This window comes from Apium graveolens, chromosome 9 (assembly GCF_009905375.1).
Source record: "Apium graveolens cultivar Ventura chromosome 9, ASM990537v1, whole genome shotgun sequence".
NCBI classification, from domain to species: domain Eukaryota; kingdom Viridiplantae; phylum Streptophyta; class Magnoliopsida; order Apiales; family Apiaceae; genus Apium; species Apium graveolens.
The window spans coordinates 270,167,542-270,239,630 of NC_133655.1; the positions used below are offsets into that span (position 1 = coordinate 270,167,542).

Consider the following 72,089-nt stretch of genomic DNA (forward strand, 5'->3'; position numbering starts at 1 on the left):
GGTGAGAACATCCGAAGAAAGATGAAAATCTTGGGAGGATACAGGGAGCCCAAAAGAGATGACCGTAGCCGACAGTCCAGTCGATATGAGTATTTTCGAGGGTCCAGCAGAGACAGAAGGGATGATCGTAGGGGTAGGGACATGAAACGAAATGACTGCGGCACGGAAAGAAAATGATATAGAAATTCAACCGCGTTTACCCCATTCAATGCGCCGATGTACGAAATTCACCATGAGATCAAGGGAAAGCCTAGGTTCATTCGGCCAATTAAGATGAAGATGGCCGACCACTAAAAATATCTGAAAAATAAAGTGATTAATATCAAGATAAAGGGAACAATACCAACGAATGTTTCCATCTGAAAAGGTTAATTGAGAAGATGATTAAAGCCGGTGAGCTGCATCAGTTTGTAAGGGACCTAAGGGTAGGTCTGTACGTTTAATCCGCTCAACCGCATTAACCGCAAAAATCACCCGCAACTGACCCGCATATTAATTTTAACCGCAAAATGCGGGTGGTTGTGGATGAAATTTTAGATAACCGTTAATTTGCGGGTTGATTGCGATTTCATTATTTTAAAAACCGCAAAAATCTAACTGCAACCGCATATTATATATATTAATATTTTAAAAAAAATATTTGAAATATACATATAAATAAAGTTACTGAAGTATTGAAATTTGGAGTTGGCCCAATATAAATAAAGCCAGGAAGGTTTTGCATCTACTTTTATATTCTAAGATTATTTTTTCTTTTGTAATAGGTTACTAGACCATTGAATTTATTTGTCATTTAAGCTTATTGAATTTTAAATATTATTAAATTTCTTTTGTAAAGAGTTATAATTTTTGTATGCAATATTTATTGAAGTTAGTTTATTTTTAACATTTGAGAGGTTGAACCGCAAAACCAACTGCAACCAACCGCAATTACGTGGGTGGATTTGGTTGATTTTTATATAACAACGATTTGGTTGCGGATGAAGATATTGGAAAATCGCAAGTTACGGTTTGGTTTGGTTTTTACCCTCTAACCGAACCAAACCGCACCGCGTACACCCCTATTTAAGGGACAAGTTAGGTCCGAACGAAACGAGGAACATAGAGCCCGAATAAAGGTATCTGGGGAGGTGAAGACAATTTATGGGGGCAGTGCCCTCGACCTTGACAGCAAAAATGCCCGAAAAAGGTACGCTCGTCATTTTAATAATCTGAAGAGTTTATTAGAAATTTAGGACTTTTATTTAAAATCATATTCAAATTACAAAATAGATTTGGATAAGGATAATTTTTCCTATGTTCTATTCATCTATTTATTTAAAAATAAACATAAAATTCGGGCTTTTAACGGGTTCGATCGGGTCGGGCCAAACTTTTATCCGGATTGGGCCAACCTTTTGTCCCGATCGGGCCTAAATCCTGATCGGGCTTAAATCCGGGCTTTTACCAGATCGAGCCGAGCAATGGTTTGGTTGCGGATGAAGATATAAGAAAACCGCAAGTTACAGCTTGGTTTGGTTTTTACCCTCCAACCGAATCAAACCGCACGGCGTACACCCTTATTTAAGGGACAAGTTAGGTCCGAATGAAACGAGGAACAGGGAGCCCGAATAAAGGTATCATTGGGGAGGTGAAGACAATCTATGGGGGCAGTGCCTCGAGCTTGACGCTTGACAGCAAAAATGCCTGAAAAAGGTACGCTCGTCAATTTTGTAATCTAAAGAGTTTATTAGAAATTTAGGAATTTTATTCAAAATTATATTCAATTACAAAATAAATTTGGATAAGGATAATTTTTCCTATGTTATATTCATATATTTATTTAAAATAAACATAAAATTCGGGCTTTTAACGGGTTCGATCGAGCCTGACCAGAATTTTATCCGGATTGAGCCAAGCTTTTGTCCCAATCATGCCTAAATTCGGATCGGGCTTAAATCCGGGCTGCCGAGCAACGGTTTGGTTGCGGATGAAGATATTGGAAAACCGCAAGTTGTGATTTCGTTTGGTTTGGTTTTTACCCTCCAAACGAACCAAATCGCACCGCGTACACCCCTATTTAAGGGACAAGTTGGGTCTGAACGAAACAAGGAATAGAGAGCCCGAATAAAGGTATCGTAGGGAGGTGAAGACAATCTATGGGGACAGTGCCCTCGACCTTGACAGTAAAAATACCCGAAAAAGGTACGCTCGTCAAGTTTATAATCTAAAGAGTTTATTAGAAAATTAGGACTTTTATTCAAAATTATATTCAATTACAAAATAGATTTGAATAAAGATAATTTTTCCTATGTTCTATTCATATATTTATTAAAAATAAACATAAAATTCGGGCTTTTAACACGTTCGATCGGGCCGGGCCATACTTTTTTCCGGATTGGGCCAACCTTTTGTCCCGATCGGGCCTAAATCCGGATCATGTTTAAATCCGGACTTTTATCGATCGAGCTGAACCGAATTTTTATGATAAATATGTGACCCGTCAAGGGTCGTGGATCAGATCAAACCGGACAAAACTTTTTCCGAATCAAAATTTTACCGATTTTTTTTTAATCGGACGGATTTTTCGGATTCGAATTTTTAGATCTTTGCATGGGACTAAGCTTATGCAACACGTCCACGGTCCACCAACCGGAAACCACCGAGGCACCACATTAATGCATAGATATGGCCTGCTCATCTCTCCCATCACGGGTTTTTTCCTTTCTTTTTTCTGTCAAAGTTTAAATGAAAATCATTTGGTTCCTTTTTTATAATGAAATTTTTAATAAAAAATGACATCCCGTATATTTATGCGTTTACAAATGTATTAAATTGAGATTTTGAAAAATTGATAATAATCCATGAATTTTACAAGATTTTTGTTGATTTTAGAAGTTCGCGGATTTTGACGGAGTTGATAAATTTTTTTTGCATAGTATTTATGATTTTGTGAAATTTTTTAGAAATCTTTCAAAATCTCGTGTATTTTGGTGAGGTTTCAAAAGATTAAAATGTAAACCAAATTCATCAAAATCCACATATCTTTCAAATAAAACAAAATACATGAAATTTTGAATATCATTATATTTCAATGGAATTTTTAAAATCTAAATTAACTACACTCAGATTTTGATAGATTTTTTCAAATCTAAATTGAATAAACTCATATTTTAATCAATTTTTTATAATCCAAATTGAATACCTCCAGATTTTAAAGAATATTTCAAAATCTAAATTAAATATCCATGAAATCTGAAAATCCTTAAAAATTCTTAAAAATCTTGATTGAATACATTCTCTTAATGTATAATATATAATATATTATTGATATTTTTTGTGAGATTCCTGATCCTCAATAAATATGAATTCTGGCCGGTTCACAATTCACATGCATGAAATCCGCATAAAAATTGGATATCACATAAATACATTATTGATGAATATTTTATAGGCATATATACCCGACACGTAAAATTCATCATATATTCCCGTTCGTGTACGAAATCTTAAATTAAATAAAAAATATTCACGAAATCTCAATTTCCAAACCGAAAAAACTTACAGATTACAATTCAACCATATAAAGGACCCATTGACCATGTAAGTTTGTACACACAACACAACTATATTGATCACACTTCTTGAGTACACACGCTCTCTTCAAACCAGAAGTAGATTTTGTAAGAAAACAACATGAATGGAAAAGTGAGTAAACATGATAAACACCATTCATTGTTAAGAGGAGGAATAAGAGATCCTAAGAGTTACACTCATGGATTCTCTTCTACTCAGATTCAAACTCTTTCTTCTGTTTGTGAAGCTTTTTTACCTCCTCTGTCTTTTACTCATCAAAGTCAATGCATACCCATGTCTTTGTCTCTGCTTTCTGGAGCTCATTCTCCAATCCCGGATGAGGTAATCAATCTTAACATTAATGTGTTTGTGTGTGTAGTAGTAGTTTTTTATTTTTGTTTTTTTTTCCCATAAAAGGGTACAAGAGTTCAACCACTACACCAACACTTCGTTATAGTTTTTTGCTTTTTAAATTATTGTATTTATGTGTTTTATTTCTTTATGCATGTCATTATAATTTCCTTTGTTATTTTTTGAAGAAAATTTATCCTTTTCAATGAAGAAATTCAAGAATTTTCGCAAGTTATAACATTTTCCTTGAATTTTCTTTGTCTGGCACTTACAGCCAGGCAGACGTAGTGGATATGTTTGGTTTGGTTTGGTCACCCGTTTTTAGTTTTAATATTATTTTTGAGAAGTATTTATTTTATTGAATTTCTACTTATTTTTTATTGTTGGATAGGTTGCAGAGAAATTGGTGACAAATGGTTTGCCAGAAGCAGTGAAGTTAATTAGTGTAATTCTGATGCTTCTATCAACAAGATTGGGAAGTCTATTAGTTTGTGGATTTGCTTGTTTACAATGGAGATGGCCTTTTATCCTCAAGTTCTCTGAGTTATCCTTGAAGCAAAGAGAGGAGATTTTACTGAAATGGTCCAAGCAATCATTTATCATCCCTTTAAGATTGGTATTTGTGGTGCTTAAAGTCATCTGTTGCTACATCACCTTTGCTTTGGTAAATATTTTATCTTATCTATACTTTATTTTATAATAGAGATGAATGTATTTGTTTATTTAGTCAGTGTGTGTGTGTGTGAGCTATGTTTAACTCAAATTTCAAATTAAAGTGTCAATTGTTAGCATTTTCACTTCACAAGTAAGAAAATGAGAACATGAAGCCTTGATTGACATAAACTGGTGAGATATGCATTAAAAGACACTCATGAATCATAATATTGATGAATACTGCTAGGCTTTGACTGTTGCAACTTGCAGGGATGTAGGTGATTAATAAATTATGTATTAAAATTATTACCTAGTGGGAATTGCTGTCTAAGATAACAACATTTCTGATAAATTGAAGCCCACATATTTAATGCTTATTCTTGAGATAGTTACATTTGAGCATGCCAATCATATTCTTGATTCTGAGCTATTATGGCCTAGTTGAGCTGATGAACCTATGGTTCCATGGTAATCGTTTGGTTTTCCCATCCGGACGTAGTGTAAGATGTACTTTGAACTTACTACATTTAGGAAAAATAAATCAATGGATGTTTGTCTACAAACCCTTGTAGTAATTTAGAGGCTTTTCCCATTAAGGACCCTTTTGAGATTTTTCGGAAATCATTGAAATTATGAAGCTTTTACTCTAGATGCTGTTCTTACTCTTTAAAAATTACATATTTCTCAGTTCTCGGATCTCAGGTCTCTTTATTCCTCGAGTACAGGAAACATAGCAACCAAAAATATTAACAGGAACTTTTTTGGTATATCATTAGCCTAGACAACTAACTCAGAATTGATCTTTTGACCTGCCTCAACTGTATCCTCTACTGAATAATATATGCACATTACATATTTAATTAAAACATCCAAGAAAGTAGCTTTCTTTGTATGTTTAATGTGATATCTGTCATTCAAGTCAATGGAGCCGACCTGGTTTGAATTAGTGTTCTCTCTGTATTATTGAAAAATTTCGAATGAATAAATTTTAAATACACATATTGTAACAGTGGCAGGGTACAGTAACTCTTAGTTTGTTACTCTAATTTTTCATATGGATGAAGTTTAATTGCTGACTTCACAATTTGTGGTTTATCTATTTTGTATTGAATTCTTTTATGCAATTGTTGCAGACTGATGAAAACTATGAAAATCAAGCTCTGGAATCAATTGGATACCTCGTGAACAAGGAAGATGAGAACTTAAACAAAACCAAGAAAGAGAGACCTCTTGAAAGGGGTATCATAGAAATGACCTATGCCAATGACCTAACTTTAATCAACTCTCTTGTATCAAAAGGACTCGAGGTAATAAAAGATACAGAGGACAATGTGTATCGTGTCAAATGTGATGTTGTCATTGTTGGTTCTGGAAGTGGAGGTGGAGTTGCTGCTGCAGTACTTGCGAATTCCGACCTTAAAGTGCTTGTTCTTGAGAAAGGTGAATACTTTGTGCCTGAAGATTATTCTTGCCTTGAAGGCCCTTCCATGCGTGAATTATACGAATCTGGTGGCATGCTATCAACCATTGATGGTAAAACAATGATTATGTCCGGAACAACAGTTGGTGGAGGATCTGCTGTAAATTGGGCTGCTACCATTAAGACGCCAGAGTTTGTACTCAGGGACTGGGCGGTGAATCAGAAGCTGCCACTGTTTGGAAGTAATGAATATCAAGAAGCCATGAACATTGTGAGTAAAAGACTTGGCGTTACAGAGAATTGTACTGAAGAAGGATTTCAGAACAAAGTAATCCGGAAAGGGTGTGAGAATCTTGGTTTGAAGGTTGAGAGGATTTCAAGGAATTCCTCAGAGGATCACTATTGTGGTGCTTGTTGTTATGGTTGTAAAACAGGAGACAAAAAAGGGACTGACTCCACTTGGCTAGTTGATGCTGTTGAGAATAATGCAGTGATATTAACAGGATGCAAAGCACAGAAAATTATTCTAGAGGATAAAAAGAATGGGAAGATCGGGGGAAGATGCTTGGGAGTGATGGCCAATGCTGTGAACAAGAAAATTACAATAAAGTTGAGAATTGAAGCACGTGCAACTATTGCAGCAGGTGGCTCTCTCTGCACACCCCCACTGATGATTTCTAGCGGCTTAAAGAACCAACATATTGGAAAGAACCTTCATCTCCACCCTGTTTTGTTTGCTTGGGGTTACTTTCCAGAACCAATATCGGAAATCACAGGGAAGAGTCATGAAGGAGGAATCCTTACGTCACTCCATAAGGTGGAATCCAAAGAATCAAATTTTACAGCTTTAGTGGAAGCTGCTGCACTAGGTCCTGCTTCATATGCAGCACTGTTTCCATGGCTTTCGGGGCTGGGCATAAAAGTAGGGATGGCAAGATACACAAGGACTGCAACACTCTTTACACTGGTCAGAGATCAAGGTTCAGGGAAAGTGAAATCAGAGGGTAGGATTCGTTACTGGTTAGATGACATTGACAAAGAAAATCTTAAAACAGGGTTGAGACGTGCGCTGAAGATCTTGGTTGCAGCAGGAGCAGTTGAAGTGGGCACATTTAGGAGCGATGGACAGAGCATGAAATGTGAAGGGATTAAGGATGGGGATTTGGAGGAATTTTTAGATACAGTCACAGCAGCTGGAGGACCAGAGTCAAAAGAAGACTGCTGGACCATGTATGCATCGGCACATCAGATGGGCAGTTGCAAGATGGGTGCTTCGGACGAAAATGGTGCAGTCGATGAGAATGGAGAGACTTGGGAAGCCAAAGACTTGTTTGTTTTTGATGGAAGTGTACTTCCAACTGCTGTTGGTATCAATCCCATGCTTACGATCGAAGCAACCGCCTTTTGTCTCTCAAAAAGATTAGCAAAATCACTGAAGAAAGGAGTGTAGCTCTTCCCTTCAGATTTTAGCTTAACTACTTTATGTAAGAACAAAAAATTTAATGTGCACATTACTTATCTACTTCATCATATAATGAATTTGTAGTATTTATATGCAGCTATCCATTTGCCATAATTCTAATAAAAAAAACTTTCCATTCATTCCCATCTATTATTTCTTGTTGAGTGGCTGATTTCTAGCTTAAAAAAAACTTGTGTATCTAGTTTGATAAATTCAAGTGTTGAGAATATTTGCCAATTGCAGCTTTGTGATTAAGCCTGAGTTCGAAACTCAACATGATGTAGGGAAGTTCGATGTTTTAATCAGTTCACTGGAAAGAACAAGAACTATTCCCAAACTACTAAATTATTTTCTGTCAGAACTCTGTAAATTGCAGAAAAGAATGCTAACTAATAGAGATGAAACGAAGAAGATGATCAAAAACAGTAAAGAGAGAAACAATGAATATCTACATTACTTGAGTATTCAGGCTCACAAATCACAGAAATGAAGGTGATTGTTACATGCATCACAGTGACACACTCATATATACAAGATCTGATTCTAGACCTCTGACAAACTCTCTAACTAACTTTACCAGTAGGCTGATAGCTGTTGTCAATAAGCTTGCCAAAAGACGGACTGGCCAACCCAGCACATTCAGCATATTATGTTTCTTCATGTTGCTTATTTTGTAGCGAAGCTGTTGCTTGCTCCTCTACAACATTCTCCCTTAAGTTGGAGGTTTGGAAAAAATTACAAACCCCCAACTTGCGACGTAAGAGTGACAGACGAGAAAAATTATAGGATTAGTAAACATGTCAGCACGTTGGAGAGCAATGGTGATCATACCAAGCTGTAAACTTTTTTTGTCAATGTGCTTCGTACACTCTTGGAAGACAGGATTAGTAGCAATATATGTGGCAAATCAGCTGTCACAGTGTAGAATCATTGGTATGAGAGAGTGCATACCGAATGACCTAGAGACCAAGAAGCAAGGTAAGTTCACAGCAGGTATCACGTATCACTCTTTCAGTTGCATGGGAAAGGTCATCGGTGCACGGTGCTAGCACCGGAGCTTCAAAATTTTCTTTACCAGTCACTGCATTTCTTTTTACAAGTACAAAAATTCAATTCTAAGTCCCACTGGCCCTCAAGATTATGAGCACGAGAACTCGCTTCTGGAAGCTGCAAATAGCTGGCTTCAGGGTTAAAATGTTGTCCTCCCTGATTTCCAGTTTTTTCGTTCTCATTACTCGAGGAGATTTTTTTTTTTGTCAGGCATTACCCACGGAGATGATATGGTCTAAGCTAGGCTATATGCCTAATGAGCCAGAAGGTTATCTTAGCTAGGAAGGCTTCAGGGTTTGAATGTTGTCCAGAAGCTAAGAGAATCTTGACAATTAGCGCTGGTGATAATGACGATCACGTTGAATGATCTGTAACTCTTAGCCTGCTTATACAAACCTATACAAAAAATATTACAGAATAGGTTATCTTTTTAAGGATATTATGATCTTTGAAAGAGGAATTAAAGGATTTGCAAAATGAAATCTTCTATAAGAGGAGGCATCAGATGCAGAAAGTAAGGGTCTTACTCTGATACCATCTTCAAGAGTATGGTTTTCACTAGGATTTTTGAAGGTCGAGCATTTATCAGTTCTGTGTCCCCAAGGATATATATAAGGAGTCGAATCTTAGACCGTTCTTTAAATTGACTCTTAATAACATGTTAAAATTTATTTTTAATAACATGTCAAATTAGCGACTCTTCATACTCAAATTTTATTAGGACACCTTAATTGCAAGGTGTATTGAATCCTACCCCACTTCTCTCATTTTGTGTCTATTATAACATCGTATGCTTCTTAAAATTTAGGAGAATTGGTTAACTTGCATGATATTCATAACTTCTGTTGTTGGATTTTTCAAATTCGAATTCATCCCAACAAAATTATGCGGTGGTAGATACAATAATGGGAAAAGATTCCTACTTCATAATTAAAAGATAAAATTTGTATTATGGTGACTTCAAAATGGGATAAAAGTTCAAAAAGGGACAAATTATCTTTGTGATTTATTTTACGATCTAAAAATAATTTAGAAAAAATGCTTATAAAAGTAACTGCTAGAATATTTTTTTATATAATTTTAGATAATATTACTCTCATGTAAATTGTATTTTGCATTCATTTGGATATTTATTTAATAAATTTTGATATTTTATTATAGCAAATAAAGAATCCATAACTTGGAAAGATTTGAAGCGAAAAGACCTATTTTGGAGTGAAAATTGAACAAAATTTGTATTATTTGACTATACGGAGTGTAAATACTCTTTGGGTCGTATCTAAAGATCCATAAATTCGTTTTCGATTATTAGTTAGGGACATAAAGATATACGTACACGTATTTTTACAAACAGTTAGGGTTAATATTTTCCATCTCTTTCGTTGGATAATTTGTTCGTGCTTGGATCTTGAGTTCTTCTTTAATTTAAAGTTTAAGGTATTCTTATCTCTTCTTATTTTGTCGATATATATTTCACATGACTTCCTTTATTGTTATGGTTGTTTTTACTTTTATCATGATTTTAGGGTTTAAGGGAAGACATATTTGCAACATGAATATGCTTTGATTAATTAGTAATTTAATGGGTAAAGAGTAATTCTAATTGACATGTTTTATTGTTTAATCTATGCAATTGGCTAATATTGTGGATTAATTGAATGTAAATAGAAGTAATAAATCGAGAGATTTTACTCACTAGAGGCACACAGTTGATTAGCAGAATTGAGCATGAGTGCGAAAGCTTTATTAGATTTCTGAAAGTATTAATGTTTGAGAGAGATTAACCATTACTTTAATTACTCAACCCAATAACTTGCTACATTTTTAAGAATATTTCGGTGTAATCATGGTGTATCTGCATTACCCTAGATTTCAGTTAATTAATTTTAAACACACCTCATTTGTATTATTTAGTTAGTTAAGACTGCTCAACACTCGTTCTTTATCTAGAAACAATTTGCAATAGTTAGATTAAATTAGTCGAAACAGTCTCCTTATGAATACGACCCGTATTTGCCTGTATAACAACAGATATCGTGCACTTGCAGCATATAAAATAACTCATAAGTGACATGATCATGTTAAACCCGTTTCTGAACACCTTAAACTTTTTAATAAAACTAATAATTTATAATTATTTAAATTATGGTAGTCATAGAGACATGTTAGGACACATCTTACAACTAGTCTATTGTATAGCGTTAATCGGGACTATTTAAATGACCTCTTCGCCACAGAATCCTTTATTTTGAAATACAATAAATATGAACTTATTATATGTACTTGGTAGATTATGTCATTTTATTCATTATACTTATGTAATAATACTTGAAGATGAGATGATAAAAAAGGATTATACGAAAAATTCAGGGAAGGATATAAATTAATAATCGATGAATATAAAAGTGATCGTATCGAATATTGTAATTGTTTGTATACGCCAATTATTTATTAGTATGTCGTCATATATTCATAATGGTGAAAGATATAAATCATTATGGTTATTACAATATTATTCTTTTAAATATTTGTATATGTACCATTTTTATACTTAAAAGAATTCTACTTTCAAAATTGATGAATGTAATAACTAAAATGTATAATCTAAATTATATTAAAAAAAAGATCATGTAAAACCTTGAAACTTAGGAATATACTAACACATACTATTGTTAATTACATTTTTGTATAGTTAATTTATTAAAAATTTACAAGGACATGATAAAAAATATATTTCTCCTCGATCCACGAAATGAGATTATTTTGCTTCTCGATCCCCGCCCCGACGGGGAATGGGGATCCCATCGAGTATTTGAAGATTTTTAAAAATTTTAATTAAATAAAATGTATTATATTTGTAATATATTTTTAATAAATATAATTTAATAAATCATGATAATAAATATGTTTTAAATTTAAAATCATATTTTATATAGTAATTCGAATTTAAATATATTTATAATAAAATTTAATATTAAAATTATATCCATTAAATCATATTCTATTATAAAAATTTAGTATAATAAAAAAATTAAAAGTTAAACTTTAAGAATATATAAATATTATATTTACTCATAATAATTTAATACATATATATATATATATTTATATATATTAAATATGATAATCAGGGATTGGGGAACAGGGCGGGAATATCAAATTCTCGACCACGTCCCGATCCCGAATTATTTTTATAATTTTCCTCACTTCACGTCTCGAACCCGAAAAATTTCCTGAATCTCTGACCCGAACGGGGCAAGGATCGGATCAGATAAGGGAGGGGTGGGTGAAATGTACATCCCTACTCGTTTAAGTGAACTCGACTCGACTCATTTTCTTAAATGAGCCGGTTTTAAACATGAAAATGAGTTCGGATTAGTAAATGAGTCGCGCCGAACTTTTTATCTGTTCGGCTCGGACTCGACTCATTTAGCCCGGACTTGCTAACTCGACTCAGTTCGGATAAAGATTATATATATTACAAAAAATAAATTATTAATAATCATTTAAATATTTTTACCAGTACATTTTTTCATCATTTATTGATAATTTAATTATGTTAGAATTTTTGTTTATTTTTCTAAATTTAACACTTAATTTTTTTCGTGAGAAAACTATCAAACATTGTTATTATAATATATTTATCTCCAATTCTTCGTATTTTCATAGACACTATTAAAACCTTGTAATTGACATTGAACTAAATTTAAGTAAAACATCAAAACATAATAAAATTTCATATCCACTATTTAAAAAGTAATATACTATTTTTAAAGTAATGAATGTCTCAATATTTTAAAATTAATTCGGATGTATTCCTGAAACATGTCTTGAAAAATAAAATGATATAGATTAAAAAAACTAGTGTAAAGTGTGAGTGTGCGTATATAATTGTAAGATACGACTAGTATTTGATCTCGATACAACTTGTAAAATTATAAATTATATTTTAAAGTTGGTCGATTGAAAAAATGTGCAAACTATTAGTGGACAACCCGACTTGACTCAAATTCGGCTCAGCTTGGTTGTTCGTGAATAAACTCGTGTTCGATTGAACGAGCCGAGTTTGAACATCACTTCTGGCTCGGTTATTAAATTTGGATCGGTTTATTTAAAAAATAAATTAAACTCAGCTCTACTCGACCACAGCTCGGCTCTGTTCATCTCCGCATGCCTAACACCCAATCATGATGAACATATTTCAGGTTTATCCATATCGATCCCTAACCAACAAGAGGGATACATCCGTTAAAATCATATTTTATATAGTAATTCAAATTTAAATATTTTAATGAAAGATAATATTCATTAAATCATATTCTATTATAAAAATTTAGTATAATAAAATAATTTAAAATTAAACTTTAAAAATGTATAAACACTATACTTACTCATATTAATTTAATAAATATACATAAAAAATATTTTTTTTATATATTAAATATGATAATCGGTTATCGGGAACGGGGCAGGGATACCCAAATCCCCGACTCCGTCCCGATCTCCAAATTATTTTTATAATTTTCCCCGTTTTCCGTCTCGAATCCCAAAAATTCCCCGAATTCCTGACCCGAACGGGGCAATGATAGGATTGGATAGAAGAGGGGCATGTGAAATGTCCATCCATACTCGTTTAAGTGAAATCGACTCGACTCGTTTCCTTAAATGAGCCGATCTAAAACATGAAAATGAGTTTAAATGAGTAAATGAGCCGAGTCGAACTTTTTGTATATTCGACTCGACTCGTTTAGCTCGGACTCGCTAACTCGACTCAGTTCAGATAAAGTTTATATATATTACAAATAATAAATTATTACTAATCATTTCAATATTTTTACCATTACATTTTTCATCATTTATTGATAATTTAGTTATGTTAGAATTTTTGTTTATTTTTCTAAATTTAACACTTAATTTTTTTTTGAGGAAACTATCAAATATTGTTATCATAATATATTCATCTCCAATTCTTCGTATTTTCATAGACTTCATTAAAACTTTTAATTTACATAAACTAAATTTAAGTAAAACATTAAAACATAATAAAATTTTAATATCGACGGTTTAAAAAATAATGTACGATTTCTGAAGTTACGAATGTCTCAATATTTTAAAATTGATTTGGATGTATTCCTAAAACATGTCTTGAAAAATAAAATGATATAAATTAAGAAACTAGTGTAAAGAATGAATGTGCGTATATCATTGTAAAATACGACTAGTATTTGATATCGATACAATTTGTAAAATTATAAATTATACTTTGAGGTTGGTCGTTTGAAAAAAAATATTTAAATTATTAGTGCACAATTCGACTCGACTCAAATTCGGCTTAACTCCGTTGTTCGTGAATAAACTCATGTAGTCATGTTCGACTCAACGAGCCGAACTTGAATATCACTTTTGACTCGGTTATTAAACTCAGATATGTTCGTTTAAAAAATAAATTAAGTTCGGCCCTGCTCAACCATAACTCGGCTCTACTCGACCAAAACTCGGCTCTATTCATTTGCATCTATTGCGCACATGTGCCTAAAACCCGATCACGATGAACATATTCCAGGTTCATCCGTATCGATCCCTAACCAACAAGAGGGATACATCCGTTACTAAATTTCTTTGCAAGACCTCGATGGGTTAGCGTTATTGTACCGAGGGCTGTCAAGAAATTTTGAAAAATCCGATATTCGTCCGAAAAATCCGTATTTGTATTCGAAATAAAGCGAATATTATCCGTATCCGAAACAAAGCGGATATTATCCGTATTCGAATCCGACGATTGCGGATACGAATACGGATATAGGCATATCCGTATTCGATAATATCCGTATCCGAATAAATATATTTTATATTTAAATATTTAAATAATTTAAAAATATATTATATTAAATTTATAGCGTGTTTATGTGTTATATATACAGATATATTATGTTTATAAAATTCTATAGACATATAAGAAAAATTAATTTGAGTTCAACAATTTAAAGATAACGATTATATTGAATAAATAAATAAAATTAATTTTTTGAAAAATTAAAATATGATTAAATCACTTTATCTCTTATTTTAATTTTTTTAAATGAATTTTTAATTTTTACTATTTTTTTTAATAATTTTTCATTTTTTTTAATTTTTAATATAAAATAAAAAAATCTGATCGAAAATCGTATTCGGATCCGGATAGATATCCGGATCCGGATAGTATCCGTCGGATCCGGATTCAGATGTTATTCTTTATATATTTCCGGATTCGGATATAGATACGGATATGGATTTTCAGATTTAGATCCGAATATGGATAAACGCAGATCCGTATTATCCGTTTTACAGCCCTACATTTATGTTCAGTTATGTCCAAAACGATTTTGGGTTCTGTTTAAGATCAATGAGGTTATAAATCCATTCACGGGGTTCAAGCTTTTGAGTTAAGATCAATAAAAATTATTGATCCGATTAACAAGGTTCAAGCAGTTTAGTGGGATTAATGTATGATAATCTTGACCTTTTAAAATCATGGAAAAACCGTTTTAGTCACATGTGCGCAGATTGGGGTCAAAACTCGGAATTTGACCCGGGTTGTCACATTTATCTTCATGAGACTGTTTTTATAAAAAATCTCCCAATTTTTGTGTATAGAGAGATGTGTGTTCTACATAAAAAATAATATACGTAAAACTCAATATAAAATATTTGAACACTGGTAAAGCAAGCGAGCTAATTCCTTAACCCGTGATTTTCTTCAATTATTATAAACATAAATTTTATATATATTCAACCGAATTACATTACCGAATCACCGAGCAAAAATAATAAAATTTTCATTACAAAATGTTGCAAGTACATGCATATTATATTAAGAACAATATTACCATAAACTTCGATTCTCTCTGTCACAAACTTTGATTCTCAAAAGCACACAAAATATATGTATATGGAAATAATGGTTGCATAGACTTTTGATGCACACACCGAGAACATATACTATACGTGAATTGAAATTTCATAACACAAACGATTACATATATTATTATGTAATGCAACATCTATCTCTGACGATGAATAAAAAACAGACAGCTAAATTGCTTTTTATGATGAACAACTTTTTGATCGTCTTTAATTGTTTCTCTCCAATAAATTATGTTTTTCTTTACATACAGCAACAGAAAAATCACAACAAAAATGGAGAGAAACAAGCACATCCAATCAAGAGCGTCCACATGTACAACGACGCATATCATTACAGCTGTAAAACTCGGGTCAACTGGGTCGGGTTAAAAACTCCGGGTATCTGGACCCCACTATCCGTTTTCAAAAGACCCGATACTTCCACGTATCTTTCATGTCTTTCCACCTGCCTAACTCGGCTCGGCTCATCAACCGGCTTGGCTTCGGGTCGGATCTGGTCCCATGGTTGCCCAAATAAAGTCCCTTTGCTTAAAAACTCATAAGCCATGTACCCAGCTAAGAGCTGATTTTTTGGAGCCGGCTTGATTGTTGTTTCTGTTGGAGCCGCGGCTCGGTGATGGTGGCTTGGCTTGATAAACTTAGACGGCTTCTGAAATTCCCTATCTTTACGCTTATTGGGCGCTAATCCTCTGCGGTGCTGGTCCATCATAGTGCCAGGAGTTGTATTCATGGATGATTAAAATATGTGCCACGTCACCAAACTTAATTTATCTCACTTTTTCTTGTAATTCCCTGTTTCAAAATAGACACAAAAACCGAAATGTTTAGTTACAGATAAGGAATTTATAAATGGCCCAGTACGGAAAAAAATAATTTTACAAAAGTGGAAAAATATAATTAAATATTACCATAATTAAAATGGTTAATTAATTTAAAAAAATCAAAAAACAGAGAAAAAATTACCAAAAAAATTAGAGGGGCATAGATCAAGAAGGGGGATGAGCCCAGAAAGAGTAGCAATCTGGGAAAAGAGGTAAAGAGAAAAGAAGGAGAGAGAGAGATTGGGGAGAGAGATGGGAGAGAAAATTTTAGGGGGAGAAAAGATTGTAGGGAGAAGTGGGACGAGGAGGCTGAGTTATATATATAGGCGGGCTCTTGTTTCTATGCCCTTCTAGATTAGAGATATTTACAAAAATGGACCAAGCCTGAAATGACAAAAATGCACCTAGCTATCCATATTAATTTTACAATTTCGTACACTCAATCTTTAAAAATTAAAACGCTATTAAAGCAAACAAAATGTTATTCTTATTTTTAAAAAAATGTTATTCTAGCAAATATATACTAGAACCGACAAAAAATATATACTATATAACTTTTACCAAATGTGGCAGAGTATTTAGAATATATTTACAAAAAACTAATGAAAAATATTTTATTAGACCAATTCAAATGGCTTACAAATACATGTACTAGCCATCGGTGGATCACCATTATAAAACATAACTGCACTCTCAAATTCAAGAAACTTAAAGAAAGATAAAAATTAGTAGGAAAAAAGGACCTCTAGGCGTGTTCAAAATTTGGTAAATGATATTAGAGATAACTGAGTATGATTTTTCGAAGATCACTTACATACCATTAGATATCATGTATGTTCTGTAATCAAAATACTATTAAATATATTATTTTGTTAAATACGTTTTTCGAATATCATTCATTCATTAAAATTGTTGAAGATCAGTTAAGTTTAATAAATATAATGCATATATTCTACAAGCTGAATAAGTGTTACGTAAACTAAACATCATGTTTCTTAAAATAAAATATTTTACAATATTAACACGCAATTGTTATACTATATTTAAGATTTTGAATAAAATAATATTTTTTATAGAACACGGTCGATTTACAAACTAATACGTTTTGTAATATTTCATTTATAAAATATAAATTATCTTCAAAGTTTTGTTTTTTTTTAAAAGAGATTACCATGTAACTTAAGGCTCCGTTTGTAAGTGTTGTTCAAAACTGTCGTCCTATGAGAAAAAATGCTAGTGGAAAAAATAGTGGAAAAAATGCTGTCAGGAAAATTAAATAAGGATTTGATAATTTTTTTTAATTTATGCATATTTTGAGATATAATATATAAAAATAATATTTTTAAAAATGTTTGATGGTAAAACTAACAGCTACTTTCTGTAAAAGCTGAAAACATCTTTTTTCAAAAGCATGAGGGACATATTTTTATTAACAGCAGTTTTTAGATCAAAAACGTTTTTTCCTGCAACAGTTTTTAGAACTACTGTAACTGTCTGCAACAATAATACCAAACGGGATCTTAACTTTAGAGATAAGGGACAATTTCATAATTAAATAAAATACTTGGTAAATTTGAATACAACGAAAACAGTTACATATGGTGCTGAAGTGATGTTTTCTTGTTAAACATCCGGTCATTCGGAGGAATGTCGAGACCAAGTAAATTTAATTTGTCGATAATAATTGAAGCAAGCAAGATAAGACAACGTTTGTGCTTACAACACCAGCTATAAATATAAATATGATGTGTTAAATTATTTTATATTAATTTATATTATAAAATTTAAAATATTAAAAATTTGATAGATGAGCGTCCGGTTAATGCGGGAGCTATATTTTGGCACTTGAATTTAGTAATTAATTTCAATAGTTGGACAAAACATCATATAAACACATATCTGAATCCCCATTTAAAATTTATTATAACGAATCAAATTATTTTACCAATCTATAATAATTAAAGCACATGTAATTTATTTATTTTAAACACATTTCTATGACATGTTTTTTTTAAATCCAGTAACTATTAAGTTTTATAATTTTAAAATTATTTTATAACAAAATATTTATAATAAAAATAAATACTAAGCATATAAATCTAGAATAGAAAATATTAAAATTAATCCATAAGATTTAAGCTAATAACTATTAAATTTATTTTGGGATTTTTGCTTTATAAATATAAAAAGAAATTTTGAAATTCATTAAGAAAATGATAAAAGAATCCAAATTGGTAAAAAAACGATTTCAACTGCCACGTGTCATGGTCTCATTTGCTACAGTATATTAATAATAAGAGACACACTATATTCATATAAATTTCACCAAATTATTTAAAATTATCAAATTACTATTATTACATTATTCGGATACAAATTTGGTATCTTTATTGCTACTCATTCATTTACGCATGCGATTAAACATGAATAACTATGCCACCTCATATGAGTAACATAAACAACTAATTCAATTTATAAGAATTTTTTATATTATATAAAGCAATCCAATTTGAAAAAATTTGTGTTACAAACATGTGAAGTAATCAAATAAAATTTTGCGCGTGAGAACTCTTTAAATTATAAAATCTAAACGTTGAAATATATATCATGTTAAACCTGTTGTCATTATCATCTTATTCATGAATTTTTGTATGCTGCTCGTAAATTCAACCGCATAAAAAAAAATCGGAATATGTTAAAATGCATATGACATAAAATTGTGTCGATTATTCATACATATCAAATCATGTTTATTAACCTTTCTATGAGCTCCCTTGTCGCATGACCAAATACAATTACTCTATTACCAAATATAAGTAAAAAGTATACATCATTCAATTTAAGAGTCGATTTAACTTTCCGCGAAGGGATAATAAAGTTCACCGGTGCTAAGGAATCGTATAAACATATTTGGTCATGTTGAATACTTAAAATTGGCGACGTATTGTCTGAAATCATAATCAATAACATAATTATATGATATTCAACTGACTTCATACGTTGTCTCAGTCTCAAACTCTCCATAAAAATAACCAATAAAAGTCACGAACATGTTTGACAGTAATTATTTAAATATTGCTTTTTTTTTCTTTTAAAAATTAAACATAATATTTAAATTCTTACGAGCATCGCTAAAGTATCAATCTGCCCAAACGGACAGGGCCTTTAATAATTAATTTTGTCAAATTATATTTTTTGATATTTTTCGAGTTAAGCCTAGTGTGGATTGATGAACAACAACTAGTAGTGGGAACTATACAAATAAATCATAATCTTTTATAGTTGCAGTGCAAATGTACAAAAAGTCCAAACTCTGAAAATTTGATCCCGCCCGATCTGGTCAAAATCTAATCAAATCCGGTCCGGTCAAAATTTAGCCCGGTCCCAGTTTCTGCCCGGGCTTGGGGTCTCGACGAATTTTATATTTTTAGGTAAAGTTTGGCCCGGCACAGCCCGGTTAAAACACGAGATTCGTCCCGACCCGTTTAAAAGCCCAAAAAACCGGTAAAAATATGATTATTTTAATATATTTCCTTATATATTTATGTATTCATATTTATTATAAATATAAATAATAGTTTAGACACATATATATTTCCATATTCGTGACTAATAATACTATTTGTATATTTTATGGTACACTGTATATATTTGAATGATATTTATAAAACGTATTATTATATAAATATGTTCATTTTTTGTCGCACTTAAATATTTTTAATGAAGTAGTGTTTTCATAAAATATTTCATGCAAACTAATACATTTTTACAATGATCTAGTTGCTAATTTATATAGTCTTCGAAATCTCTAATTAAATCCTATATGATTTAAATTAAAAAAAGCGCGGCCCGATCTGATATGGCCCGAAAAAAACCCAGTAAGGTCCGCCTCGAGAACATAAAGGGCTCTGAAGTTTCTTGGAAGTCCGGCCCGATCAAATTTAAAACTCGAAAAATCCGGCCCTGTCAAAATCCGAGTTTTTTAAGGCTCAGTCAAAAACTGATTCGATGGATTTTTTGTGCATATCTAACATGCGGCAGGTTCGTGGATCACATTATTATTAAAGTTTGGCCATAATATTTTAGACTCTTGACATTTGAGTTCAAAATTGAACCTTAATTTATCAAATCGATTGAGGTTGTCATATATGCCCCTCAACTAGTCAAGTTAAAAAGGACGGAAACACAAAGTTGGTAGAGTGTGATACGACAATGATGGAGGTCTATAAACCCCACATTCGATCCAGGAATAAAATTGAAATGTGTAGCGTACATGAAAATCATTCAAATTTGAATGGATATAATTCAAATTTGTTTATGTTCAGGATTTAAAATGGGCAACAGTACACAATTTTCCTGACAGAAGCCAAAATTACACAAAAACATAGAGTAGTAGTACTTAAATTTGGTGCCATTACCCAAAGTCGCAAAGTCTTAAATTCCCGCACTATCTGATACGTACAGTTACGCAGAGGAAAAGAGAACGTGATTCTCGAGTTTGCCGTGTGCGAACACATATCCTATGTTGGCCTTTATTTAATTTTTCTTTTTCTTTCAAATTTTGCTTCAAACTCACTAGATTAGGAAAGTAACAGTCTCTCTGAAATGAAAGAATTTTCTCGATGCTTTTTCTTTTTTTTGCTTATTTCACTGCTTTCCTTCCCTGATATATATAGATAAATCAACTCATTCTTCTGTGCAGAGAGGTGAGCTTATCTAAACAAACATATATATACATTATTCATTGTTGGTTGATACGATAAATTTTAAGTGTTGTTAAACGCCCCAACATGATCTTATGTCGATCAGTTGTCAAGTAATTTGCTTCTTAAGTTCCGTTGTAGATTTGTTTCCTCTCACTTGGGAATAAGTTGCAAAGAATTTTCTTGTTTCCTTTAACCAGTGGCATACCGCATACTCTCGTATTTGAGAAGGCCCTTTCATGAAGTTTTTCTGGAAATTTCGGGAGTTCCAGTTAGGGCTGTAATTTGGGCCGCGCGAGTCAAGTTTCGAGCTGGGCGTAATACGAGCCGAGATTAATCGAGTCGAACTGAGCCGACACGTTTAGTTAAACGAGCCTAAACCTCTGCCCGAACTCGACTCGTTTAATTTCATGAGTCGAGTCGAGAAATGAGCCGGTTTTAACGAGTCGGACGAGCCGGCTCGTTTAATTTTACACTTAATCGAGCCTAAATCTCTACCCAAACTCGACTCGTTTAATTTCACTAATTGAGCCAAGCAGGTTTGAATAATTAAACGAGTCGGAATCTATGCCAGTTCGGGCTCGTTTAACTAAACGAGCCGAGTCGAGCTCACTTAAACAAGTTCAAGCCGGGCGGCTCTAGGCCCTAGTTCCAGTGTTCCACCCCAGTAGACCTTTTCGGACACTAGTTTGTGCTATGCTTATCGAAATAGTGTTGGAGTCGGGCGGCTCGCGCCCTAGTTCCAGTGTTCCACCCCAGTAGACCTTTTCGGACACTAGTTTGTGCTGTGCTGATCGAAATAGTGAAGATGCGGTGCCATTCCATATTTCTTGAATTATTTTCTATTTACGAGGTAACCAAAAGAATAATTAACGGAGAAAAATAAAGCCACATATGTACATATGAAATAGAAGGTTCTAATGCCATAAATATGTCAAATACCAACATCAAAGGCTTTTGTCCACTGAATTGTGATACACTAAAACTCTCCTATTCTGCAAGTACGCAAAGCTAATATTCAACAAATCTCAAGTTTACAAATTGACCTAACTTAAGAATACAAAATTCTATAACTAAATTATAAGCCTGACCGATATGCCCAATAGATACTTCTTTCTCACAAAGTTACATATTTAGGGCAGATATGATAACAAGAATCGTGCCCTGATATTTGATGATTCATAATATTATCAACAGCATTTCCCGTATGAGCATATCATTACCTCAAGCACTACTACAGAGAACTAATTAATACAAATGAATATAGAAGTATACCTTTGAAGTTTATACATAAGAGAAAAGGTTATCAGCTGAAGAATTTATTAATCTACAACTCTGCCCAAGGTGGACATCTCCAAAAATATACCTGCAGCATTCGTTCATCGTATAGAAGTTAAATACATTGCGTTTGAAACAGAATGTTACTCACAGAGAAAGAATATAACCTATATTCACAATGCTTAGGCCATGCACAGCGAGCTTTTCCATAATCCCAATAGCAGTCCTCATCTCTCAGAGGTCCCCGCATATCTGGACAGGTTAAATTATAAATTACACTTGATAATTGCAGGGAGGTTTAGAGAAGAGAGGTTTACCTTTTGTAACAAACTTTTTATCTGTTTCAGAATGAATATCATGCCACATCTCAAGCCATAATTCCCGCATTACGATAGGTGATCTCACAATATTTCTGTGATTTGCTGCAAAACAATGAGATCCTTTATTCCATCCAAGTGTACTTTTCATACTTTTTTGTGGTATATTATTAACGATTCCAAAGATATGGAAACGTGTCAAATGTCAATATATATTAAACCACCAGACTTAACATTTAGTTTAATAATATGAAGATAAAACTGACTTTGGTAGATTGGTACATCAATTAATAACTATAATACCTCTATCAATCTCCCAAACTGCAGTCCTCTTGCCTGAAAGACTTTTAGAATCTTCATAAAATGTTATGTACTTGACCCTGGGTGATCTTGTCATGTTGGAAATAATATCCTCATGTATATGTTCGACATTCAACTGTACTTGTACGTCTGACCCGTCATGCTCGGACTTAAATAATTAATAAGAAGAAAAGTAAAGAAACATAAGGGCAAAATTTTAAATCAATTGAACATGTTTACTCAAAATTTGACAGATAAGTATCCTCGAATAACCAATATAGAAACTTGTGGTCATTTATGAAGTACCATCAAGAAAACCACTTTATGGGATGATTAGAGTGTGAAATAAAACAAACCACATAAAGCATGCCACCAGGGAAAAGCTTTCCCATAACGCTGAAGATTGGAATATGTTGCTAACTAATGTCCATTCAGAATAATAATACAGCATTTATTTCGATTATAAAAATTTGGAACATGAGATCTAATTGATACTTCACAATGATTTTGCTAAAGAGATGACAAAATAACTAGCCAAAATTTAAATATGGGACTGGCTCTATAACTAAATGCTTTGCTTTAACTAAATTATGAATCTGTAACAACTTGCTTCAATAAGTAGGTTCCTGATTCCAAGATATCCTTCAAATAAGAAATGTACACTCTGATACCATTTTTCACTTCACAGTGTATTGAGAGATGCATGACAGCATGGGGGATAGAAATTTAGAAAAAAAAAAGAGCCTTGGCAGACAATGGTACAAGAATTAAAAGCAACAGAAAACATTAAAAATTACAATTCATATTATTAAACCTTTATAGAAGTGATCATGACAAGCATGTAAGAAGAGTATTTCAGATTTAGTCAAACGTCAATTTACAAATGGATTGAGAAAGTCATACTCAGTACTTAATCCCATGCATATATATATTCCTATATCCTTATTCAAATCCTCTATCTATAACATGTTGCACAAATTAATTTCCAACACCAGCCTAATACCAATTGAAAATTTAAAACCTTATCAGTACTTCTGTATCAGATATTAATATCTGCTCTATATATCAGTAACGAAGGGAAATGATATTCACAGTAAATAAATAATAGGAGAATGTATCGGGGAGTGGGATGTTTGGGGAAAAAAATCTATTTTTATCAAGCATTCCAAAAAAAAACAGACATTTTAAATGGTGATGGATGGAGTAGCTAAACTTCATTACAAGAGACAGAACCAAAATGTAACATTTTAACACATGCACCGGCAAAATGTACCTGAGGAGCTCTTGTTATGTTCACTTCCGGTCCCAGCCAAGTCTTGCACCAGGACAGGGAATTGTAAGGTACCTGCAAAAGGATCTAAATTTGTTAGTGGAGGCTAGACAGTGTACACTGAGTTTGCTTATAACTTCCAGAGTCCAGCAATAATTTTCTAAAAGGCAACTTTCTTCTGTTCACTTTTTACCTTAAAAGTATATTTTGAATTTAGTATGATTAAATTTATAACACCAACTAATATAATGTTGTGAACTCAAATTTTTGGTTATAACATATTATATGAGGCAGAACCTACAGATTCTATAATTCTAAAATATGTCACAACTAGAAACTGTTCATCAGCATACCGTTTCATCTCCGCTGCTTGCTCCTGGGTTTCCATCAATCAGGCTACCTGACCTAAAAATCGTGAGTAGATAAATACATGTAAGACTTCAGCTGTTCACTTTAGGCCCAAACTATACGTTTGCAATACCATAATATAGGTGAATGGACTTGACAAAAAGTTTTCATGTATTGAGACGATATATTCCCATATACCTAGCATCCATGCACCAAATCCTATTTTGGGATCCATATAATTTTTTTTTTCACGGAATAAAAAGTTCTTTGCAATGTAGATTGATGTAATTATCCAAGGATCCTCTAAAAAGAAGTTACCTGGAATATAAGGATCCCTCAATCTCATATATCACATCAGTTATTATCCAGTTATCAGGGTAAGCCTTGCCACTTGGTGCAAAATAATAACCAACCTGCCAGGGCACACTAATGAGATTCCATTATTATCATGTATGATTTCTTGCAGGTTTCATATATCTCACCAGGAGTTATAGGAAACCAATACCTTGAGTAAAATATTTTAAATAGACAACATTTTTGCATGCTCAAATATAAAATGACCAATACCTCAACTCATATCTGAGCTGCAGGCAACCAATAACTGGAGTAAGACAATAAATAAATCGCCAACACCACAAATATAAATGGATAAACATACTTCTACTCATATTATAGCACCAAAAGAGAATAATGGTTAACACAGTACCAACTACAAAGACCTAGTGAAGTAACAAGTTCTCTTTTAGAATATACTGGTGGGAAAATGGTCATTTTACTAGAAATTTGATACCACTGGCAGTAGAAAGTAAGATTTTCTTTAGCAGAAGCATGCTAGAAAGGGATATCCAAAGAGTCAATATAATTCTATAGGAACTAGGTTAATATTGTGCTACCATTTTATTGTTAGCTGGATAGTACAAGAAACAGGAACACTGCTAACTAGGAGGATTTTGCATAAACCGGATTTTATTCCGTCAAGATCTTTACTCATGGTCGTACTTATCATATGAAGTTCAGATAATTTTTCTATATCAGATTAATTTAATTTTGGACAGGACAGGTGTAACATCTTCCAAGGCAGGAAGTTTGTACACAGTGATTTTTGCCAAAAAGACCTTTCAAGATGATCTATAATTTTCAAATCAGGTCAAACTCTTCGTTTCCAATGCGTGCTTTTCTCTTACATCTAGATTATCCATCAAGTAGCATGATACATCTTTTCTTTATCATTTCCATTCTTTCCTCAACTTCAACCCACATATATACGCTAAAACTAAAAAACAGGATTTTTCATTTTTGTTTAGTCAGCTTGGGAGGTGTCATTCTAGATACACTGACACATGTTAATACACCAATGGATAACATCATGTTAGCTTTATAGCAGTCGATCATAAGTATTTTGCGTAGATGTTGCTATATACAAGTATGTTCCTGGATCTTTTTGAAAATGAGGCTCACAGCAAAATGCTATACTTGCAGACTCCGTTACCCAGACTCTTCAATTTTCCTCTCATACCCGTGTTGACCAGACATGACATGGGTGAGAGTATAAGATTTGAGTCGGATCCTTCATATAAAACCCGGACTTTCAACTTCAAGCAATCTAGTTCAAGATTGATTTACAAGGCCTCACAATAAGTTGTTTCTAGAGAGGAATGTTCATAGATTACTATTTCCATGTTATCCTTTTGATTTGAGATATAAGTTTGACATAAAAAATTATGTATAATGTTTTTTTAGGCAGAAGACACAAATTTACATATGTAAAAAATATAAAAAGTAGGTATGATTTCACATTGAGAAGGTTATATGCTGAATCCCCACACCCGTTTCCAATTTCGGATCCATATCCACGAAATCTAATTTTTTAGAAAGTAAGAGTCCGACGCCCGTGTCCGACGCCCGTGTCCGACACCCGTGTCGGAGTAACATATATAGCAGATCCATTTTCTACTTTAACAACGAAAGGACAAAATGAGATATATAGATCGATATGATTTGAAAAGTCAATAAGAGAACGCAGATATACCTCAGTTCTTAGATCTACCCCATATATGCAAAAAACATTCTTTATAGGAGGTCTTTCCCAAGGCGTTAGTGGATTTAGAACAGGATCTTCATGGTAAGCCCTGAAATACAAAACCTTTTTATTAAAAAATATGGTAAGGTTTCAGATAAATAATCACCACACTTGAACATTGCTGAAAATCTAATGTACAACATCCACATAAAATAGAGACTTGAGAAATGTGGAATGGAGTCGTGACTCCGCCAAAAACTGGAGCCATTTTTGGTGGTGCAAGTCAAATTCTAGTACTTAGATGGGAGCTGAGACATCAAATTCCAGACTTAGGAGGGAGAAAGAGTAAGCCTAAGCCCTTTAGAGTGATACTGCAAAGGTATTGTACTAGATTGGATTGCAGGTCACTAAAAGGTAACTTCGTAAGTACATCAGTATTATAAAATTTGGAGAAAGAAACTATTAACTTGTTCAATTGGTACAACGCCCTTTCGATATCAGGATCATAATCCTTAATTGCTCTGAAAAATTTTCCGCTTGAGACTTCATGGGCAGAGAAAGATAAAAGATTTGATGATTTGCATTCTGTGCTAGACAAGTTGCCATCTGCACTGACAACCGTGAAATAAGCTATCTATCCTATCGAGATGACAAATAATAAGCAGGAAAACATGTGCAAAATCAAATCATGCTAAGAAGAACAGAAAGAACACCTGGACCCGAAGGAATTTCGATGTTGACTACATTTGTTGGCCACCCAGAATATTTTGTTGTAAATTCCTCTTTATCACAAAAGTATACCTGATGATCCTTTTTACTTCTTCCGGATATATGTTTCAAGTACAAATCATCTGCCTTGCAGAACTTGGAATGCGGCAGCATCCATAGCGACGAGCCAAATGAATTGGACATTAACCGAGCTGTTCCCTGATACCTTGCCAAAAAATATAATTTAATGATAATTAGTAGAGCAGTCTATTCACAATTATGAACAGACAAGCAACTCATCAAGAAGATACAGATTACTTGCACGATTTAAAATCTCCCAATTAGAATTTGGATAAGAACGAACTCATTTGAAGTTAACTAAGACTATACTGACTAAAAGGTTGTATATTAATTCTATATCTGTTATAATAAATACTTCATCCGCAAAAACTATAAGCCATATATTGATATCGAGTCAATAGATGATGGTTGAGCTCCATTTCATTTTCTTCACTAGTATGGATGTTTAATACATGTTTATTATATATAGTATGACGGAATAAATGAAAGTAAAATTAATACAATCACAATGAAATTTTGCGAGGACAATATAAGATTTTTCATATCACTGTGAATCACTTTAAGCTAAGACTCTACTCTTGCATCTGTACAAACACATACCAAAATAGTAAACTCTGTTTTCTGTTCTAGATAGTTTGTTCTGCTAGTTATCGCCTTTGTTCCTAGCCTTCTGTCATTGCAGGTCTTTTTTTTATTAATATACCCAACTTACCCCAACAAAAAAAGTATACAAGCACACTTGTAGACAATACAGTTTCAAAAGATAGTAGTAATAAACTGTTTATTTTTTGATCAAATATTCATCAACCTCTATATCGCTTGCTTACCGTTCACATCTACTCATACATCAGGTTACTCCTCACTGTTGCAATATTTATAAATTGCATGCTTATTTACACATAAAAGAAGGAAATGGAGACATCTACTCATATAATACTATAATAAACATAAAGAAGAAATGAACCTCAGAAACAGGAAGACCAAATGTCAATCCAGAAAGTGTTGATTCGATTGTTTGAGTGGAACCGAGAAAAGGAGATGCTGAAATTTAACAAAAAGTACAAAAACTGCTTATAAAAAGTCTGTCGATAACATGTTGAAAATCATTTAGGGATTCCATACGTCCATACCAACGGAAAAATAGGCATGGATATGCTCATCAAGCCACCTAAGATATCTTTTCGGAGCAATCTCTAGCTTCAACCACTCCAAAAAGTAGCGGAAGACATTGTTACCAAGTGAATGAGCAAAAACTAACGCTGGACCACCGCGTAATTTAAGTGAAGTTTCAAAAGTCAGCCTGCAGCAGAAGTTTAGAAGACATGTCCTTAAAATTTATATCTATCAGCCAAAAAAGACAATGACTAATCACGATTGTTAGACAATTAAATTGGCAAGCAACACTTCAGCATCACTTTCTGAATCCACGTGATTAATATTAGGAAAAGTTTTCTTGATCCCTGTTTACTGTTTGTTCATTTAAGGCAATGAGATATATAATTAGCTTTCTAATAAAATTTATGCAAATAATTCTTCAATTCCAGTAGTTTTGAGCACTTGTGGTGTAGCAAGACAAAGATATGAGCAGACAGATGAACAACACATCTGGCAGGTTATGCATCAGATTTTTAGATACTTATACAAATAATAAGGAAGATACAACTGGGATTGGTCAAGCGGCTTCAGATCAGCTATACAAACTGATAAAAATAGACGAAAAGACGATAAAAAGAAAAGAGGTGCATAATGGTTAGCAATTATTAGTGCATGAGATATACAGCTGTCATAGAGTTGGAAAACTTTTTTTTACTAGTTACTACTTACTATATAAATTAATGTTGTAGCATGGATGGTAAAATTGCAGTATACTTAGTATGTTATCATAGTCCATAAGTAGATCTAAACCTCGCAGCCATAAATTGGAAACAAGCAATACATAAGTCTAAATAGGATGCATCAACTTTTTCTGTTAAAAAATACAATTAGGATAATCAAGATCGGCATGATGTGGACTAACTTTAGCTTATGAAAGTAAAGATCCCGCTCTTCAAGCTTTGATGGTGATAATCTCCAATCATAAGGAACAGCAACGATTGCATTTGCTTCAATTCCAAACTCAATGCACCACTTTATCCATTCTTTCCAAATTGAAGAAAGAGGACCTGCAAAGGATAATACAAGCAATTTTCAGCAATGGATTTGCATAATATAAGACAATTTTTTTCATGAACTATCAGCAAGGCTTTAGCCTAGTGGATATCCATTCGAGAAAGGGTTGAAGTCTTAATGAAAGATGTGTGTGAGTTTATAAATTCCTGTAACTGACCATAACAAAATAGTTTTCTTAATTATCAGAGGGCCTCAAACATTGATTCATGTTGGGCCATCATTAGTTAAAAAATGGAGAAGTGATGAACAAAAGCTTGGACATTATTTGATGATATATGTAGAAATACTGGACAGTTGAATACTAAAGCCTGTAAGAAATTCCCTTTAACTCAATCGCATACCTGTTATATAACCTGGATCAAGCTCTGTGATAGCAGAAAGACCTGTATCAGCACGAGACTTGCACTGTGGGTTATCTGTTTGATTGTAGGGGTCTAACATCATGCACTTAAGCCAGCAATTTACAGCAGAAAGAAGCTGCATGGTAGATAATAATCTTCTTGTATATCATTTAAAAAACATCTGGTGAAAAATTGAGAAAATGTGCATTTTGCACAATCCACTGGTTAACATTTGACAAAAGTAAAGGCTCTGTCCTTTATAGTTTCAACTTACTATAGGTCACCAGAATGTGGTTTTAATTTGAAAAAACTTTCATGTGTACAAACTGTATATGCATCCTTCAAATCATTTCTCACAGTGTGTTTATACATGCACAATTGACAATTCAGCTAAGACCCCTCACTAGATTTTATTTAATAGTTCAAAGTCTGCTGTAAGGCCCGTAACCTAGCCAGGACAAACCTACTTGAATATATTGCTTCATCTATAAAAGGCACCTAAACGCTAGACATGACAAATGGTTGTACAGACAGGAAGAATTCTCTATAGCTATTTTTCTTAATGCATGCTTCTTATTCGTCTTATTAGTGTCTGATATTCACTAGCTGTTAGCTTTTGTTTTTATTTTGTCAGTAGCACTTCAATCTATATAGTCCAGGTACATCTTACCTTTCTTGTTTACCAACTAAACAAGTATTAGTCACATTAAGAGTAAATTTACACACTTGTGGCCGAACTTTATTCAATTTTGTACATCGAAGGCCGGAGTTTAAAATTTGCAATTTGTTGGCTAAAAGCAATGTCTAGTCAACATATTGCAAAATTCAAACTTCGGCATCAAAGTGCTAAAATGGATAAAGTTCGGCCACCGCTTTATAATTTACTCTCACACAAATATCGTAAACAATTTAAAAATTTAACTTAAAAAAAAGTTAGAAATTAGCTTCATCCAAGCATTTTTCTTATTCTACATTCTACAACAATGCTAAAAAAAATAAAATATATGCATTCATAAGCAATTATAATATACTTGCATTAACAATATCACCAATACATAAATGATAATGTGATGAAAAATGTTAAACAAAAGAAAAGAAAAAAAAAATACTAACTTTGGTGGTGTCGAGCCAAACCAAATCGAGAGGATTATAATCAAGTGGAGAATAAGGGCAGTCTAATATCGACCAGGCTCTAAGTTGGGTTGATGCAAATCCCGGTATTATTATTCCCGATAGCTTCTTGTAATTTCCGGTGGATTCTCCGGCGATTTTGCACGGAGCTCCGGCGAGGAGGATGGTTACCAGGAAAATGAGTCTTGACATTTCTTCATTTGTTGTCATTATGAATTGATGTGTTATGGTTTCAACTACATAATTAATATAACGTTCTTTTTGTTGTACGTTTACAAGCGTGTGTATGAAATCAATTCGAGGAGAACAAGTTCAACGATGCTGCCAAATTATGGTATAATTTATTATTAAAATATATTTTTTGATGTTATAATAAAATTTGTGTTTTACTACTTACTTGGAATATCCTCTGCCCAACACTATAACATTATTAAAGTATAAGTTTTGGTGTAAAATAAATTTTAACTTATATTAAAATTACATCAAATAAATACTGTGACACCAAATTTGATATCAAAAATATATTTTATATTATTTTTAAACAAAATTTGGTGTAATTCATAATTTTTACTATGTTTTTGTCTTTGTTCATAAAAATAAATTTATTCCCGTCATTTATTATTTATATTCTATTATATCCAAATAAATTATTTTTTTAGAAAAATAAGAATATCATATCATTACTAATACATTTAGTATAAGATACAGTGTAAATGAGTTTGAATTGATTTAATAAATAGTGTCAATGCTATATTATTTTAGTTTTATATGTTAGAGATGGTCTTAATATATATTCTTATCAATTTTTCTATTACGTGACCATGTATAAATAATAAATACAAAAATTTATAATTTTAATTAATTTTTTTATAATAATAGTAAAATTTCTGCATTCACAACAATTTTACCGATTAAAATAATATAAATTTATAAAAAAATATAAATTTTCATATTTATGATGCACACAATAGAAAATTCATTTGTTATTGCAGTTAATTTGTATTGGTCGGATTTTGGATGGTTCTTGGGTACGACGTTTATAATGACCCCCAAGATATACCCACGTGCCACCCCGTACTAAAGGATATAATATACATGGGCTTCTTGCAAACACTCCTCTGAAACAGGCTTTTTACCGAATCCTTAAAATGTTGGGCTTTAACCAAACGGGCACCTAGGTTTGCTGTCAAGCAAGATGGGCCTCAACTAGAATAAACAAATGAACTTTGTGATTACAGCAGGTGAAAACTTTGGGCCCAAGACCCATTAAATTTTTAAATAAATAAACCATGCAGGAGCATTCATAAAGTACTTATTATTATTATTATTATTATTATTATTATTATTATTAGGGCTTTTTTGAAAATATCCAAGTCTAAGAACATTTTTTCAAAAATACTGTCATTTTTTAAAAAAAATTATAAAAATAATTTTAAATTTGCAAAAAAAATTATTTTTCTTTTTCTTTTTTGCAAAAAATACGGTTTTTGAAAACTAGAATTAATTGGATGCAACCTTTGAAGAGTTTTTGCAAATTAATGCAACCTCAAATACAACCAAAAAACTTCATTCAAATAGTTGCATATCTGTTTGATTTTGATTTATTCCATATTTTTACAAAAAAAATTAGAAGATAGTAAAATCGTAATTTTTTTAATAAAAATTAGTACTTTTGGTAATTTCTCTTCTTCTTCTTACTATTATTATTATTATTATTATTATTATTATTATTATTATTATTATTATTATTATTATGCAACTTATTCTCAAATTAATGAGTTGATTTCTAGTTTGTGTACAAGGAGCCGATGGAGAGTTAGTTAGCCTCCTCAAACCCTAAAAAAAGCTCTCTCAGCCTCTCTTTTTTTCTGGCCGCCGTTCGGGGCTTCCATCGGTTTTCACTGGTGAAAAGCCCCAAATCATCTATTTTCCTTATTTTGGTCGTGTTTTCAATAATACTCGTCCCCGGGTAAGGATTTTTATCGTTCAAGATTGTATTTTTGTTTGATAAAATATTTGTTGGGTGAGATTTGTTCCCAATTTATTTGAGTTTTGTTTATTCTCTCCTTGCGAGAGCTTGGTATGTTTTTTGGTGTGCTTTGGTGTGACTCGAGGTCTAGGACGTTAGATCTGCCGGATTTTTAGAGGTTTGATTCAGTGATAAAGATTTATATGAGATTGCAATTACGATCGATAGCTCATACTGGTTTTGGTGAAGGCGATACATGTGTATATATCAATTTCAACAAATCGATTGATTGTGTATTCATAAAGACTAAATTAATCAGCGATATGATCTGTTTTATGTTTGTTCGACTCGATTGTTCTTGTAGATGCTGTATAGCTTTTTATTATTGAATTAATTCTGTTTTTTTTTCAAAAAAAAAACAGGAAAATGACAAAGAAGTACTTATGAATCAAATATACGCAGTACAAGAATTCCATAGAGTCTTAAAACATAAATTTATGTAAAGCTTAATTCAAGCAATACACGTATGTGGTTGTATGTTTTACAACATGATCAGATATTGAAAGCAAAAGCAGAGCTGGTGGGATGAAGTTCGAATCAAGGCATATCTGATTCATCCATGGTCACTATAATACCTCAATACCTATATCACATTTAGTGTCCAAAAGAAACATTATCTCCAAATTACATCTTTGGAATCGTAACTCATTCTGGTTTCCCCAGTTCGAACTCAGTTTCATACAACGGCATCCTACACACTACACTATATGAAAACAGTTAATAGATATTATCATGTTGACATTGATTGTATTGGTGACGGATGTTAAAAGAGTTTTTACATCGATTTTACAAGAATCGATGTCTAAATAATTTTTAGACTAGTTAAAATCAATGTCTCAACCACTTTTTCGTGAATTTCTCTTTTCCATAATTTTCCCTTACTTAAAAACTTTTCACCAATTTATTTTTATTTCCCTCTTCACATAATTTTCTTTCCCCCGCTTCTCCATCTCTGCACCAGCAGCTCTCAGCCCCCCCTTTTTTCTCATAATCTCACTCGACTCATCACACTCTCACCTATCAAAAACCCTAATTCGAACCTAATTAAAACCAATACTTCAAATCCCTAATTCAACCATAGCTTTCAAACCCTTAATGTCCAATGCTAATTAGCTTGAACCCTATATTTTTCTTTCAATTAAACACACTCAACTTTTGTAAAGGAAACTTTAAGGAGGTCCATCATTTTGTTATCTCCCTCGAAGCCGCTTAAATTAGTAAGTATTTTTTAAATTTCGTTTCAAAATTCAAATTTAGATTTTAATAAATATTTTTTTGCAGATGAGTTGATTTTTCCTATATATAATGTTGTAAAAATCCGAACAGCGACTTCTTCGTCCACCAAATCTTCTTGTATAATATTAAAATTCTTAGCTGCTTCCGGGAACAAACCATCTATAGTTGAATTTCCAGATAATATAAATATCTGTTTTTAAAAAAAATTATTTTTGGTGTCTAAATGATTTTTTTTTCTGAAAACTATATAGAACGAGCCTTTTTTGAACGGATATAGTACGGACCTTTAATGTCATGTAATACCGCAATTTTCCCTGGGCCAGTTAGTCATGATTCTATTATTATTACTTTTCTTTATAACTTGCGAGTCATTTATCGTGTAATTAAAAACTAGTATAATAATCCATGCGAGACACATGCCACTTTCTAACAATGTTTCGTAATACAGAGGGTATGATTTTTGACTTTCAGTTTGCAGGGATTTTGTTAGAAAGTAAAATATATAGTCCTTCATAATTTATTTGAAGTTCACGAAAAATATCACTCGAAACAGTTTATACTCAATAATTATTTAGATTGTTGAGTGATGAAATATTGTACAATGTCTAAAAATTTTTCTTTTCAAGTTTTAATGATTATGGGCATGATATATATTTTGGGTATATGTGATATTTGAGTTAAAGATATGTCGATATTAACTGTAATTTGTGTATGTGCAATATTTATGAATGTAAGGTAATTGAAGTTTTTGGTATTTAGAATAAAAAATGTCACCGTCCAACTTCAGTGATCTCCCCGCTTCCTCATATGCGCTCATCAAGCCAGTTTTGCTATTAAAGAGTCGGTACAAGGTTGTTATATTCATGACAACGATATGTAGTTAACAATATAGGTATGTCAAATGAGATATATGTATTTTAGAATATGTTATAGGGTTGACCGCGTTGATATATGTCATGCATAGATTATTTTCTAGTATAAGGATTAATTTAGCGTTATTTAAATCGTTGTCGACTTTTTATTCGTGAATGATTTTAACCATTATCCATATACTAATTCAAAAATAATATTTAATTATTTTTAGCCCCGAGCCTTTTATCGGATCTGATAGGTTAGAGATTACATTGAAATCAATTGGATTCATAGCTTCTGCCGGCAAACACACATCTTGGAAATTTGGGTGATCAACATATTTTGTACTGACTCATAACAGGTATCATGTATGTCAAGTCCATAAAATAACCCATCTTTGTTCAAGTTAGTAACTTTGATACATATTAGTTATTGAATTGATCTTATAAAAGAATATCAAACACATTTTATTGATATAAAACATCCCGTCTTATTGATCAGATATCTTCGTCAGACTCGTAATTTAAATTGACTAAATTTACGTAGTGAATCGGTTCATATAGCCAAATGATGAATGTTTTTCAAAAAAGGTCAAATTTCGAATTCGAATTAAGCAGGAGTATTTCAAGTATTTTTTTTAAAAAAAAAATTGGATCAAATTATGTTTTCGAATTCAGCTAAAGTACAATGACTCTTTGTAGTTGTCACCTACGTATGTGTGTGCGTGTATATGTGTGTGTGATTCTCATTTTAGTAAATTTTAATATATATATATATATATTATAGGCATTTGTAGATTTTAATTCACATAAAAAAGGTTCAAAAAATATTTTTAAACATAGAAATTATTAATAAGTAAGGTAATGATTTGTTAATTAATTATGTTTGAACTTATATTTAAATTCAATTTATAAAAATTAAGTCCACAAATAATCCAGTATTTATGTTTAAAATTAAATAATTTTTTTCAATATTAAATGACACAACACATATTATATGTATGGTGAAAAATATAAATGATTATTTTATTTAGTTATTTAAAGGTATATTGTGAATAAATATTCATGTTCGGCTCCTATTAACATAATTTTTAATAGTAATAAACATATGAGTAAATCTATTATTCTAGGAGAATAAAATACCCCACTGATATTGAAACTTAAAGGAGCTCAATTCATATCTCTTACTATATATTATATGGCAACCAAGGGTAAAAAGTGTTAGGGATTCGAGCATATAAACGCAGCGGAAAATCAAAAATTTCGAATCATTACCTCAGGATCTATGTATAATGAATGGATGATTATGGAGAATAGGATTATGTACCTTAATAAACCTTTTCTTCTGAATATGATGAACGTTCTAATCTTGATGAACCACAGCAACCCTCCTTGCAAAGATCTGCTCTCCAAAGGTATCCACACGAACGCCCGATCGTCCAACGATCACCGGAGCTGGTACTAGCCGATTGGTTGCCTCTTCATCTCTCTCTCTAACCTCTCTAGGTAGTGCAGCTGCTAGGGTTTTTCTCTAAAAACTTGGTGCAACTTCTCACCCTAAAATTATACATCTTAATGTATATATATGGGAGAGAGGATTAGGGTCTAACCCTAAACCTCATGGGATTCTAAAAAGACCCATTATGTTTTGGGTTTATATTATTATTAAATTTGAATTCTAATGTATTTACAATTAATCAAGTCTCACTTAATTAATTTAATAATTAAATTCGAATAAATAATAATAAAATATTTAAATTCATAATTTAAATAATACTCCGTTTAAATGTTCTTTGTGTGTGGCCCTTTAGGTTATTATTACGTTGGCAATAATTTTATTTTCCAATAATAAAATTATAAACAATGAGTGACATCTAGTAATACATCATTGCTCCCAAGTAATAATAATAATTGGTGATTCAATTAAACATTTCGTGAATAATGTACAATGTAATATAATCCCTTTAGCCTTATATTATAGATCAAACTCGAGGCATGCATTGTGCCATCCTCTACAAACATTTAATCCTACAAATCAGTATTTGAGCACAGTCATGCATTTTATAGTCTTACTCAATCAAGAGATCAATAATATCACTCCTTTAAAATAGGAGGGCTAAATCTCATCTAGATCATTCATATTTCTCACACGATTCATAATAAACCCAATGTCTACTTTTATGATTACCCGGTCAAGGATAACTTTCAATAGTATCAAAGTATATTAATTCTCGTATAGAAATATAATGATTCCAGGTCTAAGGACCAATACACCATTATCACTGTGAGATTAACTTATGACACATTAAACATGTAGTATCTCACAACGGGATAATCCAACACCATGTGTTTAATATATGTGCCTGTGTTTTGACTTTAGTATCATCATACCTATGATCAATGAGATGTGATCATCAGTCAACAAACACTCTAGTCTCAACGCATTTATTATCGTCCCTTAATAATATGCCTAGGGATCTTTAGGAATATTAATACTATTCTCATAATCTCATTTCTAAGTCACGTACTTAGAGATATAGATTTACATATCATTTTTTAAGGACATTTATTATTCTAACATATTATCGCTGAAAATAAAGATAAATAAATTACTAAAGAATAATCCATAATTACATAATTAATAATCCAAATGTTTCACAATATAAACAATAGTGTTGTCTATAGGGCACAAACACTAACAAAAAGAGCCATTTTTATGACCGTGAAATCACGATTTTGCCCTTTTATGTTAAAAAATATAGAAATGCCATTTTTACACAATTTTTGTTAAAAATAATAAGTATAATTGACACATCCAATAAGAATCGAACCCCTTACCTCATACTTCCAAAATTTATGCCACTACTACCATGCTACGTAACTTATTGAGTGAAAATTAAAATTTTTAATAGATAAGCCACATCCTCTCCTTTTATCAAATTCTGTTTTTATTATTTTAACTTTTGAGTTAATAAAATGTTGGTTTATATCATTTACGTGACTCCGCTTTTTTAGTTTTTATAGTTTTATTCTAAACTTTCAAAAATGACACCACTTTGTTATTTAATCAAAAAATGTATTGAAATTGTGTTTGGTATTAAGAATCGAACTTGTGACTGAATTTTATCTTAGAACCATGGTGTTATAATAAATTTTGATTTTATTTTAAAAGTTTTATAAAAAAATTATATTTTTTCTTAGTTTTAACTTTTGAGTAAATAAAATGATAGTTTATACAATTATATAACTGCAATTTAAATTTTGTAATTAGACACACACACATATTAATTTATATATATCAATTATGTTGTAATTTTTATGATATATATATAATAAAATTAAATATTTTTTATACTTTTTTTGGATTTCTTTCAAACAATCGTAATTCCGTTTAATTAAGTTTGACTTGTGTTCTTATCGAGTGAAAAGTATTCGGTTTAATCTGAGAGTGCTTGGAATGGATATTTAGATAAAAAAAATCAAATATATTAAAAAGTTAACTTTAAAAACTAATTCATTAGGTCATCTCCAAGACCTAATAGCTTTGAAATCATGATTTTGCCGTATTGGGTTGAAAATTTATAAAAACGCCATCCTTACACATTTTTTATTAAAAATATGAAGAATTTGGTTATCTAATGGGAAATGAACCCCTTACCTCCTACTCACAAAGTAACTACCATCATGTTATGTAACTTTTTGAGTGTAAATTAAAACTCTTATTAGATAAGTCACTTCCTCTCCTTCTATCAAATTTTATTTTTTTTAACTTTAATTTTTAAGTAAATAAAATATTGATTTATATAATTTATGTGACTCTGCTTTTTCAGTTTTTGTAGTTTTATTCTAAAATTTTAAAAATGGCATCACTTTGTTATTTATGCAAAAATGTATTGAAATTGTGTTGGTATCAGGAATCAAACCCGTGGCTGAATTTCATCTTAGAACCATGGTGCTATAATGAATTTTGATTTTATTTTAAATTTTTTATTAAAAAATTACATTTTTCTTTAATTTTAACTTATAAGTAAATAAAATGATAGCTTATCCAATTATATAGCTAATTATATAGCTGCAATTTAAACTTTGTAGTTAGACACACGCGCACGCGCACACACAAACACATATATATTTTTATCAATTTTGCTGTAATTGTTATGATATATACATATATCATAAAATTAATTTTTTTTTTATATTTTCAAAAAATCGTAATTCAGTTTAATTTAGTTTGACTTGTGCACTTATCGAGTCAAAAGTATTTGGTTTAATCTAGTAGTACTTGGAATGAGGACTCAAATAAAATAAAATATATTAATGTGATAGGCTTTATTATAAAACCAATATTTTTATATCTACAGTGTAACTCCAAATTTGAAGTTGCACGGTGCTTTCATTTATTTATAAAGATAGAGTAATGCATTATTGGAGCCCCATAACTTCATATATAAAGTAAGAAATGAAGTAATATGTTATATAAATATGTGATTGAATATGCACTTAGTATAGATATCTATCGTATAAAAAAATACATATTACTTTTAAAATGAAATCAATCGAAACAATATAAATTACCTTATTCTTATCATTATTGTATGCATACTCTTAGATATCAGAAAGATATTAATTATATTTCATTATGGAGGTAAAAAAACATAATTTTGTACAAAATCGAACATTTATAGATTACACATCAAGATGAGTCAGTAAATTTTGTAAAACTCTTAAATAATTAGGTAATTATGTTGGTATAATATTTTTTACCTTCTATTCATTTTTAGACTTCTTAATTTTCAATCCGAGTAGGTATGAGTTTGACCCGGGTTAGACTCAAAATCGGGTTTTATTCTACTAATGAAAAATCAACTCGTGAATAAGTTTGATTATGTGTACTCGGTAGAGATGCACAAAAAGCTCGGGTCTGAAGATTTTGCCCGACCCGATCCCGTCAAAACCCGGTCAAACCCGGCCCGGTCCCGGCCCGGGCTTCGGGCCTCGACGGACCCTATATTTTTAGGCAAACACCGGCCCGGCCCGGTTAAAAGCCCAGGCTTCGGCCCGGCCCGACCCGATTAAAAGCCCGAAAAAACCCGGTTATAATTTGATTATTCTAATATATTTTTTTATATATTTATAAATTCACATTTACTATAAATAATACTTTAAACATATATATATTTACATATTTGTGATTAATAATATTATTTATATAATTCGTTGCATAAATAATGAAATAAAATATCTTAGCTAAAATGTTTGATTTTTAGAACAATAATTTGGATTAATCGAGCAGTTTTAAAAAATAAAATATTAAAATTTGATTTAATATAAATAATATATTAAATATAGTGTATTTCATTATTTGTTATTCAGTATATTTATAAAATAAGAAAATTATTGCTGAAATATTAAATTAGACAATATTCATTTTTACACCCCCATTTTGAAAATTTTATATTTTTTCATGATATTTGTTATTGCTTTTTAAGAAAGAATGTTAGTTTTTTTATTAGTTTTAAAATGTCTTACACTATTATTCATTTATCCACCGTTTTTTTAATTCGTTTCACTCATCTCACATATATAAAGTAATCCAGTCGATCTAAGTGTTAACAATTGATAAGTGAGACCAATTAGTAACGAATTTCGGGAATCGGGGCCGAGTCCAGGATTAGTGTTTTCCCGTCCCATTTCCCCGACACCAATTATATGTATATATATAATAACATATTTATATATTAAATTAAATTAATTATTATAAAAAATATGATTTAAAATATTATATTAAGTTTAAAATAATCTAAAATTATGTTGATCAATTCTTTTACATTATAATTTAAATTATTTTTTAATTTATCATTTCTTTATATTGTAAGTCAAATTTAATATGACTTGATATAAAAATATGAGATATTATTAATGTTTTTGTATAATATGAATTAGTAGATTGTGTTTTTTTGAAAAAAAATACAAAATTATTATTTTTAATTATATCCAGAATTTTCGCGGGATTCCCCGTTCGGGTGAGTATCAGAAAGAAAAAAAATCTATGTTTGGGGTGCCAGATGGGTTCGGGGATCGGGGATAACAGTTCCTGACCCTAAAATGACCCGATTCATATCCTTGCAAACAAACTACAAATATTTTATTATGATAATATAGTTTTAATTTTGTAGTAATTAGGTTTATATACATTAAACTAAGTATCTAATTTCAAAATTTACGGAATGAGCGATAATCGAATTTTACGATAAAAAATAAGCTTTAATCACTTAAGTTATCTATATGTACGAAAAGAAAAAAAAAGACAATACAACGATGACTTTATATCATCTCATTTTTATTGCATATTTATTTATTTTAATTTTAGGAAATGTAATTAAATTAATAAAAACATATTATTTATTATTATGTAATTGCTATATGAATATAAAATAAAATTAAAATAATCATTTACCGTATTTAAAATTATTTTTTATAAGTACAAGTTCGTTCGATAAATAATTTGATATAAATACAGGTCCGAGGCTCGTACGAACTTTTAGGCCGGTTAATATATTATAGAGTAACTTAGGCTAGACATTGTGTACCGTTCGACCGATTTTATTTTATGATGAAACCGGAGAATATACAGGCTAGGCAAAGAAGAAAAGAGAGAGAAGATCTCCGCACTGGGCTGCTTAGATAAACTACATCATTGCTTTTATATATGGAGTAACAAAATTCAACTCCAATGATCAAGTCCCTCCATGACTCATACTAATGATTGATTTAATTTTCATGATAATAAATATTTAAGCCGTGTAGATAACTTCATGCATTGAGGTTTTTATGTTTTAATTAAAATATATTTGGATTTTTTTAAAAAATACTCAAGTTTAAAAATATTTTTGTAAAAATATTTTCTAAAAAATTTATGAAAATACTTTTTAATTTATAGTAATATTATTTTTAATTTGTTTTGCAAAAATACAGTTTTTGACAAATGAAATCAATGAGATGTAAACTTTGACGAGTTTCGGCAACTATATGCAACCTCATGCAAGCTCAAATGCAACCAAATGACTCCATTTATCTGGTTGCATATCTGTTTGATTTTGGTTGATTTTGGTTAATTCCAAATTTTTATAATTTTTTTTAGAAAATAGTAAATTCGTGAAAAAAATTAGAAAAAATTATAATTTTGATAATTTCTCAGTATAATTTTAGTTTTTACTTAGATCCCCACACTTGGAGTGATTTCTCCTGCCCAATCATCTCAATAAAATAATTTATTGCTGATTCTGATATAATAACTTAACTAGCACGATTCGAGAAAATAGATGAGCTCCCGAATTTATGATGGTTTCGTTAAAGACGGCAACTCCAGTTCTATGGATTTTTTAGAGAATAACCTAACCTATATAAGTTTTTTAAACCCCAATAATTACCTTAAAAAAGAGGGAAAAATTTAACATTTAGATTTTTTTTTCTTTTTTTTTTGAGAAAAAACATTTAGATCTTATTGCAATTTAATATGAGTAATGCTAGAGGTACAAAAAATTGTTACAAAATGACGTATCAAGGCTAATGTGGCAGTATGAAATGATTTTATTGATGTTTTGATTTTAATACAGGGGGTCCATTTTCATATAGCCAATAAAATTCTTACAAGTGACATTTAGTAACTTTTTTGAGAAAAATTTGATACTCCTAGCATTTTCCATTTAATATACCATGCAATTTGATTCATTGGCAAACATTAAATCCTCACATCCTATTCTATTCGTCTTCGTCAAATCATCATCTAATTCCACCAACTTTACCGACTATGTTATCACCAAATTTATCATTTAACATAATGTATGTATATATACAAAGAAAATACGTTTTAACATAATTAAGCTAATATGAATGGAATTAGTATGGTTAATATATATTTGAAACGAAAATGTACGTTCAGATGGACATTGTTTATTATATTTACAGTTTGGGGTTGGTGCAGTCGAGCTTACTAATTTGACGAGGCAGTCTAGCAGGCGGCCATATATAGGAGAGCAATTCATATAAAACTTAAAGAAAACATTAGTCTTTGACCTCGATATATATTATGCAACTTGTTAGTATGCTTTACCGTAAGATTTGAATACCTCCTAATGCATGTCTCAAATTTATGAATATAGAATTAATATACTGGTTAAAAAAAACGCAATTTTATAGTCATTATTATCGGTTTCATATCACTCAATTTCAAAGGTATATAAATAACCAAACATATATATGCTATCTGTTCAGGCGATTAGTGACTATGCGGTATCCAACCGTTCTAGTGATTAGGCGGTACCCCAACCCTCGTGATCTGCTTAACGATTTTAGAACATTTCATGTAATTGTACCAACTTCATTGAAGTTTTTACCTTTTTTATTTGGAAAAATGACCGGAAAATGAAAAAGAAGTTTTATTTACGAATCAAACCGAAACAAATTAAACGTACTCCGTATCCATGGAGTCACAAAATATTAATTTACGTATAGCTTAATTCAAGCAATGCACGTACGCGGTTGTATGTTTTACAACATGATCTGATCTAGGAAGCGAAAGCAGAGATAGTGGGATCAAGTTCGAACTGAAGCATGTCTGCTTCATCCATGCTCACTAATGCTTCAATACCTGTACCACATTTAGTGTCCAAAAGAAACACTATCTCCAAATGCATTTCTGGAATAGTCACCCATTCTGGTTTTCCCCATCCAAACTCTGTTTCATACAAAGGCATTCTACATAACGTTGTGAAAATCCGAACATCGACGTCTTCGTCCTCTGTATCTTCCTGTATAATATTGAAATTCTTAGCTGCTTCCAGGAACAAACCATCTGCAGTCGAAATTTCCGAGACATTTTTGAGAGTGTTACGCAACTTTCCCCTTAACAGCTTCACCAGTTCATGCAATTCCAAATCCTCTTTTGTTTCATTTGTCCCCCTGAACCTTGTAGGAACCTGCGTGTAAAAGTTTCCGCAAAGCGAAAAATGATTATCCAGTGGTGGGGTGTTAATACCTGTTTTCCCCCTATAGTTGAGGTGAAAATATAGTGTAGAACTTGGAAGCTTAGACTGTTTGATTAGAGCCTTCCATAACACAGCTGTCACAACTTCTACACGTGTAGGTCGGTTCACACTTTCGGATTTGATGATATGGTCTTTGAATGTTGATATCGCGTTTTCATCAAACAGAAACCTCCTTGAGACAACCTTGATATCCTTGATCTTTGATGGTGGCATCACAGCTGGCTTGATCACCGTAGATAAATCCCTACTTGGGACTAGAGTTGCCAACTCGAAGTTAATCGGAGAGGATGAGACTAGTTGATCGCCATTGATTATGCCATTTGTTGTATTAGACCACTCTTTAGTGAATGCTGCTGCTGTATATCCATCAGCTACAATATGTGAAAGGTACATGCATATAGCAAGTCCACCACACTTGAAATAACTCATCTGTAATCCCACAATTGGATTTTCATATGATCGAATATCGGTAAAGTTTTGTTTTGGAACAAGCTCATTTATAAGTTGAATATTTTTTTTGGCTTGTCCGATAAATTCATTTATTGGAATATTAACTTCAGCTTCGACATACACGACTCCTTCATCATTACAATCAACATAGAAACCATCTTGCACAAATCTTCCTGCTAATGGATAAAATTTAGTTAGAGTTTCGGACAACGACTTTACCAACTGCTCGCGGATGTTGTCCATGTTGCTGCTGTTGTAGAAGTAGATAATAGGAACTTGATCTGGAGGAGCAATCTGATCAAATGAGGTCAATTTGCAAGTCTTGTGGTGATCAGGAGTCGGAACTGATGGCTTTACCATCTTCTTAGATACCACTTGAACCTCCATAATTGTCATCTTACTGTCTGCAATATTGAAGGTAAAACTTATGAGCAATTGTGTGAAATTAAATATGCGGTTATTATGCAAAAAATATCCGATTTTAATGCATGCATTCGGTAAATTCTAACTAAATTCTAACTTCTCTCTCTAGCCCTCCCTCCCCCACGCACAAAAACATTAATCTCACATGTTTAGCTAGGGCACATGCTACGAACTATTCATCAGTTAGCTAACCCCAGACGTTATATGTACAAGAATGAATAAATTGGCAAACACACACGCGCACGAATATGAGAAGTACTTACATAGTCTTTGATATGTTGATGAAAATATAAGAGGATGCGAGAGAGTTTACTTAGACTCACACGTTTCTTGCTAAGTTGTTGTGTCCAAACTAAAGAAATTTGATTTCTTTTATAGACGGATCCGCTTGAGTGATGCTTACAACTTGCACCTTTCCTTTCATATATAAACAAAACTGAATTTGCAAATGCTATGTCAGCTTTGCGGACTTTATCTTTCTATTATTAATGAGTAGTTTTTTTTCGTTGGGTTGGTGGAGGTAGATCAAGTCCACCAATGCTGATTACTGATTGCTGAATAGGAGCTGGCTTCAGAAAAGATCTTATCCCGCTGAGGTTTACTTTTCTGTACACGAAACCAAACCTAAAAGTGACAGAGAATCAGACACATGCATATATATTTTTTATTCTCATAATTATGTAATTAATTATCTAATAATGTGTATTAAGATGAGAGAGATTATCAGGATTAAGCTATTTTTAATGTATTGCAATTTTTTTTACACTAAGATGAACTCAAATGTATATGAGAAAAATCACTAATGATTTGTCTAGCACGTGCTAAACATTAAAAATCTATAATTTTAGAATATTTTGATTGGTTTAATTGGTGTGAATGTATGGGGTCTACCAATTTTAATGTTTGCCAAGTCAACATTATAAAAGTTTATGCTTGTTATGTGAATATGAACACACCACAAAAAAATCGTATATATTTTGATAAAATTATATTAAAATGATTTTCCAACGCATTACTTCGGTAAATATTTTTTTTCTATCATGTTAAAGTGCGTAAGAAATTTACATGCGTTTTGCTTACATAACACATGAAAACATTAATAAATAAAATTTGTTTTTATGATTATAAAATTTAAAATGAATGAAAAGTTAAAATACGAGTCATAGATGTGTTGGGAGCTGGGAGTGGTTTATCCGATATTCAACATAGATGGCTCCAAAAAGTTACAGTTCCTAATTAGATAATTCATGTATGTTCACATAGAGACGCGATTTGGTACCAAAAAAAAGAGTATAAGTGCCGGAGACTGACTGAGCCTCCTATAAGAGAAAGTCCCAACATTAACAAATTATACATTGTATTAAAATGCAAACAAGTCTTTTGCCACAACAATTATAATTTATAAACCACTAATTAAAATAACATTTCACAATTGGCGAGTATACTGATTACAAACCAGTATTTGTCTCTTGCAGTTGTGTTTGAGTGCTTCGTTCATATGAGATATTTAATCTTATTCTAAAACAATGATATTATTAATTTGTGTTACTTTAAATTGAGCCCCCCAACTTTTAGTGATCAACAACAGACATTTATCCCACAAAGTCAAGCTTTATAAATTTATTTATTACCACTCCACCATAAAGAAACATGTAGTAGTATACATCAGCGGGACTCGTGAACATAACTAACCAAATTATACTTACATTGGAAGTGTATAAAGCTGTATAAACTGTCTGTCAACATCTCTGTCAACTTACATTTGCTTTCGGTGAAATTCCATGTGACAATACTATTCACAAGTTCATGTTCAATCAATCATCATATACATTCCGTCAAAAAAAAATCATCATATACATTATAACATGAGATTTATGATAAAAAATTGTGAGAATATATATTTTTACTAATTCCTCTGTTTCACCCATTCTTTCTCATATTAATTAATATGTATTTTAATGTTACTATGATTTCATTAAAAAGGTTTTAATTTTTTTATAAAAATATAAACATTATACTTTTATGTAAAAGAAAAAATTAAAAAAATTATATTTTATAAAAATCTTGAAATACGTGCTGAAACTTATCCCATCCCAAATTTAAAAAATATAAGTGCATATTTAGCTATCGCAAGAAAGCACTTATATGGGTTGAAGTCTCATTTTCGCTTTACCAGTACCGTTTGGCAAACAAAACAAACGTCCATATTGCACACCAAAAAGTTGAGAACGGCAATATTAGAGTACCGTACATTCGGTGTTCAACATTTCATTTCTTATTTTTTTTATTGCTAGTGTCAAATCTCAACAATTAACAATACCTCTTTTCATAAAATATTTTTGAACATGTATGTTTTTAAATTTTATCTTTCACTTTTATATCTAAATTTTATAATTATTATAATTAAATTTTAATTTTTGATTTTAGCTCATCTTAGTTGTATAGTTTTTTTAGCCCGAGATCATTACACCGACCAAACTTAAATCAATCTAATTATATTTTGTTTTGTTTTTTGATCCGATCAATGGTATAATTTTATTTTTTCGAGTCAATCAATAGTGTATATTATTATTTATGTTATTATTATATAATTTTATTTCGAGATCATTATCCTTATTTTTAAATTTTTTTTTGTTTTAAATTTATGCATCAAAATTATAAATTCAAGTAATTTGTAATTTATATTTTAATTTTGTTTAAAAAAATATAACTTATAAGGTATTATTTACCAAACACATTATCGACTTATAAATAACTTATACTTAAAATTATCAAAACACATAAATAACTTATAAGTTACCAGGTTCATATTACCTATGTGACACTTTTTAACTTAAAGTATTTTTTAATAAACTCCAACAAGCCCTAAAACATCTCTAAATTGGTATAGTTGGAAAATGTTAGAGTGTATATACAGTTGAACTGTGAAAAAAAATAAGCATGCTCCAATAGTTTATTTATATTGTACTGAACTATACATATAATGTTCTCTTGTTTTGCTAAGTAAAAACAAGTTTAGTTAAAATCTGGATAAATATTAAATAATTTCGTAAATATAAAATTTTATTCATTTACGGATATTAAGAAATACTGTACCCATAATATTCATATAGCAATGCCAACAACGTTTTTAAATCATTTATTATAGCTAGGAAAGGAATAACTTGCTTTTTGACCAGAATAAGATTTGGTAAGGGCCAATCAGTTCCGGGAACACAAGTTAGGCTGACGTGATACTCTATTCGGTTTAACATTTTCAAAGCATTGAGCTACTTAACTTTTGATTATTTACCAACTTTTTATTCAATGTCAATTTAATTTTAAAATAATATTTTAGTATTTTTAGACCGACTGATAGTATACCAACTATTCTCGTTGACATTATGTATAAATCATTTCTATTATACAACACGGTATATAATATATATCATCATTATCAGCAACAAAAATAAAGGAGAGTCAATCATAGTGTTATCATCTCTGACGCGTTACAAAATTTCATATAGTAATTTAAGATAGCCGCTATATTTGAATTACATTTATACTGGACCACAAATTTCGGGTCTTTTCTAATATGTTTCTAATATGTGCTCGTTAACGCATTTTAAATACTAAAATCTAAGTCACTTTGAATAAGTTGATTTATTTTTTGCATATAAGGAGTTCATCATCTATACTATTATATTAAAAACGAAACATTAAAAATTTAGTTGTTGATTATCTATCTATCCATCTATAATATTATATTAAAGATGTAATATCAAAAGTTTGGTTGTTGGTATTCTGATCACTCAATCCAGAATTGTCGGATCAAATTGATGAATAATGTTAGGTATATGTTCGAATCCTCAAAACAGGATATTAAAATTATAGATATATAATATATAGTGACGAAAACAACCGTGCATAGTACAAATTATATACTACTTGTTATTAATAACATAAAAATTAATAAGAAAATGTTACCTAATACCGTATTATGTATTCATGAATATAGGGAAGAAGTTCCGTAAATTATTAGGAGAATCTTGTCATAAGACAACTAATCTTCGATTTTAGAATGCCAAAAATAATTTAACAATCAGAACTCAACATCTGCACGCTTCCGAGTTCTATATCTCAAATTGTATTGCATGAACTCCAAAGACGTCTAATAATGCGCGTTGTAGTACAAGGAGCCATTGTCGTGGCTTCTCCACCGCCGAGAGCTATTGACGGGGCATCCATCGCCATGTTCATATATGTCCTCTGATTTCTCATTACTCATAAATTTTTTCCTACATTTTGATAATTGATTTGAAAGTCTCTATACATCAGCTAATCCACGTACGCCCCTCGGTAATAAATGTCCACATCATTGATAAAAGTAATTACATTTTCAACGTGCATGTGCTCTTTGTTAAATTATGCAAACTACTTCGATTTTTAACTTTTCAGAGTACACAAATCACAATGTATAAATTGTCAACTCAAGTCTCCTGTCGGTTTCGAAAAATAAAAATTTTACGTACTCAAATAATTGTTATGATTTTTTTCCTAAATTATGATGTATCATCATGTTACTAACGCATCACGGAAACATAGAAGAAACAAACGTTAATTCTCGCAAGCACTTTTAGACGAGAAATCTTTTAATACCTTAATTCACAATACAAGTCATGAATTTGCAAGAAAAATAAGAGAAAAACTCTTTAAATTTTTTAATTTTAATAAAAGATTTTTTATGTTATATCATAAAATTATTCATAAAAATGAAATAAAAATAAATCATAATTAAAAATACATAATAATTAAAAAGCAGCGTGATCATGCAGTATTTAAGTATAATCATGCACAATCTCTGATCCTTAAGGAAAATTTCTCCCAATTTGGCATGATCATGTACTCCACCAGCGTGATCATCTCGTCATGTATCCTCAGTGGTAATGCCTTTACTCTTCTCGTTTTTCATTACACCCTTATTATTAATTAAAAATCCTTCTACATCAGACTCCTCCATTTCAAAAGAACTCGACCTCAAGTTCTCATCTAAAGGTATTTTTAAAGGCAACGATCTTATTGAAATTTTATATATGAATTCCTCTCCAAGATTAACATATTGTGAAAATAACACTCAAACTAATCCCACCACATCTTTGTTAATCACTTTGTTAACTACTGCCGACTTAAAGTCTGAACAAACTTCAACTTTTTTGAACTTATTAATTGCAGTACCAAATACCACACATTTAAATTGTGGTAACAAGTCATGCCTATCCCCTAATAGATACAACACATAATTTTTATCATTTTTTATGAAGCCAACCATTTTCTCTCTACTTTTCTCACATAATGCATGAGTTCTAATATTGTAAATCAATCACTGGCTTTAAATTCTCGAAAGACAATTTTGGTGCAACTTTAACCTTATCATTACAAGAAAAACGTTAATAGACATCGGTTATTGACTGCTGTGAAAGATGCAAAAAACCGATACGTGGGTGTAGTCAAAGGTCCCTGTTTTTCACATCGGTCAAGAACCGATATTTTAGATCATGTTTCATATCATTTCTTGATAAATAACTGATGTCTAATATCTCATAAACCTACAAATATATATCACATTTCTTTTCAATTTGGCACAATATGATCTTCTGATCAGTTTAAACAAATGAGCCAGAAGCTTAGTTTAGTTATTTACATCGGTTTTTTTTAACAAAATGAAGTGTAAAACTGCTGTTAACATCAGTGCTGGTTAAAAAATGATGTCTATAGAGGTGTACAACAACGTTTCTGACTATATATAACAACAATTTTTGACTGAAGTATAAACTTACTCAGTCACCTGCATCAGACATCGCCTTTAATATTAGTTAGGAACTGATCTGCTAACTCCTTATTACATCAGTTTATTTTCCAATACTGATGTACGATACTAAAACAAACAACAGTTCTATTTCTAAAATCGATATCTTAGCCCGGTTTTAACATCAGTTTCATTAAAACTTTGTGATGTGTAATATTTCAGTAAAACTAGCCCAAAAATTCACCAAAATCCCAAATTTTCAAAGTTTACATTACAAAATAGCTAGCCATATCAAACACAGTTTCACTAAAGACAATGCACCAAATATAAACCAAAACTACTGATAATATATATACCGTAAATCGAATATCTCCTCGATTACAACCACCGTACCAAATTCACAAGCTAGCTAGATAAAAAACTGCCCAACTACTTATATATACCAAAGTTCATAGATACCAACTCCATCCATCCACATTCACCATAAACCTACCAACTAGTCAAAACCCAACAAAAATGATACATTTGGGCCTAATATCATGTTCACATTACACATGACAAAATATACAGTAGAAGAGAAATAGGTCCATAGTCGACGATTACACAAATTCCTGGATATGATCAAGAGTCTCAAAGCGGACGACATCAAGCTCCTCTGTTGTGTAGCTCTTCCGAGACTTGGGACTCCATTGTGAATATTACAAAGATTATAAACAAAATCACAGATTTAACGAAAGCGGTATGAAGTTAGACAATCATTAAATTTGCACAAATTTAAGAAAGTACACCCCTTGCTTATGAATTTATATTCCTTGTCTTTAATTATCCCTTTCATGTAATGCATTACAACATACCCACATTCATGCCCACCGGGTTGTTTAGGGCATCCCTATTTCATTAATTATAGTTAATTTTAAATGTATAACCAAATTAAATAAACAATAAACTACCAAATTTAATGTACTTACAACAAGATTTTTGTTTACACGTCCGGTCTGAGCATTATAAGATCTGACAGCTCTGTTCAAGAGAATTAACATGTGTATGAAACCCGAAAAGCCAAATATATGTATATTATACACATACACACACACATACACAAACACACACACACACACATACATATATATATATATATATATATATATAACCAGTTTGCAATTTTCATATATCTACTAATGTATTTTTGAGTTCTAGAAACTTGTTCGGATGACTCAATGGAATGAGAAAATAAATTTCTGATTCCCAAATCAATGTCAAAATCCAATGATAGCTGTTTTATTATAAATTAAGCAAAGTTAGATTTAAAACAAATTATAAACTAAACTACCACAAACATTAGTCTCGTCTATAAAAAATTGACTTACTTTTCATTATGAGGAATGAATAAGATTGCAGAAGGTGCATCAATCAAGCTTCTAACAACATAATCATCAAACTCTTGATTCAGTTTGTATGTTGCTCCAGAATCAGAAAATGCAAACATTTGTGTATTCTCCGCTTGAACCACGGTAGAATACAAATACCTACAATTTAAATATAAATATTTTGTAAATATTCTTATGTAAATATGTGAAATGTGACATAAATTAAAATTTGAAAACTAGGGGGAAAAACTTACTCCATATAACTTGTAATAACAGCTTGACCAATCATTCCAAACTCTAACAAAGCAATCACATTCTCATGCAATACAAACATGGTTTTTACCATTCCGAACACAACAACATCGCATGGAATCTGTATGAAATCTCCTTTTTATTTCATAAAGGTTACTGCATGTTTATACAACACCATAAAGGGACGCAACACATTTTTATTGAGCTTCACATTCTTCCACATTTCATGCATTTTCTGAAGCTCTTTTTTTTGCGTCCTTTGGTGACTCAAATTTAACTTTCTTTTTCTGCAAATAAAAAATAAAAAAACAAGGATATAAATACCAAGCCTTCTATGCAACTATGAACAATAAAAACATGGCTAAATACCTTAGTGGCTGTGGGGTGAAGGTGATCAAGTCCCGAGGCCACGCTAAATAAGATCCAACAGCTTGGCGGACCGTCTCTATTTCACCAACTATGGGCACCAGAACAGAGACATCTCCTTGGATCAGTACTCCATCCACCGAGACGCGAACATGTCCCGGTTGCAGAGGGCCTCCGTGTACCGACTTTCCTTCATCTCCTTCAGGTACAGCCCTACCAAAAGCCGCCTTATTCTCAATTGTACCAACTGAAAGCTCACATTTTCTTGGAACCTACATATATAAGCAAACGTGGGTCAACTTGTAAATTTCTCATCACAAACATATCCAAATTAAGGTCATTTTACCTTATTTCCAGGCGGAGAAGGGGGGCGTACAGGATCAATAGCAATACAACATTCATCATCCTCATTGTTGACCATGAATTCATCAAGCTGTTCTACTCCACAACTTGCTTTGTCAGATGGATTTGGTGAATTAAGATTGGTTGCCTGTATCATGGCTTTCAGCTGATCAATCTGTGATGCAAAATCAACCTTCGTTATTTGAAGCTCTTCCTTCGTTTTCTCAAGTTCTTCCTTCATCGCTTGATCACTGGCCACCAATTCAGCTTTGGAAAATCGCGTCTTCTTCTGTTTTGGCATGTTGAAGAACCTTGAAGGACTTATAAAGCTTCCAACTCCCCTAACCCTGCCTGAATGCTTAGTTGTTTGCAATGCAGTAGTTAGGACATCATTACTTCCGCAAGGTACAAATTCACCTTTACGCTTCTTTTCGAGTAAATCATCCTGTGAACAAAATTGTGCAAAAAATATTAGAATATTACAATTCAAATTAAGGAGTAAAGATATTAATATAAGTCATCCTGAAATAATTGTGCAAAAAATTAGAATATTACAATTCTTTGATATATGGCAGCATGGTCTTCATCAATCTTTTCATCTTCTGTTATACGACCAAGTTTCCAGAAAATTGCCTGATCAGGCTCTTCTTTGGGATCCATCCGTCCCGCCTCAACCTGTTCAAAAATACCAAAAAATACAAGAAATTAGAAAATTTTATACCTTATATTCGGTTATTATAACACTTGAAGCTTCTATCCTTTTGATAATTTTAAAATTATCAAAATTGTAAAAAACTTATAAAAATGTTCAATTTTGATAATTTCTCTAAAAATTAATTATATCCATAATTTTTTATCAATATATCCATTTTATATATTAAAATATTAGTTAGTTCAACAATTCACTCACTTTTCTTATTTTTTATCACAATCCCCACTTTATAATCTAAAAATTGGGTATAATATGATTTAACAGTTATTCTCTTATTTTAATTATTAATAAAATAAATAAAAATATGTCAACTGAAGCTTCTATCCTTGTACTAAAGATCAAAATAATTAAAAAATTACAAGAGTAGGGATAAAGTATTACTTCTTCTTCTTGCACACCCACATATCCTTTTCTGGACATCCCGTGAGGATATTTTCGCTGACTCACTCTCTCACTTTGCTCTTTACTTTTTTCCTGGACATCAAACACTTATTTACATAAGTTTGTCTTAATAATTAACAAAACACAAATCTGTTCATTCCGTAAAACGCATACCTGTCATTCTTCTGTGATCCTTGTTGTAACAAATCGTTTCCAGGCCTCCATACCAACATATGAATACTTTTTCGGGGGCTTCGCGAGCTTCTTCTTTTGTCCAATATAGGGCCTCACATAGTCAGAGGTTAATGTAGACTTAAATTGTCTCCACTTAGCACCCGCATACATCAAAATTAAGCCTCACTTTCATCAGTCACTTTGAACGTATCCTGAAGAAAATACAGAAAAATAAAAATTAATATACTAGACCCAACATTATTAAATTATCATTCTATAATGCAAAAGAAAAATAATATTTTATTATACCTTAATATCACTCCATATTTTTGCTTTCAAATCTGCATCCACTTTTGGCCAAGAGAGATTGCAAGGTATGTCGAGTCTCTCCAACAGGAACACGAACATGATTGTACTGTACTTTAAACTTCTTGCCTTGTGCTTTCTTCATCAAAACTTTGTGCATAGTACAAACACCTCGCTTTTTTGCAGATTTTGTACTGGTAACTGTGCCCTGAGGAGGATCTGAGTCTACCGGTGGGTTATCTACAGCTTGTGTAGAGTTTCTAGAATTTTCAGCATCGCATTTTAATGCTTTCACCGGAGGTGGAACCAGCATCTCATCTTCATTATTTTCGCGGGGGAGGGGGGGTAAGTCTGTAGCTTCCGCAACTTCTGTAGCTTTCGCAGCTTCTGGTTTGGTTTTTTTTGCCTCTTCGCCATCATTTTTGTGCAAAATCCTGCATATACATAAGTCAATAAGAGTAAGTACAAAAGTCACTAAAAAAGTTGTAAGAACAACATTAATCCTAAAAATGTGAACAATAATAAGAGTAAATTAGTAACAAGAGTGTAAACGAGAGAATTAAATTTTATATTAGAACCTAGAAAAGCATTAATCCTTAACAAAATTAAACTAAATACATTAAACTTATTAATCAGAATTAAACTGATGTATGCGTACATAGGCATTAATACAAATAATCACAAAATTCTAATTTAGTTACACACTAGACATTTAGTACTGGGGCGACACAAAAATACAAACTTAAATTCAACATGTTACTTTTTAAGCCAAATTCCCTCAATATTTGCTTTTTGATTTCCAAGACTAGGATCATCATCACCATCAGGAGTAACATCAATTGGGCGGATTTTAGAGCAGAATGGAGGATTTTTCATTAATGTGTCTCCTAAATCATCATCATTAAACACCTCGTGATAGTCTCGAGATGGGGAAGTTAATACAAATGACCAGATGGGATCAGCTGGATCTTGAACATAGAAAACTTGCCTGACATGGTAAATGGAGACATATTTAGCATTCTTGTGGCCTTGTCGACTATGGTCCACAAGTGTAAAGCCGACATCATCGACCTTCACGCCTCTATCACTATCTGCCCATTTACACAAGAACAATGGCGCCTTGAATGCATGATAGTCCAACTCCCATATTTCTTCAATTACACCATAAAATGTCATTTCAGACTCCACGGGATTTAGATTCTTGGCACTAGAGACTTGGAAATCCTTGGCAATTAGAAATACACCGCTATTTTGGACAACCCTTGCATCATCTCTGTCCTTTGTGAAGTAGCGGACGCCATTAACTAGAAAACCTTCATAAGTCAAAACAGAAAATGATGGTTTGCCTGCCAGCCATCGTATTGTTTGTGAAACACTTTATTTATCATCAATCATTTTGCTAACCTTTCTTCCAAACCAATCAGCAAATAGCCAATTGTGTTCTCCAATCAGCCACTGAACTATCTTTTTTTCCCTCAATATATTTCTTCTAGATATTCCATATGCATCCTTAAAAAATGCATACATATTAAATTACTAACTACAACTAAAGCTTGACAAAAATTATTAAAAGGAAAATAGACTAACTTACATAATATACAGATACACTTTATCGTTGTTTTGTAGAACATGTAAATGCGCCTCATCACATTCTTTTTCTTCCACCGACTTCATTGTTGCAGCGGATAATGGACCAGAGAGGTTGTCTTGCTTCTTTGGAAGACCGACAGTTCTAAAGCTCTGCCGAATAAACTCCGAACAGAATTCCACAGATTTTTCTCCTAGATAACTCTCGGCCATACAACCTTTCGGATAAAAATGGTTCCTTACATAAGTTTTCAACACTTTATTGACCGTGAGATATATCATAACATCAAAGAACCACGGAGGGAATATCTTTTTCAGCTCACACAAGGTCAACACTACATCCGATTGCATTTTATCCAACTTTGATACGTCTACAAATTTGTTGCACAAAGAGTTAAAAAAGAAACACAATCTTAAATGCTAACCCTTATATTTTCTGGAAGAATATAATGAATTGAAACCAGAAGTAGCTGTTGAAGAAGTACGAGACATTCATGGGACTTGAGCCCTAACAACTTCAAATCTGCCATAGACACAATATTTTTGATGTTCGATAAATGTCCATATGGAAGTTTCATAGACGCGAGTGATGATAACATTTTCTTATTTTCTGCCTTTGAAAGAGTATAAACCGTAGGGGGCACGTAAGTTCTTTTTTCTCCTACTTTTTGTGGAGCCAAGTCTTTTCTCACACCCATTGCAAGCATATCATTATGGGATGCTTCACTATCTTTGGACTTATATTTCATATTTAGCAAAGTCCCATTTAGATTATCACACACGTTCTTTTCAACATGCATCACATCGAGACAGTGAGGAACATGATGATATTTCCAATATTCTAACTAAAAAAATATTAATTTTTTCTTCCAAGGACAGTCCACCTTCTTCGACTTCTTTAATTCATTTCGAAAAATATAATTAATTTGCTCCTGTCGCATTAATACCTTTTCTCCACTAAGGGGATGGCGTGGCTGTCCAAAGTCTTGTTCAACATTAAAATCTACCTTATTTCTCCTATAAGGGTGATGCCAAGAAAAATATCGACGATTCCCTTGAAAGGATATTTTCCGGCTATGAGGTAGATATTTAGCTACGGTATCGTCATTACATACTGGACAACATATGTAACCCTTATTGACACAACCTGACAAATTTTTGTATGCCGGAAAGTCATTTATGATCCACATCAATATTGCTTTCAAAGTGAAATATGATTTAGTGTATGCATCGTATACATTTGGTTCACCCTCTTCCCAAAGTTTTTTCAAATCATCAATCAACGATTGTAGAAATACGTCAATGTTATTAACCGGTTCATGTGTACCAGAGACCAAAACTGTTAGCATCATAAACTTCCTCTTCATGCATAACCATGGAGGAAGATTATACGTAGTTAGTACTACTGGCAAACAAGAATACCTATTGGTTAAGCCGTTATTATGCGGGTTTATACCGTCGGCCGCCAAAGCTAAGTGGATGTTTCGTGCCTCACTACTAAAGTCTGGCCACTTGTAATCAATATTTCTCTATGAAGGGGAGTTGGTTGAATGACGCATAAGCCCATCTTCAACTCTTTGCTCAACATGCCAAGTGAGTAGTTTAGCGGTGGAAGGAAACATTCTCTTAAATCTGGTAATGATCGGGAAGTACCACATTACTTTGGAAGGTATGTTATTCCTAGGTTTACCATCCTTCCCCATCTTCCAACGAGATACCCGTCACTTAAGGCACTTGGAAGCATCGACATTTATACCCCTATATAGAATGCACTCATTCGGACATGCATGGATTTTTTTATACTCGAGACCTAAATTAGGAAGGGTTTTATTTGATTCATAAGAATTGGCCAGCAAGACATGATCCATAGGAAGTAGGGACCCAACAGAAGAGAGTAATTCGGTAAAAACATTATCGCTAACACCAAATCTCGCTTTCCAGTTATGCAGTTTTAGCATTGAATCTAATTTGGTGCAATAACTACCCTTATATAGAGGCTGTTCAGCATCCTCAACAAACCTCTTAAACTCATAGGTTTCTTTGTCGTAATCATCACCCGATTTATCATTATACGCTGCTTCAAAAATATTAGGCATTTCTGATGCAGCATCGGGAATGTGCTCTTCCGAAGAAGTGGAAGCGGATAAGAGGGAGATGTACTGTGAACAAATGACCTAATAGCATTATTCTCCCTGTACCAAATCCAATCAACGTACCCCAGATTAAATCCTTTCTCGTACAAATGACCCATAATTATTTTCACCGATTTTTTTGAAATTAACGCAGCGTGCACATGGACAAGGTATCTGCTTAGGATCTTTACAATTTTGTTCGGTGTACATTAAAAAATTTTCTACCCCAACTTCATATTCTAATATGTCCCTATCCGCTAAAATCCACGACTTATTTATATTTTCAAATGGCTACAACCTACCTGATTACAATTTCCAATATCAAATGACATTCAAATTTAGAAGCGCACACATACAATTTCACTGATTATCCCTAATTTAATGTACTTCAGGAATTTACAAGTTAATAACTTAGTAATAATATACACAGGTCCATATAAATTGAAATTGTATGTTAAATTAGTGTACTTTTAAACATGTGTATACTTATCTTTTTAAATTGTTATTATCTACTAATTATCGACCTTATATAAATGCTAGTATTTATGTGCATTTGTTAGGCACATTTTGTCTCTCACAGCAAGACTAATTGACACAAATAAAACCTAACAGGGGAGAGCACTTCAAAGTTATCAATCTTAAACTAAATGTTATTTTTAAGTAAGAGAAAAGGGAACCTGAGATACATCTCAGGATCCTCAGCCGACATCAAAACACCGTCACTTCCACATGGATGGGAGAGGGTGGATATTAAGACGTAATACATGTCACTGAAGAGCAACGCAATAGCGCTCATAGAGAGAATAATAAAATAAAAAAAACAAGTATGGAAACAACAAAACGAGGTAGTTTTTATGCATATCAGAAAATAATCCCTGAGATGTATCTCAGCTTCCAATTACTCATTAAGTAATTATCAACATTTATATAAATGCTTGTTATAAAAACATGATAGTTATAAAGGCAGAACAATTATAAAGACATAACATATACATGCTCAATCTCGACCCTAATTAACATAACTTAAAAATATATAAATCATATCTCAAAGTCCACATGCATCTTACCCTTATCACACCACACTCTTAAGCAACCCGAAACATGTATACTACGCCAAGTTCAGATTAATCCATAATTTTACACATATAACAATTATAATTCAAACACAGACAGGGTTAGTCGAGGGACAAGACATACCTTTTACCCTCCTAACACCACAAACACGTCTACTATGCTAAGTTCAGTTAATCCAATACTACAGACAATGCAACAAAGTACTTAAACATGTTTAGTATTGTTATTCCTAGTGGACTAACAATGAGATTTACAGAAGGGGGGTTGAATGTAAATCTCAAAACTTTTTCAAGTTTTGAGCAGTTTTAAAGGCTTTGTGTTCAAGATAAACAAGTGTGTGAATTGCTTTAAGCTAATACAGACAGATATATATTCAAGCACTAATGTAAAGAACACAACAGACCTTAAAAACTTTTCTGGTGGATTGTTGTTCCACCAGAGATGGTATTTCAGAAAATCTGTGATTCTAGATATTGATCACAGCTGCGTCCTAGTACAAACTAGATAATTTTTTTTCTCAAGATTTTTCTAAACAGCACTGGAAAAAATTCTTATCTAATTACTAGCTGCTACTTGGTTTATATATCACCAAGTGTACAAGTGAAGACAAAGATAAAAATATAATAATAAAATAAGTTCTCTACTTGTTTCTTCTCCGTATCACTCAAGTACTTTGTTGACTATTGCCTCTTTGTACTAGAGTAGAACGGATGCTTTTTCTGATGTTCCTGAAATTAGGCTTCCACATCATGTGCCTCTGTCTGCTGTTACAACTACCACTTATCAACTGCTATTTAACAGAACATCCGTTGAAGCCTTCATCCGTTGATGGCTTTATCCGTTGATGTGTTAGCAGTTGAAGCTCTATCCGTTGAAGCTTTAGAGACATCCGTTGAAGCTTTGTTTCTCATCCGTTGAAGGTCTTTAAGATATCCGTTGATACCACTTCATTTATACAAAATTACAAGGCATGAAATATTTACAATTGGCCTTCCTATTTGCATATCTTCTAGTAGCCAACATGACTTATATTTTCTCTCAACTTCTAAGAATTATATCTTAAATACAGAGACTGAAATGTGCTACAACACTAGACTTATTTCTAAGTAAAGCTGCACCATCAACGGATAGCCAAAGTGGTCTTATCCGTTGAGGCTACAAACACTAAACTTCTACTTAAGTGTTTTGTTAAACATATCATCAAACTAATGCACATATATTCCTAACAATCTCCCCCTATTTATGTCTATAAGAATTGTAGACATAAATTCAGGGTTAACTTGATGATAACAAAACACTTAACAAATATATGAATTGAAACTAAGTAGAAATTTAAAAGTGCTGTAAAAGTGTATGTACTAGGAGGTAATTGAAGATTTACAGAATTTCCAAGGGTGCTCCTCTAGTCTGAGCAAATCATCTTTTTCTTCTTTGTTCCCTTGTTTTCTTTCCTAGCCCTTTGTCATTTTCCTCAATTTGGAGTTGGAGTTGTCTGTAGAATTTAGCTTCATCTTCATCACTGATATCCAACTTAGATCGCATTTCCTTGAGAGTTTCATTGCTGGCAATCTTGAGTTGGTCTTCAAGTCTGAAAAATCTTCTGACTCCTTTATCATCTCTAAATTCCATCAACCAATGAGGTGATTTGTGGATTGTAATTCCCCTTTCTTGAATGAGTAAAGTTCTGGGCAAAGCATTGGGCTCCCTCCAAGTTTTCCTTATGTTGGCAATCTTGTTGAGAATTTCAGTCTTGGCAGTCCTGGTAAAGCCAGAATCCTTTTGTATGGCTGAAAAGACTCTGATCAAGGTAGAGTAGCCTTCATTCAGAATCCTGTAGAGAGGCCATGTTCTTTCCCCAGCTCCTTTGTATCTGAACACCAATCTCTCTGGTAGCTGTCTGTAGGCAGCTATTCCTCTTACATCCTCCAGCTCATCCAGATAGAGTTCAATGTCTGAAATTTCTTTTATGTCACAGATGTGAACATAATCATCTTTAGAAATGGGTGGCTTAGGCTTAGGTTTTTGTTTTTGAGTGAATTTCTTAGAGGTTAGGGGAGGTGTAGATTTGGATTTTCTTTTCTGTTTCTTTGGTAATGGAAGTGTGGTTAAAAAGGTAGGCAATTTGATGGTGTCCCAATCAATAGGTTCCTCTTTTGGGATGATTAGTTCACCATGGATGTTTATAGTGGGATCAGCAACACAAGGTTCAGGTATGGAAGGTAGTGGTTTAGATATTGATTTAGTTTCTTCAGTGTTATCTTCACTCCTTCTATGTGCCTTGGCCTTTCTTCTGTTTCCCTTCTGCCATTCCTCTCTTTCCTCCATACTCTCACCAAATATACTCCCAAAAACCTCATCTAGGTTTGCAATCTTGTCTTCACCCCTGACTTCAATTCCTTTCTCTCCTTCAACTTGACTTGACTTTAGCTGTTGTTCAAGCTTTGCTTGTGCTCTTTTGTCAGCCTTGAGTTTTTCAGCTTCTTTCTTCAACCTTTTGGTTTCTTCCCTCTTGGCCTTTGAAAATTTGGGATGTCCTTGCATCACACAGATACTCTTTCCCTCTCTAAAGATAATGGCCATTTTCATTCTTTCAACTATGTCCTTGGTCTCCTTGTGCTTTATGATGTTAGCACCCAAAACTTTGTCTTCATCAGGCTTTGGAAGAGGAAAGTCCACTTCTTTCATCTGAGCAAAGTCTAGGGGGTTCTTTGTGGAGTCCTTGCTGGATCTAGTGTTGGGCTTGAGAACTATAGGTTTTAGATTCTTGAAAGAAGTCTCTCCAACCTTATTCCTCCTTTCTGGCTTGTGCTCCATAATGATTGGTTCAACCTTTGTGCTATGTTTCACAGATATTGATTTATCTTGTGTTGAGCCAAACACTTGTTGCACCCTTTCATCAATTCTCCTCCTTTGCTCTTTCACTTGAATTTCAGCTGCTGCTAGCTGGATTAGGTCAATTCCATCAGGCTTTCCTTTGATTTGCATAATTGGAGAAATAGTGATGGCAGGAACTAGCACTTTAGATATCTGGATTTTTGTAGATGGCTCTCCTTCCCCTTCCCTTTTTCTCTCCCCCTTTTTGTTATCATCAAGGAGAGGGGTCAAGCCTTGTGCCTTTGCCAGCTGCATAAGTAGACTTGTTTGAGATTGTTGGTTGTGAAGAATGCTGGCCACAGAATTTTCAATAACTTGGACTCTGTCTTCTAACTTAGCCAACCTCTTTTCAGTATTTGAATCCTTTTTCAATCTCAACAATAAGTCCTTCATTGTACCATAGGGCATGACTGAATCCAATTTTTCAGAATTGTAGGATTTCAAGTCAGCAATATCCTTCTTGAGTTCATCCACACTCAGATTCTGTCTTACTTGCTGCAACTTCATGAGATGCAGTGAGTCCAGGTAGCTGTAAAGATTGCCTTGGTACCAGCATGTGAAGTTTTCTGAATGGCCTGTTGGATAGTACTGATTTGTTTGACTAAGGAGACATTGAATTGCCCTGATGTAGACTCCTTTGTCAAGGCCCATTCAGGTAAATTTGGAATAGAACTAGGGCTTTCATCTCCCCCTAAGTTTATGCTTCCATCAAAAGAAACAGAGTCATCATCATCAGAATTTACTCCAAATTCCTCAGATGACTCACCAGCTGTAGAAGGCATCTTGTTAATAGCAGCTTTATCCCTTTGAAGAGATTCTGTTGTATGTACTAGATGTAGTGTCTTTTCTGCCTCCTCATTGCCCTGAGCAGCCAACAACTGATAGGCTGACACAGGATGAGTAAAAGTGTCAGCATCCAAGGAAATGTTATCAATTACAGCTTTGTAATGTTGCTGAAATTGTCTTTCCTTTTCAGCATCATCCACAATCATTGACTCACTAGCAATGGCTGGATCCACCCTTATATCTGCTGTACCTGCCTTTCTCTCTTTTTCTCTATATTCTTGTATCAGGGGCTCCCCCTGGCTCACACTCCTCACTTTCTCACCTTCACCTACTAAGGTGGTACTCCTCTCACTTACTTTTGCCATGCTGGAAGAAATAGCATGCATATTTGAGCTCTCAATCTCTCCTTTTGCCTGGGTGCAACCCAGCCTCTCACTCAAATTGTCACTCCCTTCCCTCAGTCCTAAAATTGATTGTACAGTAATCATGTCTTCTACACTTGGAATTGTTTCAGTTGTGTGTGTAGAGACTATCAACGGATATGGAATAGCCGTTGAAGGTGACACTGATGGTATCAACGGATAACTGCTGTTAAGCTTATCCGTTGAAGAACAACCACTTGTCAACGGATGAGTGATATCCGTTGAAGAAGGAAAAGAAGTAGAAATTGAAAGTGATATAACTGTTGAATCTGTGTGGATTGATTTGAGTTTTGGTGACACAGATCCTTCAATTACATCTGAAAGAATTTGCGGGTGATCCAACAAATCATCTAAAAGATGATGATCACCTGTATTTGAGTGGGGCTCCGCCCCGAGTTGTAAAGAGGGAGAATCAGGAATTGATGGGAATAACATATCCACATCCAGAGATGGTGATGAAGTGTGTGGTGATTGATGTGTGTTAATTGTGAGAGAATGGGGCTGTGACTCCACATTTGTTGGAGCCACATCAAACTGAGTTTGAGAAGGCATAGATACAGATGGATGTATCTGTGCAGTGTGTGCACCCTGTGTAGAAGATTGGGTTCTAGCCCTCTTCCTTCTAATAAAAGCTTTTGTTGGTGAGTGTTTGGCTTCTGTGTCCCTCTCTCGTTTGTTCTGTGTTCCTGGTTGGGAACTATTTTCAATAGTTACATCCTTTTGGGAGAATGCAGCTAGGGATGTGCTAGTAACCTTTTCAACCACTACAGCTTTTTGAGAAACTGTGGCTTGGCTAGCTTGGGAAACACTTATCTCTCCTTCCTTATCCTGGGGGTTTCTTTGATGTTCACCCCTCCCCTCACCACTCACACCCTGTTCACTCCCCTCAGGGTTAAGGGTAGGTGTTACAACTATTGTCTTTTGAGAAACAACAGAGGTGGTTTTCTTTGTCTTTGATTTTGAAAGTTTAGTTTTGGTGACCTTGGTAGGAATCTGTTGGGGCAATGTCACAGATTCCATGGGCACACTAGAAGATAAAGAAATAGAGGGGTTGGAAGAAGTAGGAGTTGTAGAAACAATTACCTCACTTACCTGAGGTGCATCCATGATTGGTAAATATACCAATGGTACACTGCTGTTGAGATCCATTCTCAATAAATCTGCAAGAACTCTTTTCTCTTGTGCCCAACACTTGAGTTTATTATTCTCATCGGTTATGACCAAACCTTCAGCAACATGGTTAGCCAATAACATAAAGAATCTAGCATAATAGATGTTATTAGGTCTATTAGCTTTGTTACCTAATCTAGTACCCAATTCTAGCATAACATAATTGCTAAAGTTAAAATACCTATCAGAAACAAGCATATAGAGCATATTAACAAGAGATGAAGTTATGGCATCAAAATTACTAATTTTCCCAGAGAAAACCTTGATAAAGGCATCCCCAAGAAAACTCCATTCTTTCCTAAGGCCTTTTCTTTTAATACTCCCTAAACTAGCCGAGTTAAGAGAATAACCTATGGAATCTAACATGCTGGATACATCATTATCAGTGTGTGGTGTCATGGCATTGTTCTCAGGCAATTTAAAACATGCTAGTAAATCATCACAGTTAACACAATGATTTTTACCTTTGAGAGTGAAAGAGATGGTCATATCTATGGAGTTGAACTCAGCAGTTGTCCAAATCTCCTCAACTACTTCACAGTAAATCGTTGGGGCTTCCAGCATTGCATAGCTAAGTTTACAGTTTTTGATGAAGTCCATCATTTTATGATAATCTGAGTGGGCTTCATTCTTTGCTACCAAAGCTATGAAATTGTTCTTCTCATAGATGAACCCAGATTGAGACATAATTTTTACTACTGGTGCCATTGTTGTAAGTAGAAATTGCAGAGAATAACTTGAAGGTTTTGCAGAGAGTAAATGGTAAAAGCTTTGAAGTTTCAAGAAAGCGTAAAGTAAAAATGAAAAATCAGAAGGGCTTATATACTTTCTCAAATTAAAAAGCATAAATAAAAGATTAAACAATAAATATATGTAAGTGAGTTTCAGCCGTTTAAGAATAAACTGTAAGTATTCTAAAAACTACCTTTAAAACAAATACATACAGCTGTATGTATGAGTATCAACGGTTAAGAAAATAGAATCAACGGCTGTAAGACACCTGAATCGACTGATGTGACATTTCAACGGATAAAGTAAATTGTCATCCGTTGAAAAGTACTACAGTTTTATCCGTTGACGGATAAAAATTCCAGAAATGTATATGTCTTTCAACGGATAATGAACATCCGTTGATGGAACAATTTTGACTTTCAACGGATAGGAAATATCCGTTGATGGAATAATCTGTGTTAAGAAGTCAAATTTGTTCTAGCAACTAATACATTTCAGGCTTCAATTCAAATTGCAATTAGGACAAAAATTTTATGAGTAATTAAGCATACCTAGCTCACTTACCAATCTTGTGAATGTTGATTCATCAAGTGGCTTGGTAAATATGTCTGCAATTTGTTGTTCACTTGGAACAAAATGTAGTTCCACTGTACCATTCATGACATGCTCTCTGATGAAGTGGTACTTGATATCAATGTGCTTGGTCCTTGAGTGCTGCACATGATTCTTTGTTATGGCTATGGCACTTGTGTTGTCACAAAAGATAGGAATTCTATCAACATGAAGTCCATAATCAAGGAGTTGATTCATCATCCATAACATTTGAGAGCAGCAACTTCCAGCAGCAATGTATTCAGCCTCAGCTGTAGAAGTAGAGACTGAATTTTGCTTTTTGCTAAACCATGATACAAGCTTGTTTCCCAGGAATTGGCAGGAGCCTGTTGTACTTTTCCTGTCTATTTTGCAACCTGCATAGTCTGCATCTGAATAACCAATTAGATCAAAGTCAGATTCTCTAGGATACCAAACACCTAAATTTGGTGTACCCTTGAGATATCTGAAAATCCTCTTGATAGCAATTAAGTGAGACTCCCTAGGATCAGCTTGAAATCTAGCACACAAACATGTAGCAAACATTATATCTGGTCTACTGGCAGTTAAATATAAAAGTGAACCAACCATGCCTCTATAACCTGTAATGTCCACAGACCTTTCAGTCTTATTCAATTCAAGTTTGGTGGCAGTGGCCATGGGAGTTTTTGCAGATGAACATTCCATTAAGTCAAACCTTTTTAGAAGATCATGAATATATTTAGTTTGACTAATGAAAATTCCATCACTAACTTGTTTAACTTGTAAACCAAGAAAATAGGTTAGTTCTCCCATCAGGCTCATTTCATACTTACTTTGCATTAGCTTAGCAAACTTTTTGCAAAGTTTATTATCTTTAGAACCAAATATTATGTCATCTACATAAATATGAACAAGTATACTAGAGCCATTAACATTCCTAAAGAAGAGAGTTTTATCAACAGTACCTCTAGTGAAGTGATTCTCCAAAAGGAATTTTGATAGAGTTTCATACCAGGCTCTAGGTGCTTGCTTCAGTCCATAGAGTGCTTTCAACAGATAATACACATAGTCTGGAAAATTTGGATCTTCAAACCCTGGAGGTTGACTTACATAGACTTCTTCCTCCAATTTCCCATTTAGAAATGCACTCTTGACATCCATTTGATAGACTTTGAAATTGGCATGGGCTGCATAGGCTAGAAAAATTCTGATGGCTTCAAGTCTTGCAACAGGAGCATATGTTTCATCAAAATCTATTCCCTCTTGTTGAGAATAGCCTTTAGCAACCAATCTGGCTTTATTCCTTATGACAATGCCATTTTCATCCATCTTGTTTCTGAATACCCATTTTGTGTCAATAGGACTCTTGTTCTTTGGTTTGGGTACCAGCTTCCAAACTTTGTTTCTCTCAAATTGGTTCAGCTCTTCCTGCATAGCTAATATCCAATCTGGATCCAATAAAGCTTCTTCCACTTTCTTAGGTTCCTCCCGAGATAGAAAACTACTATACAGACATTCATCTTGAGTAGCTTTTCTTGTTTGCACTTTAGATGATGCATCACCAATGATCAGTTTAAAGGGATGATTCTTGGTCCATTTCCTTTGAGGTGGAAGATGTGCTCTAGATGAGGTGGCCTCAGTATTGTCATGATGTGAGACAGAGTGTTGATTAGTTGAAACTCCCCCTGAGTTGTTGGTTCTTTGCAGGGAATTTGGAGTTCTATCAACTGATGATGTAAATCGATTATCCGTTGATGAACTATGATCAACGGATGCTTCATTTTGTACTTCAACGGATGATGCACTATGTCTTTCAACGGATACTGCATTGCCTCTATCAACGGGTGCAGAATTTTGTGCATTATCCAAGGGCATATTTTGAATCCCTTTTGAAGTGTCATCTCCATCAATCTCCTCTTCACTATCATCACAATATATCTCAATGTTATCAAATTTGAGTCTCTCATTGTGTCCCTCATCTGTTAGTCCATCAATCTTTTTATCATCAAACACAACATGCACAGATTCCATAACAATGTTGGTTCTTAGATTGTAGACCCTATAAGATTTTCCAGCTGAGTAACCAACAAATATCCCTTCATCAGCCTTTGCATCAAACTTCCCTTTATGGTCAGATTGATTTCTCAGTATAAAGCATTTACATCCAAAGACATGAAGAAAGTTTAGAGTTGGTTTTCTTCTCTTGAACAACTGATAAGGAGTCATGCCTTTAGTTTGATTGATCAAAGAAATATTCTGAGTGTAGCAGGCACAATTAACAGCTTCAGCCCAGAAATATGTTGGTAACTTTGATTCTTCAAGCATTTATCTGGAAACCTCAATCAAAGATCTGTTCTTTCTTTCAACTACCCCATTTTGCTGAGGTGTTCTTGGAGCTGAGAACTCATGCATGATTCCATTTTCTTCACAGAACAGCCTTATTGACAAATTCTTGAACTCAGTTCCATTGTCACTCCTGATATTCCTAACCTTCAAGTCAGGATGATTATTGACTTGCCTGATGTGATTGATAATGATTTCACTTGCTTCATCCTTTGATCCAAGAAAATAGACCCATGAAAACTTTGAGAAATCATCTACAATCACTAAGCAATATCTTTTTCTTGCAATTGACAATACATTGACTGGTCCAAACAAATCCATATGTAGCAGCTGTAATGGTTCATCAATTGTTGTTTCAAGCTTCTTTTTGAATGATGCTTTCCTTTGTTTGCCTTTCCGACAAGCATCACACAAACCATCTCTTGAGAATTCAACAAGAGGAATTCCTCTGACTAAGTCCTTTTTGACTAGATCATTCATTGTCTTGAAATTCAAATGAGATAGCTTCTTGTGCCATAGCCAACTTTCAACTGGACTTGCTTTGCTGAAGAGACAAGTAATAGATTCTGCATCTGTAGAGTTGAAGTCAGCTAAGTACACATTTCCTTTTCTAACTCCAGTTAGAATCACTTTGTTGTCTTTCTTACTGGTGAGAACACAGACTTCTGAATTGAAGGAAATTGTATTCCCTCTATCACATAGTTGACTGATGCTCAGTAAGTTGTGCTTGAGACCATCAACTAATGCAACTTCATCAATGACGACATTCCCTGTTGAAATCAAGCCATATCCCATAGTAAACCCTTTGCTGTCATCTCCAAAGGTTATGCTAGGGCCAGCTCTCTCCTTAAACTCAGTGAGCAGGGAGAAATCTCCTGTCATGTGTCTTGAACAGCCACTGTCCAAGTACCATAGATTTCTTCTTTTTCCCTGCACACCATAAAATCAATCAAGTTGATTTTGGTACCCAAGTTTCCTTGGGTCCATTCTTGTTAGCCTTTCTCCTAGACTTCATTCCTCCTGCATCTTTAGACTTAGGTAACTTTGAGTCAACCTTGATCTTAGATGTAGTTGGTTGAGGTGTAGAGTTAGTCACAGAATCATTTAGCACATTTGGAATTTGATAAGGCATGGATTGTGCAAGCATGTTATTCCATATTGGCATATTGTATGGCATTTGAGGCATACTAAATGCAGCAAGATAAGGATTGTTAAAATATGGCATGTTTGAAAAATGTGCATAAGGATTCTGTTGAGACATAACAGGCATAGCATGCAGAGGTGATGCAGACATATTAGGCATGGAAGAGGGTACAGGTATGGGAGTTTTCTTAATAGATTTGCAATTAGCAGATAGATGATTAACACTACTATAATGCACACAGCTTTTTCTAGGAGCATACTTATCAGGTGTGTAATTATTATGTTTGTTAACCCCTACCTTCCCATTTCTATTAGATTTCCTTTTAGTTTCCTTTTTATCCTCAACCACTTTGAGCCTATTCTTTAACTGTTCTAAGGTCATGTGTCCTATATTCACCTTACTGAAATCTTTGGATGTGCTTGCTTCTCCTTTGACAAAGTTCTTGGAAGTTGATCCAAACTTTTTGTTGAGTTTCTTTAGTTTTTCACTTTTAGAAACATCTGCCTGTTTTAATTGAGGAACCTTCAACGGATGCTCCTTTTCTTCCTTCAACGGATAACTTTCATCATCCGTTGATTCCACATCCGTTGACAGCCCATCAATTAATTCCAGTTTCTTTTTGTTTTTATCCCAGGCAGTCTCACAGAATGATTCAATTCCTTGGACCTTGGAAATTTGAGCACCAACATCCCTAGATGTCTTCCAGGCTTTAATCACCTCTTGCTCTCTCTCTAATTGATTGGAAAGTATTTCTACTTTCTTAACAGATTCAGCTAGTTCATTTTCAACAGATATACAATGTAGCTTAGTTTTCTCTAGGTCAATCAACTTATCTTCTAACACAGCATTTCTATTACTTAAAAATAGATTGTTCTCTTTAATCCTACTATTTTCTTTAGCAAGAGATTTAAGAGACACACACAAATGATACAATTCAGTAGACATGTCATTAAAAGCATCATTGCACTCTTCTTTAGTAAGCTGTGTTAAATCAGTAGTGATTACCTGGTTGCTTGATGAACTAACTTCATTTTCCTCAGAATCAGCCATGAGAGCCAAGTTGACATATTCCACATCTTCATCCTCTTCTTCTCCATCAGCTGCCCAGTCTTTTTCTTGAGTAATGAAAGCCCTCTCCTTTTGCTTGAGCAGATCAAAATATTTCTTTTTGTAATCTACTTGGTCAAATTTCTTCTTTTCAGAAGTTGGCTTTCTGCACTCACTTGCAAAGTGTCCACTTATACCATAATTGAAACACTTGAACTTGGATTTATCCACCATGTTCTTATGAGGTTTAGTGGCTCTAGTGTTTTTCCTAAATTTCATCTTTGCAAATCTCCTGGACAGAAATGCAAGATGCTCATCAATACCATTAGAGTCATCTTGGCTGGAGTTGTCTTCATTCTCAGCAACTTGCTCCTTACCCTTGCTTGATTCTGATTTGCTTGTGCCATCTTTGGAGTTTGATGTAGATCTCACAGTTTCTTGTCTGCATTCTTTCTCATTTTCAGCTACCAAGGCAACTGAACCTCCTTTCTTTCTTCCCTTCTCCAATACCTCATCCTGTTCCAGCTCTAGTTCATAAGTCTTCAAGATTCCATATAATCTTTCAAGAGTGAAGTCCTTATAATCTTGAGAGTTTCTCAAGGAGACAGTCATGGGTTTCCATTCCTTTGGCAAGGATCTTAAAAATTTAAGATTTGAATCCTTCACCTGGTACACTCTACCATACAGCTTCAGTCCATTCAACAGCTTTTGGAATCTATTGAATGTATCATTTAAAGATTCATTTTCTTCAAAATGAAAATACTCATACTGTTGAATGAGAAGCTGCATTTTGTTTTCTTTTACTTGTTCTGTACCTTCACACAGTAGCTGAACTGTGTCCCAAACCTCTTTGGCAGTTGTGCAATTTATCACATTATCAAACATATCCTTGTCAAGACCATTAAACAAAATGTTCATAGCCTTCTTATCCTTGTGGACTTCTTCTGTGTCTTCCATTGTCCATTATGCTCTAGGTTTTGGAATGGATTGACCAACAGCAATTGTGGCCGTAGCAACTGTGGCTACTTTGTGGGGAATGTGAGGACCATTCTCAATACAGTTTACATAACCTTCATCTTGGGAGAGTAGATGAAGGTGCATTTTCACCTTCCAATGGTGATAACTGTCTTTGTCAAGAACTGGGATTTTTACTCCAATATCCTTCTTACTCATCTTTGTTAGTTTCCAAGATCTTTAAACTCTTTATGTGTCAAGAGCTTGCTCTGATACCAATTGTTATTCCTAGTGGACTAACAATGAGATTTACAGAAGGGGGGTTGAATGTAAATCTCAAAACTTTTTCAAGTTTTGAGCAGTTTTAAAGGCTTTGTGTTCAAGATAAACAAGTGTGTGAATTGCTTTAAGCTAATACAGACAGATATATATTCAAGCACTAATGTAAAGAACACAACAGACCTTAAAAACTTTTCTGGTGGATTGTTGTTCCACCAGAGATGGTATTTCAGAAAATCTGTGATTCTAGATGTTGATCACAGCTGCGTCCTAGTACAAACTAGATAATTTTTTTTCTCAAGATTTTTCTAAACAGCACTGGAAAAAATTCTTATCTAATTACTAGCTGCTACTTGGTTTATATAT

At 32.9% G+C, this 72,089-nt stretch overlaps 4 protein-coding genes across 6 annotated transcripts; 1 reads left to right on the forward strand and 3 right to left on the reverse strand.

Annotated features, from left to right (window-relative positions):
* Nucleotides 1-3,581: 3,581 nt before the first annotated feature.
* Nucleotides 3,582-7,582, forward strand: LOC141684846 (long-chain-alcohol oxidase FAO2-like). The gene is made up of 3 exons (XM_074489985.1): nucleotides 3,582-3,897; nucleotides 4,298-4,570; nucleotides 5,694-7,582. The coding sequence occupies exons 1-3, from the start codon at nucleotides 3,676-3,678 to the stop codon at nucleotides 7,428-7,430; spliced, it is 2,232 nt and encodes a 743-aa protein (XP_074346086.1). The 5' UTR covers nucleotides 3,582-3,675; the 3' UTR covers nucleotides 7,431-7,582.
* Nucleotides 7,583-15,474: 7,892 nt separating this feature from the next.
* Nucleotides 15,475-16,518, reverse strand: LOC141687383 (uncharacterized). Its single transcript, XM_074492632.1, has 2 exons — nucleotides 16,362-16,518; nucleotides 15,475-16,190 (listed from the first exon to the last, which is right to left on the reverse strand). Exon 2 carries the CDS (start codon nucleotides 16,126-16,128, stop codon nucleotides 15,730-15,732), a length of 399 nt encoding a protein of 132 aa, XP_074348733.1. The 5' UTR covers nucleotides 16,129-16,190; nucleotides 16,362-16,518; the 3' UTR covers nucleotides 15,475-15,729.
* A 5,273-nt stretch (nucleotides 16,519-21,791) lies between these two features.
* On the reverse strand, nucleotides 21,792-31,175 carry LOC141686961 (phospholipid--sterol O-acyltransferase-like). 2 transcript variants are annotated; one of them, XM_074492078.1, is made up of 15 exons: nucleotides 30,868-31,169; nucleotides 29,755-29,890; nucleotides 29,262-29,406; nucleotides 28,375-28,544; nucleotides 28,209-28,285; nucleotides 27,169-27,382; nucleotides 26,923-27,061; nucleotides 26,465-26,564; nucleotides 24,754-24,848; nucleotides 24,441-24,492; nucleotides 24,091-24,162; nucleotides 22,821-22,986; nucleotides 22,518-22,622; nucleotides 22,368-22,452; nucleotides 21,792-22,288 (listed from the first exon to the last, which is right to left on the reverse strand). In XM_074492078.1, the coding sequence occupies exons 1-15, from the start codon at nucleotides 31,093-31,095 to the stop codon at nucleotides 22,207-22,209; spliced, it is 1,866 nt and encodes a 621-aa protein (XP_074348179.1). In that variant the 5' UTR covers nucleotides 31,096-31,169; the 3' UTR covers nucleotides 21,792-22,206. The 2 variants fall into 2 exon arrangements, 1 of the variants encoding a protein (XP_074348179.1); XR_012560868.1 differs by lacking the exon at nucleotides 21,792-22,288 and having other exon boundaries at nucleotides 22,425-22,452; nucleotides 22,518-22,612; nucleotides 30,868-31,175.
* Nucleotides 31,176-43,421: 12,246 nt separating this feature from the next.
* On the reverse strand, nucleotides 43,422-45,339 carry LOC141684495 (epi-neemfruitin B synthase L1AT-like). Of its 2 annotated transcripts, none has more exons than XM_074489505.1 (2): nucleotides 45,185-45,339; nucleotides 43,422-44,902 (listed from the first exon to the last, which is right to left on the reverse strand). In XM_074489505.1, the coding sequence occupies exon 2, from the start codon at nucleotides 44,892-44,894 to the stop codon at nucleotides 43,569-43,571; it is 1,326 nt and encodes a 441-aa protein (XP_074345606.1). In that variant the 5' UTR covers nucleotides 44,895-44,902; nucleotides 45,185-45,339; the 3' UTR covers nucleotides 43,422-43,568. The 2 variants fall into 2 exon arrangements, with proteins under 2 accessions (XP_074345606.1, XP_074345607.1); XM_074489506.1 differs by lacking the exon at nucleotides 45,185-45,339 and adding an exon at nucleotides 45,067-45,153.
* Nucleotides 45,340-72,089: the final 26,750 nt, after the last annotated feature.

Bases quoted from the DNA above. Each gene is read 5' to 3' on its own strand.
- LOC141686961 (XM_074492078.1), bottom strand. From the start codon at position 31,095: ATGACAACAAATGAAGAAATGTCAAGACTCATTTTCCTGGTAACCATC. The intron at 27,062-27,168 runs GTGTTCTTTCTG...TTGTCAGTGCAG, and splicing joins CGAAATTCCTTCGGGTCCAG to ATGGCAACTTGTCTAGCACA. The intron at 22,623-22,820 runs GTATTATAGTTA...ATTGTTTTGCAG, and splicing joins AGTTTGGGAGATTGATAGAG to CAAATCACAGAAATATTGTG.
- LOC141687383 (XM_074492632.1), bottom strand. From the start codon at position 16,128: ATGAATACAACTCCTGGCACTATGATGGACCAGCACCGCAGAGGATTA.
- LOC141684495 (XM_074489505.1), bottom strand. From the start codon at position 44,894: ATGACAATTATGGAGGTTCAAGTGGTATCTAAGAAGATGGTAAAGCCA.
- LOC141684846 (XM_074489985.1), top strand. From the start codon at position 3,676: ATGAATGGAAAAGTGAGTAAACATGATAAACACCATTCATTGTTAAGA. The intron at 3,898-4,297 runs GTAATCAATCTT...ATTGTTGGATAG, and splicing joins ATTCTCCAATCCCGGATGAG to GTTGCAGAGAAATTGGTGAC. The intron at 4,571-5,693 runs GTAAATATTTTA...CAATTGTTGCAG, and splicing joins GCTACATCACCTTTGCTTTG to ACTGATGAAAACTATGAAAA.